Raw genomic sequence first — 72,089 nt, forward strand, 5'->3', positions numbered from 1 at the left:
TTTCATGATAAATGCTTTTTATGTGATGCTTACATGTCATGCTTTTTTGTTCTTGCTTAATGTAAGTCACTCTGGATTAAGAGCGTCTGCTAAATGCCTAAATTGTAAATTGCTACAGCGTTCCCTAACACTGAGCTGTGTTGTATTTTGAGGCTGTGTGTGTGTGTGTGTGTGTGCGCGCGCGCGGGCGCGCGCATGTTCGATAATGTGCGTTCGCGCGAGCGTGTGTCTGCTCAAGCTGACTGGCTGAGCACGGAATGTGATGTATGGTGATAACAGTGCCGCTCACGTCACGCGGGTGTGATATTTTTCTCCATATCGCTGTGTGAGAGACAGTCCACTGAGCAACTCAAAGTGAGGCTGAATGACAAGCATTTTGTATTCTGGCTCTTTGAGGGGAGCTAGCGCCCCCTATGGCCAGCTTGGTGTGTTTGTGTGTTCTCAGGGGCGGCCTTAGGAATCTGGAGGCCCGTTTCAAGACCAAATATGAGGCCCCCACATACCTATGACATCATTATTTTGTTGAGGCCCGTTTCAATTGAAACTGGTGAAACATACTTAAGGCCTCCTATGCCTGTACAACATAAAATGGCATCTCTCCTCCACAACGGTATGCTTCATGCATCTGTGCAGCAAATGGGCATATGCACTCTGCCTCCTCCCATTGGCGGGGCGTTCACACGAGGCATATGCAAAGATGCAAATATCACAGCATATTTGTTGCTTTGTACATCTGTTGCTCAGATGGTCTTTGAGGTCATCAAACGTGCGTCCGTAATGATTGAAAATCAGCGACAACAATCTAGCATGGAGTCTCAACTGCGAGCCCTTTTGGACCTAGGCATTATTAATATGCACTGGAAACAATGGAAACGGACTAGAAGTCAAGTTTTTTGTCAGCCGGAACAGGGTGAAAAAATGCGGGAGGGGTTATAAAAATGAAATTGCAGCTACAGTTGTAGCTTTGCATCTGGAAGTTGACCCCAGCTCAGCTTAGCTTTGTATCTTTTGCAGCAGCTACAAACGTCAGATTTGCTTGGTAGCTTCACGTCGCTGGCTTCCATTGACAATGAATGGTAGTTGGTAGACTGTATCTTTGCATCTGCCCGTGCGAACGCATTAGAGATATTATGCAGTTTTATCCACATGCTACCGACACGACAAAGAAAAGTGCCTCTCACACTAGTGTGCACAGGAGTGTATGAGTGTGTAGAGTATGAGTGTGTAGAGTATGAGTGTGTAGTGTATGAGTGTGTAGAGTATGAGTGTGTAGAGTATGAGTGTGTAGTGTATGAGTCTGTAGTGTGTAGTTTAGAAATGTGCTGCTTTGGTTCCATAGTGAACGGTTCCCACTACTGGTAGTTTTTTAATAAACACCTACGAATAAACCACTATAGAGTTTCACAAAAACAATGGCTGACACGCTTACTGTAATGTGGAGAATGGATGGAAAGGTTTACAAATTATAAATTATCGTGTGTGTATTTATATACATACACACATGTACTGTACACTTTATATATATATTTATTTTCTCGATCGGGTGGAAAACAGTTTTTTGCAGCTTTTGTGTGATGCTTAGGATGATCAAGTAGTAGGGCATTAATTTACGGAAGAAAAACTCTCAAAAACCTAAAATATGTAGATATGAGGTTTCTGCACGCACGACAGCAAAGATATATTTTACCCAACTCCGCGTGAAGATAATAAAAAAAGTAGGTATCGCGTTAGTTAGTGAATCGTCTGTAGGCTCCACGGTCAGTGCAAGTCAGAAAACACACAAATACACAGGTTATAGACGACGCAAGCACCTCAGCCCCGCAGACAGGGAGCCTTAATACCACCCCAACACACGCACACACACACACACACACACACACAGATCGGCCCCATGTAGTGATACCGTCACCATCCCCTCCAGCCAGGGTCCAGCCCCGTAGAAGAAGAGGTGTGTCTCGTCCACACGGAGGGGGTGGTGGGTGCTAGGCGCGTGTGGAGCGGGGCGAGTAGTGCTAGCATGTGGTCGTGCCCCGCTGGCAGGCAGCTGCACCCGGCTGGTCAGTATTAGTTGATGGCCGCCGCCATCCCCCTGGTGGGTGGACGGGGGATCACAGCTGGTGTACGATGCTGTCCGTGTGGTTGGTGGGCGCGGGGCCGTCCTGACGCAGCCTCTGCCACTGGAAGGTGGTGCTCTGAGAGCCCACCTCCTCCTCCTCGTTGTCCTGCTCCTTGGCAAACTCCATGAACACCTGGAGGACGGACGGACGGACGGACGGAGGGAGGAGCGGAAGGAAGGGGGAGAGGAGGTTTAGCGAGCGTTGCAACAGGTGATGTTGACCTAATTGAAACACCCGCTTTTATTGTTAACAACTGATAATCACCAGTAGGTTATTATCACTTGAATGCAATGGAGCCAGCAGGCTACTGCATGTATACTAGCTGCGATTAGGAAACATTGTGAAACTGACTTGCGTGGCCGGTTAAGACTGATGTGAGGTTAGGGGACTTACGTGGCGGGTTAAGAATGAGATTAGGGTTACAGTTATGGTTAGATTTAGGGTTAGTAATAGTCGGACAACACAACCAACGCCACATCGGACGTCTCCGAACAACTGGAACGTACCTGCTCTAACGTAGACTGTGAAAAGTTGTACCCTTCAAAGTTGAAGCTTTGCTTTGCTGGAGGTGAAAAGAAAAGACACACATGATTTAGCTATCAAAATATCCATTAAATTGAGTCGGTACGCATAAGCCAGATGACTAGTGAATGAATGTGTTTGTGTATGTGTGTACATTTGTGTGAGTGCGAGCGTGCGTGTTTGTGTGCGTGCGTGTGTGTGTGTGCGTGAGAGAGAGAGATCACTTACCACTCTCGAGCTGAGAGACTGCCGTGGACAGTGATTTAACGTCTTCCATGGGAATCTTGTAAACCATCAGCGTGGCAAAGCTGCAACACGGTGCCGAATAAAAGTGAAGACAATTTTGGTTAGAAAACAGACACACACATACAAAGTTATATTTAATTTATATACAGTATATAATGACATAAATTAGGACTTGGTCTCACCTCTCCTGTCGGGCAGCATGAGGGAAGATTCGGAGGATCTCCTTGTGCAGCAGTGCCACTTGTTGCAGACCTGTCAGCTCCTCTCTGAGCTTCACTTCCAGGCTGTAGCCTCGGCCATACTTCCCTTTCAGGTGTTGGATGGAGCCGATACACCTGACAGAGAGAAATGCTCATGTTGTTATCTCTGTTAAAACCACGACAAGTTTAACATGCTGCCAAATTAACTACGTACCAACCGAGAGCTACAGCATGTATGTTACAATTTAAGCATTTAGCAGACGCTCTTAATCCAGAGCGATTTACAGTAAGCAAGAACAACACATGGTAATTACATCAAATACATAGTCATCAAGAATCATAAACAAGCTAAGAACCTAACATCTGTCTAACAGTAGAATATCTGTACAGTGAGGCTATGAGTATACACTATAGAGCGCTATGTCTGCAGTTCTGATTGCAATGGGGAGTTCATTCCATCTTACAAAAGCATGCCTGCAACTGTTAAGCCCGATTCAGATACTTTAACCTATACTCGATCGGCTGTGTTCGGCACGCTTGTGTGCGTCTGTAACACCCGGGAATCGTGCCCGGGTCTCCTGCGTCGGAAAGCCAACGTCTTAACCACTAAGCCAAAAGCAATTGCCTGCATATTATGGCTCAGGGGAGATATTAGACTTGTTATTATTAGACATCAGGCTGAGGCTATGTGCCACTCTGTTACACATCATGCACTAACCTCAGCTGACCAGACACCATAGGGGAGATATTAGACCTGTGAGCCACTCTGTTACACATGCAATGATGCTCTAACCTCAGCTGACCAGACACCATAATGGCTACGCGGTCACACACGGCCTCGGCCTCCTCCATGTAGTGGGTGGTCAGGATGGCTCCCCGCTGTTTGTTCTTGAAAGCAGCACGAATTGCCCTCCTGCACACAAGAGGGAGAGATAATACAGCCGTTTTTAGAGTTGGTAACAACAGAGGTCAACATCTGGACACCTTCCTTAAAGAACTTTTATGGTCTCACCACATGCACTGTTTAGACTTGGGATCCATGCCTGTCGAGGGCTCGTCCAGTAACACAATCTGAGGGTTACCCAGCATGCTCAGAGCAAAGCACAGCTGGAAACAAGACAACAGGCGGGTCAGCCACAGAAATACAGCAATGATTAATCTGTGAATGTGTGAATTTGCACATGGGAAATGAGCTGAAATAAAAACAATTTCAAAAGAACTCAATGAATTGTACACAATGAACAAATAAAATAAATTATTTTGTCTTCTCTAGAGGTCAAAAGCTGAAAGGTGTCTGGATGGCCGTGGGAGTAAAATAATGTTTTATTAGATGTCCACAGATGTCGCACAACTTGGACATTTTATTTATACCACGCATGTTTTGTTCTCGTCTTGTTTTTGATGGGTTTTGTTTTACAGGTCTGAGGGCATTTTGTCGTTTTTTGTGTATAATGCAAAAACCTTAAAAAAAGGACCTTGATGAGCAAAAAAAGAAGTAACACTCTATGCAGAAGAGCTAGCGGGAAGAAGCTCTTCTCACCTTCCTCTTGATCCCTGCAGACAGTGTCTTGGCTTGCTTGTACAGGTGGTCCTTCAGCTCTAGAGCATTGACAACACTGGAGAGAAAAGAACACCTGTCACTAAGTGCAAACCACATGGACCAGTGGATTTCAACCCTTTTCACATCAAGGACCATTATTTATTCAACATTAGATGTCACGGACCACCATTTGATGAGATTTAGCCTCTCACACACAAAATATTTTGTTGTCGTTGGATAAGATCTTGTACACATTTCCAAGCTGTATTGATGTCGTTGCCATAGGAGACAACAGGCAAATGTTGATCAAAATAACAATTCTTCTACGTTCTCTAATTACTTAAATGAAGTAATGCAGATGTTTGACAATCATTTGACTCTTGAGAGCATAAAATTGTTTCATTTTACACTCTCAAGAGTTAAAGATCTATAAGGGTCCATTTTGTTACCAACTCTCCATCATTTAAGTTTAACTGGAGACCACCTGGAACCCCCTCAAGGACCAACGGTGGTCCCCGGACCACTGGTTAAGAACCACTGACACAGACAGACCTGTGATGAAGACAGTTTTGCAGAGGAAAATGGATAGTTCCATTAGTGCCAGTGAGTGAGCGGGGCATTAACAACATACCGCTCAATGATACCTGGCACCTCCTGTGCCCGGATGCCCTTGATGGCAGCGTAGATCTCAAGGTGCTCCTGTAAGGTGATCCTGGGCCACAGAGGGTTGACCTCCAGGGTGCTCCAGGGGATTGTCCACGGGACGGAACTCTGTGCTGTAGTCCCCCATCAGCACCTAGTGGGGAGGGAGGGAGGGTCCATCATTTCAACTCTACTGTACTAGTCACCCATCTGCACCTAGTGGGGAGGGAGGGAGGGTCCATCATTTCAACTCTACTGTACTACTAGTCACCCATCTGCACCTAGTGGGGAGGGAGGGAGGGTTCATCATTTCAACTCTGTACTGTACTAGTCACCCATCTGCACCTAGTGGGGAGGGAGGGAGGGAGGTTCATCGAGCTTGTAGATCTGCTATTGTTTGAAAAATCGTGAAAATGGAGCGCAAATCTTTGAAAAGACAATACCTGACCAGCCGTAGGGTCTGTGTCACCAGCCAACATGTGCATAACAGTGCTCTTCCCCGCTCCGTTTGGCCCCAGCAAACCAAGAACTTCACCTGAAGGAACATCAGGGACAACATTAGTGAATCAGGAATTGTGAAATATGCGCAACATGTCTGTCTATCAGGCAGCTAACGACAGTGTGGTCCTCTGAACGTACCTTTGCGAACACAGAAAGAGATATTTTTCGTGGCCACTTTCAAAGAAAATCCTTCCCTCCTGCCCTTGTACTGCTTCCTCAAGTTGCTCACAACCACCACGGGTTTCTGAGAAAAGGAGATATATTAGATTACATGAATTAGATTAGATTGTAGGATAAAGCACAGCCTGCACACACTGTAATGCCGCTTTAGAGGTGAAAAAGTCTAAAAAAAGAAAAGTGGTCGGATCAATCGAGTGCATGGGCATGTAGTGAGAAACATTAAGATCGGTACACTTTCTCACAGTAACTGACTGCTTGTCTTGAGTGCACAAGCCGTATGAAATTGAGAAACTCACTGGAACGCAGCTGTGTCACTTTAGAGTTTAAAGGTATATTCAGTGATTTCACTTTTTTTTGGATAATCCTCCCTACTATAGAGTGTGCTGACCATTATAAAGGAGTTCATACCTGTCCCCAGTGAGCCCCTGGGGTCAAAAGCCCTAGTTTCAGTTTTGGTGGCGGGTGGCAAAGCCTTCATCCAATCAGGATGAGAGGGGCCTTCCTCCAATAATGATCGAGTGGGGGCGGGACTTGGTGCTCATGCTGTTGGCCTGTTGCACTTCCCCCTACTGTAGAGCGTGTGCATGTGCACATTTTGTTACCGGGGCGGACTGGGTGGTTTTCCAAATCACCCAAATCACTGAATGCTCCTTTAACCACATTAACCATTATTTTATACTTTAGCTATTGAAAGATAGCAGATCTACAAGCTCATGGCACTGCATCGAGTGCCACACTATGAGCTTGTAGATCTGCTTTTTGTTATTTTATCGTGAAAATGTGGTGCAAATCTTCGAATGTATATTCTTCCACAGCGAACGTGTTTAACCCATTCTGAACGGGCACCCATTTTGGTGTCAGCATCATGTTATGCTTTAGCTATTGAAAAATAGCAGATCTACAAGCTCATATCGCGCCACCGAGTGGCGCGATACGAGCTTGTAGGTCTGCTATTTTTTGAAAAATCGAAGAACGACTGACATTTTTAGAATCTGATCTCAGGTCAGAATGGGTTAATCAGACCAGTGTGTGTCCAGTGGAAACCTCGTATGAATCTGATCTCAGGTCAGAATGGGTTAACTCTAAAATGTATTCTGGGAGGTCCCTGGAACAACATATGTTGAGATGGGGGTCGGTGGCCAAACACAGATATTATTTGGGAACCACTGATGTAGAAACATAGGACTTTCAGAAAACTGTCATTTGCCAAGCACGCCTTACCTCCTCACAGCACTGACAGGTGATGGCCTCCCTGACCCTGGCCTTTTCCATCTGTACGTCCTCATCCTCCTTCAGCCCCTCCTCTGGGTTCCTCTCCACTTTGGTCTTCCCCTTCGATGAGATCCTTACAAAAACAATCACACGTGTGTGAAGTGAGTGAGAGTGGGCGCTCTTGTCATACATCATCATACATCACATTCCGTGCTAAACCAATCAAATCATCCCAAATGCCATTCGACCAATCACTTTTTGGCGTCTTCTCTTTTCTGCCCTCACCTTTATCCTCATTATGTACTTTTCTCAGCCAATCAAATGGCATGCTATGGGGTGATCAGCCAATCATCAGCCAATGTTTGTGTTCACACACAGACAAAGCATCTGGGGGGTTAGCACCCCTCAAAAAGGGAAATAAGCACTCTAATTTGGTTTATAGTTATTTTATTCTTAATAAATTGCTTTTGTCGGGCTGTGAAGTGATAATCATTGGTAAATAAACAGCCATTTAAAAGTACATTCATAAATGTGTTAAGATTTGTCTAAACGACATGTACAGAATCACCTGCAGAACTGGTCGTTCTTCATGGTCCTTCCTCCATAGCGGATCTCCAGCCAGCGAAGCAGGAACAGCAGCAGGATGCACTGAAGATAGGGCTGCACACGCACACGCACACGCACACGCACACACACACAGTCACACACAGTGTCCGTCTACAGCACGTGTTGTCTATGTTTTGATGTAGTGTACCAGTACTGTACGTACGGCCACGACAGCGATGAGCAGGTTCTTCCACAGGAAGTTCTCTTCGTAGAGTGACGGCAGGAAGGTAGCCTGGAGGAGAAAGACAGACGTCACAGAGGGTCTGTAGTACAGTCTGGGAATGTATCTCTCTAACTCCCACACACACACACACACACACACACACACACACACACACACACACACACACACGTGTCAAATAACAGTTTGGGGGACCACCGGAAATCGACTCTGTCCTTTATTTCTAAGCGCTACATTATGCGTTTGGCAGATTTGCACTTGGCCACACTGATTTTGCTTTAGTTAACAAATACTCTACTATGAAGAAAAACAGTTGTATGAAAATACTTATAAATAAATGATGTATCTTTGCTTTGAACACATATGCTAGGGATCGGCCGATTATCGGCAACAGCCGATCAACGGCGGCGATATCACCGATATTGGAAATCTGGGCAAAAAAACAACAATACTGGCCGATATTTGGCCGTTTTTTTCCTCTCTATACGACGAGGCATAAATTAGGCGTATGTGTGCCAGGGGTGCCAGGGATGCACCGATGTATCGGCCACATATCTGCCGATATTTGCCGTTATCGGAATTATCGGAACTGACATTAACCGATGGCAGTAGCTGATATTTATCTGTTGTTTATAAGCATGCATTTTGCGTTGGCTATGTTGGAGTGCTGTTTATCTGTAGCCTACCAAGCTGAACATTCGTTTCTTGTATTGAATATGTATTTGAATATATCAGTATCGGCTATCGGATAAATAGTTATTTTAAACATCGGTATCGGTCAAGAATCGGTGCATCCCTAGCTATTTTCAATACTCCTTGTATAACAAAGTACTGACTATAAGGTGTAGTGTGTCGATTTTGATGAATACACAGTAAAACGGTGCAGGAGGGACTGAGAAACGGGCCTACCTTGGTGATGCAGTTGAGGCAGCCCATGAGAGGATACAGAGGGTTGAAGAAACACAGCGCGTTGTGCAGGTTCCGCGTCAGGCTCGGGTTGTCGTTGACAAACGACAGCTGGACCAGGGAAGCAGACACTACACACACCTTTAAAAGAACAGGACGGACAACACATTAATTAATGACAGCTGGACCAGGGAAGCAGACACTACACACACCTTTAAAAGAACAGGACGGACAACACATTCATTAATGACAGCTGGACCAGGGAAGCAGACAATACACACACCTTTAACCCATTTTGGGGCGGGAACCCCTTTTGGTGTTAGCATTATGTTATGCTTTAGCTATTGAAAAATAGCAGATCTACAAGCTCATGGCGCACTATACGAGCTTGTAGGTCTGCTATTTTAAAAAGAATCGAAGAACGACTGACATAGAAACATAGCTTTTTTAGAAAACTGTCATTTTCAAACAGACATTTTTTAGAATCTGATCTCAGGTCAAAATGGGTTAAAAGAACATGACGGACAACACATTAATTAATGACAGCTGGACCAGGGAAGCAGACACTACACTACGCACACCTAAAACATCGGAAATTATTCAGTGGATTGTCACCCCAGTGTATGTTTTTTTTTAACAATATTCTGTAGGTATTTCTGAACGTGTCATAAATTGCAGTCTCACCATCATGGAGACCACGGAGAAGAAGTCCCTGTTGCTCTGGACGCGGGCGAAGCCAAACGAGACCACGTAGGTGAAGAGGATCATAGCCGGGCCGAAGCCCACCGTGCACAACACCTGGGGGAGGAGGAGGAGGCAATATCATGGCAATGCACCCATCAATGAGTGTCTCACGTCAGTCTTGGCGTCTCGCTCGGCGAGTTTAGTTACTCATTGCCTAACTGGCGGCTGCAAGTTACCAGGCATGAGCATGAGCCTCACTTTTTTTGTTAACACACGTAATTCATCACAGTCAAGATGTCTAATAATAACCCTCGGGGCTGCTCAATCCATCGTTTATATTCTCCCTTGATGTCTAAACAATGCACACATTTCTGCATCTGTAGCTTCTTTTTCTTATACCAATAGGTTTGGCACTTTTACTCATTCCGGACTTTATCCTGTTAACAGAGTTCCTTCTACATTGCAGTATTGTTTGGTCAGTACTTTACCCCCGCCACTAGGTGCTGCTACTCACCACAGCGGTGAGGTTGCTGGAGGTGAGCAGGCTGCCAGTATGGAAGCAGAAGAGGATGACGGTCATGGCGGACAGGATGAGGTAATAGAAGGGGATGTCCACCGCTGCCTGGCCACACCAGTAGGCTGACGGCACCATGCCAGAGATGCGCAGCGTGGAGCGACACTTGATCTACAAACACAACAAGGTTAAGGTCACTCAATCTGACCACGCCGGAAGGCTGAGGGCACCGTGGACGGGTTAAGGGTCCATCTGGATTCATTTCACGCTCTCAATAGTTAAGGGCCACTGCAATCAGAGCTTATTTTAATGATGTTTAGGACACAAGAAAAACTTTCCTGGGATTTTTATGTGTGTAATATTTATATTTTTTTTATATTTTAGTCATGACGCCATGTTCATGACCAAACACCTGTCATGAAAATTTGGTCTCACTTCCTGCCTGGACTACAGTCACACCCCCATACAGCCTCCCCCCTCTCCACAAGGAGGGGAAGTGCACTAAAGCATTATGGGCATTGTAGGAATTCAGCAATCCAGTCACAGACTTCCATTGTTTTAGGGTACACATTTCAAATTATGCTACTGTTATCTACTAGTACAAATACTATTAACATTGAGTGACTGCAGTTTCTTCCAGCGGTGAAATGTCCCTTTAAAGATCCATAAGGGTCCATTTGGTTAACAACTCTCCATCATTTAGCTGGGGACCACCTGGAACCCCCTCAAGGACCACTGGTTGAAAAGCACCCCAATGAAAGGAACAAAGTGTTTAACTTGATCATGAACGTACCTCTCTGTCCCGGGTGTGCTCCATGGCAAAGTAGGCTGGCATTCCAGCCGCCAGCATGCCAAGTATGATGGCCTCGATGTACACCAGGGCGTAGGACGTGGCTTCTGGGATTTGCTGGAGAATTAATCATTTCCATAACACATCACGCGTTGAACCAAGGTCTGCATAAGTAACACAAGTAAAAATGACATTTGATAGATCATGATGTGTCTTAGTTAAAACTGTGTGTGGGAATGCTCACATAGTCAAAAGGCTTGGTCCAGGTTCGGATCTTCCCGGTGCCGTTGAGGCCTCACAGGAGAGCGTTGCTGAGGACATTGACCGCCATCGGCAGTGAGTGTACCGTGGTGCTGTTGAACGCCACACTGTACCGGAAACCCTGTTGAAAGGTAGTAAAAAGGTTTTAGGTTTTTTTCTGTTTTATATAAATGTATGCATCATCATACAGTGTCACACAAAAGTATTGAAGATAGCCGATCTACAGTACAGTGCATTGCGACGTGTTGTGAGCATGTAGATTGGCTATTCTCACTAACCCATTCAGGACGGGAACCCCTTTTGGTGTTTTTACCCTTCAGAACAGGAACCCCTTTTGGGGTTTTTACCTTTCATAACAGGAACCCCTTTTGGGGTTTTTACCCTTCAGAACGGGAACCCCTTTTGGGGTTTTTACCCTTCAGAACGGGAACCCCTTTTGGTGTTTTTACCCTTCAGAACGGGAACCCCTTTTGGGGTTTTTACCCTTCAGAACGGGAACCCCTTTTGGTGTTTTTACCCTTCAGAACGGGAACCCCTTTTGGGGTTTTTACCCTTCAGAACGGGAACCCCTTTTGGGTTTTTTTACCCTTCAGAACGGGAACCCCTTTTGGGTTTTTTTACCCTTCAGAACGGGAACCCCTTTTGGGTTTTTTTACCCTTCAGAACGGGAACCCCTTTTGGTGTTTTTACCCTTCAGAACGGGAACCCCTTTTGGGGTTTTTTACCCTTCAGAACGGGAACCCCTTTTGGGGTTTTTACCCTTCAGAACGGGAACCCCTTTTGGGGTTTTTACCCTTCAGAACGGGAACCCCTTTTGGGTTTTTTTACCCTTCAGAACGGGAACCCCTTTTGGTGTTTTTACCCTTCAGAACGGGAACCCCTTTTGGGGTTTTTACCCTTCAGAACGGGAACCCCTTTTGGGTTTTTTTACCCTTCAGAACGGGAACCCCTTTTGGGTTTTTTTACCCTTCAGAACGGGAACCCCTTTTGGGTTTTTTTACCCTTCAGAACGGGAACCCCTTTTGGGTTTTTTTACCCTTCAGAACGGGAACCCCTTTTGGTGTTTTTACCCTTCAGAACGGGAACCCCTTTTGGGGTTTTTTACCCTTCAGAACGGGAACCCCTTTTGGGGTTTTTTACCCTTCAGATCGGGAACCCCTTTTGGTGTTTTTACCCTTCAGAACGGGAACCCCTTTTGGTGTTTTTACCCTTCAGAACGGGAACCCGTTTTGGTGTTTTTACCCTTCAGATCGAGAACCCCTTTTGGTGTTTTTACCCTTCAGAACGGGAACCCCTTTTGGGGTTTTTACCCTTCAGAACGGGAACCCCTTTTGGGTTTTTTTACCCTTCAGAACGGGAACCCCTTTTGGTGTTTTTACCCTTCAGAACGGGAACCCCTTTTGGGGTTTTTACCCTTCAGAACGGGAACCCCTTTTGGGTTTTTTTACCCTTCAGAACGGGAACCCCTTTTGGTGTTTTTACCCTTCAGAACGGGAACCCCTTTTGGGGTTTTTTACCCTTCAGATCGGGAACCCCTTTTGGTGTTTTTACCCTTCAGAACGGGAACCCCTTTTGGTGTTTTTACCCTTCAGAACGGGAACCCGTTTTGGTGTTTTTACCCTTCATCTCCTGCTTTCACAGTATTTTGTAAACAGTGTGTCTCAGACCATCCATGCTGGCATGGGTATATACCGCCCTCTATCCTCATTACCCCGTTACTACATGGCCCAGGTCACCTTTTCCTGGGCCCTTGTCCCTTCTTCCTGGTGCTGCAGTTGTTGTGTCCTCTAGTGTGTGTGTGTGTGTGTGTGTGTGTGTGTGTGTGTGTGTGTGTGTGTGTGTGTGTGTGTGTGTGTGTGTGACGCAACTTCCACCAGCAGTCACATTTTTGGATTTTTTTTATCAATATCATTAATTAAAGACGGTGATCTCCAGCACTTCCATAGCTGAACTATACGGAGGGAGGAAAACACAGTGACCGTCGAAAAGTCTTTCGACATAATGATGTGTCTCACACACACACACACACACACACACACACACACACACACACACACACACACGTGATGCTAAGTGTTTTGTGTACAGGTTTAGTTGAAATTAAAAGGGATACAATTTGAAAATAAATAAGTGCGTTACATTTTGTCACTCCATACATAGTTGTAAAAATGGCTTACGAACGACTGTATACTATTTTGTACACACACACACACACATCAGAAGAAAGTCACACTACACCGTCATGCACTAGTAAGAGACCACACCTTCGCTCAAGATTAACAGTTTATTGAAACAGAATGAGTCCGTCACTGCCCCCCCCTGGATTCCTAGAGAATCGAGGCGGAAGGAGGAGGTTGTGGTGGAGGAGGATGGCAAATTTGAAGAATAGTGAAAATAGCCGATTTACAGGTGCAGTACTCACAACCCATGTTTGGTCTGTCGTGGAGCAGAACAAACAACTTGGTTGAGAGATCGCAGGCGTATTTATACTGTAGTGATTGATTGCACCGGGGATTGGTCGGGTGATAATGAAAGGCAGGTGGGTTTGATAAGGAGGGAGGCGGTGGCTCAGGGGTAGAGTGCCTGGATGGTAACCGTGAGGTTGCCAGTTCGAACCCGGGCTCCCCCAGAGTTACTGTCGAAGTGTCCTTGAGCAAGACACTGAACCTCTAATTGCTCCCGATGTGCTAGTTGGTGCCTTGCATGGTTTCCGCTGCCATCGGTGTATGAATGTGTGTGTGAATGGGTGAATGTAATGCACAATCTCTGTAAAGCGCCTTGGATAAAGGCGCTATATAAATGCACCATTTACCATTTAGGGAGGAGTGGTTGATAAGAAGGGAGGAGTGGTAAAATATTTTATTTCTTTCATAAATAGAGAATCTTTCACTCAATAGGAACTGCTCCTGTCGCAAGTTGATGTCATATGTCCATGTGTGGGCCAGGCCTATGGAATATAATATAATGGTGATTTCCATTAAAACACCCATATACCAATTTTGAAAATCAGGCTTTCATATCATATTATGATATGAAAGCCTGATTTTCAAAATTGGTTATTTGTGAGGATAGAAAACACATATCAGAGCCCCAAAAACACAAAATAAATTGAAAAAGTAGAATGTTATGTTATAGGTCCTTTTATTGCTTTGCTGCTCATATTATCCTTAGGAAGCATAAAGTAGTTTTTATTAGCATATGCACTCCATACATTCCATAGGGCTAGACCACATGGACATATGACATCATCAACTTGCGACAGGATCAGCTCCCATTGAGTGAAAGATTCTCTATATATGAAAAGAAATACAATATTTAAGGTGTTTTTATTTTAGTTGTAGAGGGCAAGTATAATGTTTTAAGTCATATTAGTCTTATTAGCCAGGGATCCTTTTAATGTCAATTTAGTTCACATGGGAATCTTAATACTCACAAGACCGAAGGTGAAAGGTGTGTCCTGACTCACGAGGAATCCATCGTATATTGAGGAAACCCAGATGGGTTTGTGATCATTTGGCCTGATCCAGGACATGGTTTGGGAGGGGGACATGTTTTCGGGCGTAGACACACGACTCTCCAGTCGTCATGTTACAGAACACCCTGATGGCGTCTCTGGTGCAACCCAGGTTAGGGTCGATCCAATACCATCCTACGGACGGAGGCAGAGCAAGAAGCACATGGGATCAGATTTAGGGGGGATTACACCTTTTCACAGCGTGACTCTGCAGGTGACTAGACCTTTATGAAAGGGTCCATTTTCGTTGCTGTCAGGAGGAAACCTCATTACTCAATTTTTTTGATTTTTGTATAGCATAAATCAGTGCTATTGAACACCCTTTACATCTGTGTTGTTTCGAAAATATTGAACCAATGGAAAGTGGTAAAAAGTGCTTTGGACAAAACCTCTTAACTCCATTGGCCCTGTCTGCTAAAGCAACTAACTCCACCAGCTCTCCCCCTCGCATGGAAGTAATTGACAATACTGTATATAAAGTTACAACACTTTGATGAGGCAGCGTTGCTTCTTTTTTTTAAATATATGGTTTTCTTTATATTTCCTGAAAAATGAACATTTTGGAGTTATGAGGTTTCCTCCCGACAGCAGAGATATACAGTGTGTAATAGACATTTCCCACTGTACCTTCGACAGGCAGCCTCTGTAGTTTAACAAACTCCCACTGTACCTTCGACAGGCAGCCTCTGTAGTTTAACAAACTCCCACTGTACCTTCGACAGGCAGCCTCTGTAGTTTAACAAACTCCCACTGTACCTTCGACAGGCAGCCTCTGTAGTTTAACAAACTCCCACTGTACCTTCGACAGGCAGCCTCTGTAGTTTAACAAACTCCCACTGTACCTTCGACAGGCAGCCTCTGTAGTTTAACAAACTCCCACTGTACCTTCGACAGGCAGCCTCTGTAGTTTAACAAACTCCCACTGTACCTTCGACAGGCAGCCTCTGTAGTTTAACAAACTCCCACTGTACCTTCGACAGGCAGCCTCTGTAGACATTTTTAAAGCACATAGCAGACCTACTTCTACACTCTTGCTTTTAAAACCTCTGTGTTCTTACTTCTTATTCATGTATTCACTGTTCTGCTGGATTTACTGCAGTTTTGTTTTAAATAGTCTTACTCGTTGCCATTGTTTAATTGTCTAAAGGCCTATTCATAGTCTGGATTTCCGGTGGTGAGCTGACCACCGGAGCTGAGTGGTGGTGGTGAGTAAAAACAGAGAGAAGGGCTGGAGCGGTGGCGGTGGTTTGCGCTTCACCGCGGCTTGTGACGTCATGTTGTAGTTCGGTGGTCACCCCACCACCGAAAATCCAGACTATGTATGAGCCTTTAATGTTGCAGTTTTTGCTTGTTTTAATTTAATCTATAGTTTCAATGCCATTTTTTTCCTGCCCTGTAAAGCATCATGGATTGCGGTGTGTGGGGACCTTAACTCACCGCTCTCCGACTTGGGCCGGTAGAGCTGCAGGTCCCTGCATGTGCGAGCCACGATGTCCGTCACGATGCTGGCGTCGGTGGCGTTGTGCCCGACACTCACCTCCGTCACGATGCTGGCGTCGGTGGCGTTGGGCTCGTTTTCACCGGCCTGAGAAGTCGCTTCAAGAGAGAGAGAGTAAGAGAAACAAGACATGCGTGTTAATACAGCCAATGACTTGAAGCGCATTTTTTTCACAGGGGGATAAATAATTAATATATATATATATATATTATATAATAAATATAGACAAATTAACTTAGAGCTATCCAAGACTCCATTTTAACCTAGCTCTGGTCCATAGCCAATGCTTCTACGATTCTGCCCTGCATTGGCTATGCTACTTTCGCTTTTAAATCTCACATGGAACTTAGACCAGCCTCTCCTCTTTAGCATATTTAAAAATAACGTTTTTGCTACTCACCCAAACAAAGGCGAGTTGTGTAATTAGAAAGCCTACTTTCCTTAGTGGACGCACTCTGAGCCCCCCACCACACGTATAAACGGTACTTTTTGGCCAGAAAGGGATTTTTTTTCACCAGAGAAAAAATATTCTCTATGAGGCAGTTCTCTGGGCAATATCGGTAGAGGGCGCATTGGAGTTACTAAAAGTATTTTTTCCCAGTGGAAACAAAATCCCTTTTTGGCCAAAAAGTACAGTTTATACGTGTGGTGGGGGGCCCACAGGGTAACAAGACAATTCACCCTTTTTGCACCTCCAAGTGAGTTGTCCGGACATCTCACCCCGAAAGTCCGGATAACTCAACAGACATCTCACCCTGGTGAGATGTCTTCACTTTGGGTTGAGCAGGCTTCACTTTTGTGGTGAGTTGTCTTCACTTTCTGGGTGAGTTGTCTGAATATGTATACCCTTTGAGCGCTTTTATATACTGAATATTTCCCATTTATCCTTAATATAAGTGAAGACAACTCACCAGGGTGAGTTGTCTGGACTTTCGGGGTGAGCTGTCCGTCCTTTCCCTTTACCAACTCCAGCCCCAGCGGAAAGTACAGACAACTCACCCCGCCATGTCATAAAGTGAAGACAACTCACCGGGGTGAGTTGTCCAGTATTCATACTGCCCTCCCAATACGAAAAAAGTAATACAATTAAATAAAACACGGGCACCTCACGTAAGTTCTCCCGGAATGATGATGGACTGAATTAATCAAAACTTCCTCTGATCACCACAAACGTCATCACCAATTGACCAGGGAAGCGCACATGTTTGGGGCACACAATTGGCCAGTGATGAAGTTTGTGGTAATCAACAGGATTGCAGTCCATGGATCATTCCGGGCCTCTGGCCTGGAGAGAAAACCGTCCGTGTGCATCTCGTGAAAAAGTGGAGATATTTGACTAAATACACGTTTTGTGCCAGAACTTTCACGTGGATGTGAAACTAGAGGACAATATCTCACTCCACGTCTTTGGAATTATTTAATGGGTTGAATACAAACCATTTATCACATTTATGCAGCGTAGCCTATGTTTCATTTTTACCAGGAGCGGGTGCAAGTGCAACCGATCGATCTATGTCTGTGCATGTATACAGAATGTACTTACTTTATATTTAGTATATAAATGATCACAGACATTCTAGGTCTAATAAGTCTTCCTATGACTCTGCAACAGAGACCTACAATTTAATAAATGCACATTGTAAACAAAGTGAAAAACCTTTACCTTGGGCCGACCAAAGTGCCACCGCAATCTTGTTCTCCATGCATTACTCTGTGATATTCTACAGCCACGGAGCGTATAGCCACCATGTTTGACTGTAGTCTGACACACTTTAAGCGCCATGGTGGACAAGACTCAACAACACACAAACACTATCGAGACTACACTACAGTATCCGTGTCACCCGTTTCATAAACTATGACAGAATTGATATAATTGAACTATAAACTACAGTAGGCCTACCTTAAGTTGGCTGAGTAAATTCGATGACGGTTTCTTTCAAATTCTACAAAGACAATTTAGTTTCCCAACATCCACCACCCAGGTTAATGTGTTTGGTTCTAATGAATTGAATCAAAGGAACTTGGAAAGCGTGGTATGGAACTGTTCTGGTGTTGTAGGCCTGTAGGGTTCAATGCACACAGCAGGGGGCAACACTGAGTCAATTGTAATTCATTTTACACATGATAAAGTCATCACAGCAAACTGTTTTCATGATTTCTTTTTTTAATAAAAGAGATTCCTCTTGCCGGTCTTTTTTTTTTATACAGATTTTAAGGCATCATGCACAAAAAATAAGCCATACAAAGGCTGTACGCTTATCTTCTACATAAAATAATAAGCTCTAACATTTAAGATTGGCATTGAAAGTTAAAAATAATTTTGTACAAATATGGCATGTAAGCTGGCATGTCAGTGAATCTCAAAGCAGGTCATCTCCTGCTTTCACAGTATTTTGTAAACATGGCTTTGAGCAAAACAGGTCTGAGGAAAAGACAGAAGACAGAAATATAAAGCATGCTTCAACATGGAAGACGTGTGGGCTGAATTTCCCCCGAAAAGCATGCAACAATGTCCTGGTCCTCAATGGTATTTACAATGCATACAGTTTACCCCTAGCGCACATGCTCAGGCCTTTTTTTTGTTATTAGTATAATTATAATTATCATTAAGACATCAAACAAACTGCATGAACATTAACTAACAGACAAACTAAATCCTAATCTATGCTTCGGCACACGACAGTGTTGCCCGCCGAGAACAGCCTAACTACAAGCTCACACAACGCACCATGGATACGATGCATTGTGAGCTTGTAAGTTAGCTATTATCGGCCTTTGGGTGATACCACACATACGATTATTTTCGGCGCGAGGAAAGCGCAAGCCCAGGCTTTAAGCAGTAGTAGTAGCTGCTTCAACTTCTAGTGTGGGGACCGTGGTTTCCGGTTTTCCCCTGGGAGTGGATGGGACTTGACGCACATGTGTGGAATCACCCATCACGCGAGGGAGCATAAATTTGACTCAACTGACAGACAGACACACACACGGAGGGATAAAGTCCATGTATCCCACACAGTACATCCCCATCCCAGAGTCCCCGCCACTGAGGTCGCCCACACGTGGTCGTCGTATGAACGCTGCGACATTTCCCCAGACACACGTTTAGAAGAACCTTGTAGTAGCGTGTCCACCATGAGGGAGCGTCTGGGGGGAGGCATCAGTGGATTTGGCACCGTTGTGTCCAGTTGTGCTCTTCTATGTTGGCCTGTATGTGCATTTACGTACGTGTACGTGTACGAGTGTGTGTGTGTGTGTGTGTGTGTGTATGTGTGTGTGTGTGCATTTGCATGTGTGAGAGAAAGTGTGTGTGTTATACGACGTTGAAGACCATGGATAGATACTGTTCATATGACACCTGGATCCAACCGTCCTGGTCCGTATCGTACCTCCTGAACACGTCAGTCAACCTCTGTAGCAAGAGAAAAGTTGGAAAAAATAATGAGCAATTTACTATGAAAATGCATGCTTTCCTAAAACAAATATGGATATTCTCACATTCAACTACTCGGCCCCCATTTTGTTCTTTCTCGTACATAAAAATACTAGCTTGTAGACCGGTTCTTGTCCGTAAGCGACAACGTTGTGCAATGAAGTATAAATTAAGATTCAGGGCAAGTGTTTTTTCCTTGCCACTGCCACAAATGCTTGCTCGGCCTCCGAGGGAAAACGCTGGGCCTCGATCTGCTCAATTATGTAAAGTGTCTCGAGTTAACTTAGATTTGGCACTATAATAAAATGAATGGAATTACCTATTGGTTTTATACCTGTATATACTGTATGTTGTATGTATTGTTTTGTACTCAACCTATTGGTTTTATACCTGTATATACTGTATGTTGTATGTATTGTTTTGTACTCAACCTATTGGTTTTATACCTGTATATACGGTATGTTGTATGTATTGTTTTGTACTCAACCTATTGGTTTTATACCTGTGCTTGTATGTCTGGCCTTGTGGGGAAAGATGGTGGGTGGGTGGGGAGGACTGGGAAAGGAGTTGTGGGAGAAAATGTAAAAAACAAAGAGTCGTATTCTCTTTCTGTGAAAATTGCATATGATGTCATACTCTTTGAATAAAATGTACTTAAAAAATAAAAATTATAATGGAATTGAAATGTTGTATTGAAGTTGCTCAGAGAAGACAGCTGTGCTCAAATCGTTCTTCCCTGGGTAAACAAATGTTAAAAGACTAGATGGCTGTGTAATAAAATAAAATAAAAACACACCATAACAGCATTATACCAAGGCCGTCGTTACAAAATCACATGCAGGCAAAAATAATTCAGTATATCTATGTTACCTGTAGTACAATACAACACTGGATGAAGTCATCAAAAGCTACTTGTTGCTTTCTCTGGCGGTCAAACTTCTCTATCAGTGTCCCATAGAACTGGTCTGACAGACGGTACCCTGGATAGGACGAAAACAATACAACGTTAGAACCTATAGAGCACCGAAGTCTGAAGTAATGTACAGGGTTTTTTTGGGATACCAGAGAACTCGCCAGGTTACCAAGTCGCCACGCGAAAATTATTCATGTGTAGTATGTCAAACTCACACATGTTAGTTCATTTCCAAAGTGATCCATTTATTTTATGCAATTAAATGGTCAGCTAGATGATAAAAAGGTGAGTATGTGAATACCAATGATGATAAATAGGCCTACCATTTCAGGAATTGTTTACTAATGAATTACATTGTTTCGGTACTTTAGTGTTTAAACTTTTAGCATTCCTACTTTCTCTAGTATAAACTCTAAACAACTATCCTCTCTCTCTCAATTCATTTCAATTTAAAATGAAGTTGAAGTAAAACTAAAATGCACTAAATCGCGGCGAGTTGGTAAACTGAATTCTGAATTCCACTGTATTCCAAAAATGAACAAATGATGATTTTAATCTCTGCGGTTTGACTCCAGATATGAAGAATCAACTGATGGCAAGAAAATGCTAATGTTACTGCCGCCAAATTAGTAAAATTTTCACTAGAAACAGACAAATATGTATATCAAATAATATTGTTTGTTTATTTTTGCACAATGCTTATATAAGACGATTTTAAGAAACACAATGTTATTCTCCATATAGAGAAAAACACCAGTGTAAGACAATGTTAATTTTTTACCAGTGTAAAACTACAAGCAATCATATCAATCATCTGATCATTAAATGAGGTGTACAATTTAGTTTTGTCTTTATTTTCTTATGTTTTCAAGATATATATATTTTAATTGGGTTTAATGTTTTAATAAATAATGTAATGTTTTGTATTGTTTTGGAAGTGTTTTTGTGTTTTTTTCACATGGCCGTAAACTCAATCAATCATAATGACAGGTGATGAACAACCGATCGGCAACAAAGGATACATTTCTCCCTGTTCTGTAGGACATTAGGACCACGGTCAGACAAGAGGCAGCTATGACAACCTCATTTAAAACCACAAGCACCATGTGTATCCATTTCACTGGCCTATTTCCACAGGCTTAAAAGAATCTCATAATAAGGGCATTAGTATTTTATTTTTTAATAGCTATTCTCACCCATTTAATGAGCATTTTCACCTGAGCCCTGCTTAGAGATTGTACATGATTGATGAAGCTGCATTTGGTGATCACACACAGAGACACAAAGAGATGATTTGCATTTAATACTAGTCTAGATTTTTATAGCGCCTGCCCTTTATCCAAAGCACTTTGCAATGTGCGTTATAGCCAGGAACACATCCACACATACATTCACACACTGATGATGGAGGCTCCCATGGGAGGCACCAACCTGCTCATTTGGAGCAGTTAAGGCTCATACATAGTCTGGATTTTCGGTGGTTAGGTGACCACCGAACTACAACATGACGTCACAAGCCGCGGTGAAGAGCAAACCACCGCTCCAGCCCTTCTCTCTGTTTTTACTCACCACCGATCAACGTTATTTTGCGGTGGTCAGCGGTGGTCGCGGTGGTCAGCTCACCACCGAAAATCCAGACTATGAATAGGCCTTTAGGTTAGGGGTTCAGTGTCTTGCTCAAAGACACTTTGACATGAAGCATGGAGGAGCCGGGAGCCACACCAGGAACCTTCCAGTTCCCAGACAGCCAAGTCTACCTCCTGGGCCACTGTCTGTAAGTAAGTAACTTAAAGAAAGTACATTTTGTTTGTATCGTACTTTTCACAGAGAGAACTCACAAAGTGTCATCCAACGTGCAAAAAGGGGGAAGTGGACAACACGTGAAAGGTTCAAACACGGACAATTTCAACCGTTTAAAGAACACTGCTCCAATGGTAGCACACAGCAGAGGGCAACCATGTTCACACACACACACACACACACACACACACACACACACACACACACACACACACACACACATACACACACACACACACACACACACACACACACACACACACACACACACAAACACACACACACACACACACGGGGGCCCTCCACCATCAAACGTCGAAGCTAAAAGACCCATCATACATTGCTGCTCACCGAATCCGGTCAACGCCTGTTTGAGCTCACTCTTGTCGATGAAGCCCGAGTTGTCCCGGTCGTATGTCCTGAAGATATTCTGCCAGTCTGTGATGTACTTCCACACACCGGCAAACTCGTTGAAATTCACCCCGCCCTTGTTCTCCCTGTCGAACATGGCTGGAACGAAAAAGTCAAGGGAACAAAAGGGAGAAAGAGAGAGAGAGAGGGAGGTTGCAACAGAGGTCACACACATATTTTTATCTCTTTCGTTCGCCCTTTCCTCTTTTTCCTCTTAACAATTTGCAGTGGTGGAAAAGGTTCTCACATTTTTTTACTTAAGTAAAAGTATCAATACGGCAATGTAGAAATACTCTGTTACAACTAATAGTCCAGAATTAAAAATGTACTTAAAAGGAGAATTCCATGCTAGAAGGCTTTCTTACCGTTCTTTGTAGTCGTTACGTCCCCACCAAAGAGGTCCAGGTGTTTTTTTTGTGCAAAAGCTCCTTATTGGCTATTTCACCTACCTTAAGCGCTCAATGAATTGCATTGAATTGAATGGGAATTGAATGGTGCTATGGGGTGTTGTGCTAATTCGCTTATTTCCATCGAAATAAGTAGTGAACTGTGCCGCTTGGGATATTATTTACATGGATATATACAAAATAATTATAATTTTGAGTGATGGAAATAAGCGAATTACACCCCATAGCCCCATTCAATTCAATGCAATTCATTTAGGGCTTATGGTGAGGGAAATAGCCAATAAGGAGTTTTTGCACAAAATAACACCTGGACCTCTTTGGTGGGGACGTAGCAAATACTAAGTAGGAAAGCCTTCTAGCATGGAATTCTCCTACAAAAGCATTGGTATAAGAATGTATTTAAAGTATCAAAAGTAAGAGTACCGGTATTCATTATGCGGAATGTCCCATTTCAAGTGTTAAAATGTAAACTCCTTTGAAAAATAACAAATCTACAAGCTCCAGCACCAGCTTGGCCATTTTCAAATGACCACAATCTACAGTATATAGGGCTGGAGTGGATCATGCATGATTTGTAATAATAATGCAAATCTACAAAGTAACTAGTAACTAAAGTTTTCAAATAAATGGCCAGGAGTAAAAGTACAATATCTGGATCCGAGATGTAGTGGAGTAGAAGTAAAAAAGTATTGGAAATTGGAAATACTCAAGTAAAGTAACCTAAAATGTGCTTAGTTACTTTCCACCACTGGGTCACACACACACTTTGTTTTTAATTATCTAATTAGTTCCCTCCTTCCCTCGTTTTCCTCTACCAATTTGAGGAGCGCACAGTAAAAAGTGAGGGGTCTAACGACACGTCTTTGTTGTGACACTCCATCCTCGCACCGCCGTACGCTCCCACATGATGACACTGTGTTATGACTAGCCCATTTTGGGCGGGAAACCCCTTTTGGTGTTAGCATTACGTTATGCTTTAAGCTATTGAAAAATAGCAGATCTACAAGCTCATAGTGCGCCACCGAGTGGCGCGCTACGAGCTTGTAGGTCTGCTATTTTTTTTTAAATCGAAGAACGACTGACATAGTAACATAGCTTTTTCAGAAAACTGTCATGGATGTAGAAGACATTTTTTAGAATCTGATCTCAGGTCAGAATGGACTAGAGGCAGACGCTTGATCTCTCTCCCCCTGCTATTCAGTCCAATTACCTCCTAACAAAGGGGGTGTAGCCATCGCCGGAAATTCGCTGCGGTGCTGCGGGACCGTTGAACAATAAGATTTAGACGCCCCGCAAGGTACAGCGAGGAACAGAAGTGCAAAGATTATGTTTCCACAAATAATAACCAGAAAAGAGGATTAAAGCACACGACCAGGGGAGAAAAGATATTAGGCCTATTCTGCTGTTTGTATAACAGGAAAGTGTGGAGGCCGACGGCTTGTTATAGAGGCATTGAAATGCCTCACCGGCGAGCAGAGCAAACAAACTACTGTAGATCAAAAGGATTCTTTTCATGTTCCGAATGGGAAATTAATTTAAATATGTAACAGAAATGGTTTTAGTTGATTTGCATGGCTACAGTGCACATTCGTTTAGCAGTTTTGAACACACTCACACAGGCCTAATAAAAATGGGCGACTGAAAGTATCCAGACAGTAGCCTTGAAGCGTCTTCCACAGCCGGCTTAATTGTAAACCGATCAATATTTAACGTCGATTAGTAATCGCCAGCTGCCTTTCAAGACTAGCGCTCCCATTTTCTTCCCAGTGTTTATTTCCCTTGTTTGATTGATGGCTGCAAGTTTCCACTTAACTGAGAGCTGACTGAGTCTACAAGAACTTTGTGTCCGCCACTTGTTTACCCAAAACACAAAACGAAATTAGCCGGTCGCCATGGGGAGGACAACAATAAACAAATGGGAACAAATGTCTTGTTGTGTTGCGATTAGTTTGGAAGGTCAGTAGATAGATACTCACATATGATGGAGCGGACAGTCACCGGGTTGAAAGGCGTCCATGTACCTGTGGGAGAGAAGAATGTATTTATTTAACTTCAATTTGGCTATTGTGATATCTGACTAGAATGGGTTAAGGGAAGAAAAGCGAAGTGAAAGTGAAAAAGGAGAATTAGAAGCAGTCGTGGCCAATTGAACCCTCTTATCTGGAAGCATTAACGGTCGTACCTTTTCACGGCATGCCGCGCTCTCGCACTGCAGGATGTTAAGATTAACCCAGGCACCCAAAACCCTGCTGACTCACCATACCACATTATCAGACAGACAGACAGACAGACAGACAGAGTCAGGGAGACAGAGAGAAATAGAAGGGATGGAGGGAGGTAGGAGGAAGTGCAGTTTTTGCTGCAGTAACTTGAACTATCTACTCTACTTTCACTGACCTAAGACACTGCCACTACTGCATCGGTAGACCATAAAAGTGTTTCTTTCTGCAAGGATGTTTCAAACCTCTCTTTGTTATTGTAATGTGGAGCCAGTTTCTCTTCTTGTCCCCTGTCGGGCGGTCACCATCGCTTCAAGCTACATCAATGGTAGCCATGGATGTGCCAAGTGTTTGATTCTTGGCTGTATTATAAAGAGCAACAACACTTCTTGATGTGCTGCCATGATGGTACGCAGAACAGAAACAAGGAAAAACGCCCAGTTACGCCATGTTTTCTTTTTGATAGTGGCCAAGTAAGAACACAGAAAATATTATAGCATTCATTTGATCCACAGTGGAATAAATAATGTATTATATTCGGTTACCCTGGTTAGTCTTCAGGCCTAGATCATATCATAGTCCTAATCTATATTCGTAAAGGCATAAAATGTATACCTAATTTAGACCGTATGAACCTTCCATGTGAAAGAGTTGTTTTGAAATACAGTACATGCAACTGCAGCATTCTGGTGTTGAATCGCCCCCAGGCCCGCTGTCTTTCCTGTCCATCGACAATCTTGTGTAAATAAACCAGAATAAACCGTGACTGATAATAACAGGGAAATTGTATTTTCACACCAATGCAGCGGTAACGTGGTAGATCCTGTCAAAACACACACACACACACACACACACACACACACACACACACACACACACACACACACACACACACACACACAGCAAATAGTTGCAAGGTCAACAATGTATACCAGACTGAATGAGGCTACCCAGTACCCAGAGGTGATAAGTCAGGCTGTGTGTGTGTGTGTGTGTGTGTGTGTGTGTGTGTGTGTGTGTGTGTGTGTGTGTGTGTGTGTGTGTGTGTGTGTGTGTGACCAGTGACCACCGAGTGTGACAAGGCACCACTGTCCAGCGGTACACTGGGCTCTCTCAGTGCAGAGCCCAACTCCCATCGGTGAAGCTGAGTGATTGAAGGAGGGAGGGATGGAGGGGAAGGGCCGAGGAAAGGAGGTGAGAAGCGAGGTAGTCATGTGGAAAAGCAGGGTGACTGACCGCGCAGTATGCACACACCACCAGCTCACTGGAAGGGCTCACTGAGACACACACGCATGCACACACTTTTATAAAAACATATGTTTTTTATAAAAAACTAAGTGTGTATATTATATATATATACACACACACACACACACGCTCAGTGTGCTCCACTCTCTCTCCATGTGGATAGAAACTGGACACATGCACATTTATTAAATGGATGCAAGCACTCACACACCTGACAAGTCTATCACAAATTTGAGGTAAACCATGTGCATGTGCATGTGCATGTGCACGCGCGCGCGCACACACACACACACACACACACACACCTCACAAAGCAAACACATATTTTCATTAAAACAAACACACACACACACACACACAAGCTCCTAACGCTCAGTGTAACACTTTGACCTTGGCATCATGGAAAAGAAAACAGTCTCTGTAAAGTCAAGGCAGTGTACGCTGGTGAACATTACGCTTATCACCATCATCATCACTGCCTTCATCATCATTACGTTCGTTAAACCACACCATGCAAAGCACTGGTTCCCAAACACTGGGTCGCATGGGACACATTTTTTCCTACATTTTGTTCTTTAAATTATTACTTCAAAACATTTTCGAAAAAGCTTTGTTTCATGAATTCCATGAAGAAATAAAAGACAAATCTAAGACATTACATAAAATAGAAAACAAGTGTTTAAGAAGTAGTGGAAATAGCCGATCTGCAAGCTCACAACACGGCGCAAAATGACGCGTTGTGTGCTCATATATCTGCTATTTACACTAGTTTGGGTCCCAGGCAAAACATCTAATTTATTTTTTGGATCATGAGCTAAAAGGTTTGGGAAATGGGAACCACTGTACAGTATGTTTTCTCTACCCACCGTTGCCATGTAAAGGTGGCCTTAAACACACACACACAACACCAGAGGCTATCCCAACCACTTAGCAAACAGAAGAAGCACAGCAGGTTTATAAGATAGCAGCTCATGCTGTGGGCGCTGGCGGTGTGTTCTCTCCTCCGTGTCATCAGCGCCCATACGTTTGGTGGGGTTGGTGAAAGGGCCTTTCTGTGTGGAGTTTGCATGTTCTCCCCGTGTCTCCTAGGCCTAGGCGGGTACCCTCACAAAAAAGATGCAATAATACTGGTCTCTATATACTGCCTCCCCAAGGCTGGCCGGGGCGCCTCATGGAGGGGAAAGGAATAAGTGGTACGATATGTCCCATCAGGTGATGAGAAGCTGCCTGCTCACTCCTGATGCATTGAAGGAAGCATGAGCCCAGTTGGTGAGTTCTCCCCAGGTTGGCAGAGGCAAAGTAGCGTCCAGGATTACAGTTTAGGCAATTGACACCGGGTGGAAAAATGGGCTACAAAACTTGTGGGATAAATGTTTTTAAGGGAAAAAAGGTATGAAACAATCAATGTGCAGAGTTTGAACCAAGATGCTTGTGGACAACTCAGGCTCTCATTGAAGTCTAACAGACGTCTGCGGCTCTCTGTTCCTCTGGGCCAATGTCTGACTGGGTGAAGTGATTGATGGGGTTGTCTACGTTTTATCATGGATGTACCTTAATGGATGTCTACGTTTTATCATGGATGTATGTACCTTAATGGAGATACTGTAAGTCTAGTGATATCCTGGTGTTCTTTTAATAGGCTACTGTATGAGTCTTGTGTATTGCATTATTATAATCATATATTAATTCATTCTTTACATTTAAAAAAAAGATAGCAGCTTATAAAGATAAGTAGGAGGCGTATAATGAAACGCCGTCAAACATCCAAAAAGAAATACGGTTCCCGCTGCTGTCCTGCTAGATCACAATCCCGCGTATCTTATAGACAAAACTGCCATAAACGTAAAAGCATTGAGGCTGGTCTTGCTCCTTGAAGCCAAGTATGAAATCTGCACAGTAAGTGCTTGCCCTCTCTCTCTCTCTCTCTCTCTCTCTCTCTCTCACACACACACTCTCTCGTCAGCAATTTCAGTGGCCATTACCTCTTCTACACTACACTAAAATAAATAACTGCAGGCAAAATAAATCTACGAGTGGGAGACGAGTGGGCGACTGACGGATACTCACGGAGGAGTCAGGCCTAAAAAAAATCTAATAAGTTCCATGTTTTATGGAGAATGGCCGAGGTGAACGGCAGAGGATGCACATGAACACACGCACGCGCACACACATTCTGTGTAATGAAGCAGATTGTGAATTATGCCGCAGAGCCAATCGCTTTCTCATCAGGGACAGGATGCTGTCATAGAGGAGTGAATAGAGAGAGAGAGAGAGAGAGAGAGAGAGAGAGAGAGAGAGGAATGTATTATGTTATATATGGATTTATAATGGTTTCAGCTTTTACGGTTTCGTAAGATAGTCTTCCCTCTCAGTTGCAAAGTAACACAGCTCTGTGTACACATGTCCTTATTCCCGTTTAATTACATATACATTGTTTTGTTCCACTTCCACCTGTGTGTTGGCAATGTAATCATTATGTATTATCATGTCAATAAAGCTCCTTTGAATTGAAATTGAGAAAGGGAGGGAGGGAAGGAGAGAGAGAGGGAGAGAGAGAGAGGGAGAGAGGGAGGGAAAGAGAGAGGGAGGGAGAGAGAGAGAGAGTGAGGGAGGGAGGGAGGGAGGGAGAGAGAGGGAGGGAGGGGAAGAGAGGGGGAGGAAAGAGGCTGGGAAAGAGAGAGACAGAGAGACGATTAGATAGGACACACACGCTGAGTGCAGGACAAGACCCAGCAGGCTCTGAACTGGTGCCGCCATCCCCCCCCCCCCCCCCCCCCCCCACCCGAGGAATAGAGAAATGAAATGAGACAGAGGAGAGGAATGATAGTAGCAAAGAGGTAAATAATCACACCTGTGTGAACTGAGCGGTGCAACTATACATTTATTGTTATAGTTACTATACTGTACTGTGCTCTGTACTGTATTGTAGTGTACTGTGCTTTGTACTGTACTCGGATTAAACCACAAGCAGGCAGTGGCAGGTATATGACATCATAAATATGGTTATGAATATGACATAACACACACACACACACACGCCACGGTTACGATTATCACAGAACACACACACACACACACACACACACACACACACAGACAGACATCAGTATGCAGAGTGTGAGACACGTACTGCACAGCCTGATAACAGCATCTTTCACTCTCGCTGCCTTCAACACTTTTTTCTTCTGAGTGTACTGGACAAAAATCTGTCTGAAACCCTTTGAGAAGCAGTCACAGAGCCTCGAAGAGCAATTCGATCGACGCGGACACAAACTCAACCGTATTCTGCACTTTTTTTGTGTGGCTGCCGGGCTTAGCGAAGATTAATGTCCCATTAATTACCACAGCGTTGCCTTGACACCCAAAGTGAGTTTGAATGACAAACGACAAAATAACGCCAATGGAATACAACCACCCTAAAGACTACTCTGTATTACTATCACGTAGACCCGAGTCCTACTGTGCTGCTACTTACTATTGAAATAGTTTTGTGAAAATGCTGCTATTTGTCCCAAAATGACTATGAAAGATTGGTGCTATTTGTTTCAAAAAGCTTTATACCCTGGCTAGAAACATTTACCCCCTCCAACTGTATATACTTTCCCAATTCCCAACAGTTTTTATTAAATCTTTATGCCAATAAAGCTCCATTAAATTGAATTGAATTGATGACAACAAGGTCATGTAGTCAAGGTGTCAAGTTGGTTGTGGCTGTACTAGGCACAAAATACTTGTACAAGCCCGTTAGCCAGTGTAAATGTACCTATACATGGCCAGACTCTGGATGGAGGACATGGCCTGTTAGCCAGTGTAAATGTACCTTTACATGGCCAGACTCTGGATGGAGGACATGGCCTGTTAGCCAGTGTAAATGTACCTTTACATGGCCAGACTCTGGATGGAGGACATGGCCTGTTAGCCAGTGTAAATGTACCTTTACATGGCCAGACTCTGGATGGAGGACATGGCCTGTTAGCCAGTGTAAATGTACCTTTACATGGCCAGACTCTGGATGGAGGACATGGCCTGTTAGCCAGTGTAAATGTACCTTTACATGGCCAGACTATGGATGGAGGACATGGCCTGTTAGCCAGTGTAAATGTACCTTTACATGGCCAGACTCTGGGTAGAGGACATGGCCTGTTAGCCAGTGTAAATGTACTTTTACATGGACAGACTCTGGATGGAGAACATGGCATGCGCCATTAATTCAACCAATTGACACGATGCAGAGCTAATGAGCTATGAATGCTGAAGTTTTAACTGGGCAGAGCAGGAAAACCCCTATTGCTGCTGACAGCAGTGGCGTAAACTTTAAAGTAACTAAGTACTCAAGTACTGTACAATTAAAGTATGTTTTTCTTTTTACTTCATTCAGTATTTAAAAATGTAAAACTCAGTGGGAAATATTTCACTTTTACTACACTACATGAAAACTTGAGTTACTAGTTACTTTGTAGATTTAGATTTTAATTACAAAACAAACTAACCACTTCAGCCATATATATTCTGGCCATTTCAAAATAGAAGATCTACTTGTAGATCGGCTATTTTCAAAATATTGTTTATACATTTTGAACTTGTGAAATGGGACATTCTGCACAATGATTGGTACTTGGAAGTATATTTTGATGCCAATAATGTTACACATTTTGAATACAGGACTTCTACTTGTAACAGAGTATATCTACATTGCAATGATTGCATTATTGATACTTAACCCATTCTGAACGGGCACCCATTTTGGTGTCAGCATCATGTTATGCTTTAGCTATTTAAAAATAGCAGATCTACAAGCTCATATCGCGCCACCGAGTGGCGCGATACGAGCTTGTAGGTCTGCTATTTTTGAAAAATCGAAGAGCGACTGACATTTTTAGAATCTGATCTCAGGTCAGAATGGGTTCATCAGACCAGTGTGTGTCCGGCGGAAACCTCGTATGAATCTGATCTCAGGTCAGAATGGGTTAAGTCTCTTCCATCACTGGCTGACAGTAATATTGCCACATCCTCTCACAGTAGCAGTGTTATTGCTGAGGGATCACAGTTCCCATCAGCACCAATCATCCAATTCCATCACACTTTTTGTACTACAGCCTAATTTCCCAGCTGTTCCATGTCTCAGATAAAATCCAATTCCACAATGCAGTCAACTCAACACCCTCTACAATTCAGGTTGTAACTTTAGTGATTTTATTCAAAAATAGCTGCTGATGTTGTTATTATACACTGGTCTTGGATCAGACTTGCAATGTCCTCACTAGAATTAACGCATTTTGGGCGGGAACCCCTTTTGGTGTTAGCATTATGTTATGCTTTAGCTATTGAAAAATAGAAGATCTACAAGCTTGTAGGTCTGCTATTTTTGAAAAATTGTGAAAATATTTATTTCAGAAAACTGGAGGATTTAGAAGATTTTGTTTAAATTTCGAGGTCTAAATGGATAATAAGGAGTGTTTCCTAGTTGAGACACATCCTGGGGCAAGATATAGAAACCACAACACAGAACAGCACAGTCCAATTCCTTTCGTATTTTGTACTGACAAAGAGTACAGCAATGCTGAGAGGGAGAGTGTATAGGGGGGGCAGTCACAGGAGAGACGGCTCTGAGGGGCAGTGCACTCTGAAGCACTGCACCACCGCCATTCACGACAAGGAGGGCGGGCAAACAAATGTTGTTGATATTCCATCCATCTGGATCTTGTCACACTGGTGGTGCAACAACGTACGTACCTCCATTATCTTTACATCATGTCTTTAATACTACACATATTAAATACTTTCACACACGACCACGGCATGACAAATAAATGATAGGAAAATGTGAAATACTCGCTGAATATCGGCGGCTGTCTGCTGTGTACAGTTCTGAAAAACCTGCCTTCCAGTGACATTATCGACGAGGATTCCAAGGTAATCGAAACTACAGCCTTTCTCTTCTTGTAAAGTCTTGTAAATTTGACATTGACATTAAGGCTTGTCCCTGTTGCCCGGGACAAATAATAAATCTTGTTAGTGCATTAAAATTGTACTTGTCCGTTGGACAAGTGACTCTTGGTTTCAACTTTTCTGTGATGCGCCTAGCTCCTGTCCCGGCCTCATCGCTGACAGAGAATGTTGTCTGTGTAAATCTTGCGGAAAAGTGGCATTATTTTACTTAAAGGTATATTCAGTGATTTCACTCAAAAAACCTTAGGTTTCGTTTTTGGCTGTGGGACCCAGCCTTTCGTCCAATCAGGATAGAGAGTCAAAAACGAAACCTAAGGTTTTTTGACCCCCAGGGGTTAACTGGGGACAGGGAGGAACTCCTTATATGGCCAGCACACTCTATAGTAGGGAGGATTATCACAACAAAACAAAAAAATAAGTGATATTTGAATTAAGTGAAATCACTGAATATACCTTTAACACACGTTTTCTGCCAGAACTTTTCAAATGGATATGAAACTAATATCCGACTTCAATGGCCCTATTTTCGCCATGCTATACCCCTAATCCTAAACTTCTTTGCCTTTTTTTTACTATTTTAAAAATTGTTCAACTAGCTGATCTACATCGACACGTTGTGAGCTTGTAGATTGGCTATTTGAACTATTCAAAAATTCAAAATAGTAAAAAAGGCAAAGAAGTTTAGGGATAAGGGGTATAGCACTGGCAAAAATAGGGCCCTAAGGGCTCGATTTTCTTCACCACTGTTACGCGTGACATCATCATCAAACCCGGAAGTTATGTAGGAATGCCTACTGAGTGGCAAAAAACTACTTTCTGGCCTTGACAGCCTATGCGTCCAAACAGAAAAGTCCTATCTAAACAACATTAAACAATGTTAAACTGACTTTGCCTGTTGCTTTGCCGCTCAATTTGCCACTCGATGTGCCATTCACTTTAAGCATGCGCATACCCTCGATTCTCCTATTGCATCTCTTTGTAATTTTCCTATAATCAGCAGAAGTGAGTGCCTGCTGTGACCTGTCACTTCCTTGTGTCTATTGTGTTATTTGACTTGTTATTTGACTTGTTGTGTCAGCCATTGTGTGCGATTCCATTTGCTCGTTCAGTTTCATCACACGCAGCAAATGTGGTTCAATCCAATTTCCAGACATTTCATTTTCGCTTGATACCATTTCGTAGAGACTGCCTACACGCACAATCTATAACACCAAATGAAAGCTTGATCCGTAGATCACAAAGCACTTTGGAAATGTTAAAAATGAGCAAGATCTGAGCGAGTTGTGACTCAATGAAAAGATGTGTTCTTGGCTCTGTGTGCTGGAGAAGAAAAAAAATAAGACAAACAGCAGTGGGGGTGGGGGGGAGGGGCAGCACAAGTGAGACTTCAAGGCAGCAACGCATCACTCTTCCATGTCATGGGCTATAGACCACAAGGCTATGAAGCAATATAGAACTGGGCATAAAACTGGGCAACGGATAAGAGATCTCTTAAAGGCAATGGCATGTGGCACGATGATTGGTGTCTTTATTGTAAACCAAGAATATTGATCCAATATTCAAACATGTATTCACCAAAACCAACTTACATTTAGTTGATGATGTCAAGCCTTGCATTGTTCTTGCGTTAATAACAAATAAGATATAAAGTTTTAAATCTTGTTTCTGTTTGATATATGACCAAACCTGCCTACCGATGACGTCACTGCTAGGCAGGTTTCTGAAGTCCTACAACACAATGAGACACAGAGTGCGTAGACAGACATGGTAGTAGACAGACATGTCATCTTATAATGAGCATTAGCCAGGACCTATTATATCTCTGCTGTATTTTTAAAACAATGCAATACTGCCCCATCAAAGTCGGTATTGTGAGTCGTGACTTTATATATTGTCAATGACTTGCATGAGAGGGGGAGAGGTGGTGGAGTTAGCTGCTTTAGCAGACAGCTTTAAAAACTGTCCCTAGTTTGCATGCATCCTGTCTGTGGCAGCGATAGTGAGTGAGACCTATTTCCTGTCTCGTTCGGAGAGCAGGAAAGGTCTCCTTTTGAAGCCGTCACTATTCACCTGCCTGTAAGTGCGATAAAAATAAAACTCCTCTCCTTGTTCTGATCACTGGGCCATGCGCTGGGATAAAAATAAATGCCCAGAAAATCCATTTTCTTCTGGGGTTTCGGCAGACAAAGAGGATTGAAAGAGGAGAGTCACAGAGGGAATAAAGATGTGTGGACTTGGAGATAGAAGACAGAGACACAGAGGGAACGAGGAGAAGAAAGAGAGGGAAGAAAAGATTGTGTCTAACGCCATCGTTGCATGAGACAGGCAAACCGACGGGCAGATAAGGGGGGGGGGGGGGGGGGGGGGATGAAAAGGAGACAGAGAAGGGGAGAGACAGACAGTACAGTCAGACAGACAGCTCGAATTAGTGAGAGAGAGAGAGACAGGAAGACGGGAACAGTAACAGAGAAAGAGCAAGGGAGTTTAGGACAGACAGACAGACATAGTGGAGGAGGATACATACCGTTTGATAAGGCCTGTTGAAGTTCTGAGTCCGATATCACACCACTCCTGTCCTTGTCAACCCTGGAGTGAAAAACAGATAGACAGATAGATGAGATACAAGCTAACGCTAATCTTTCTCTCGCACACGCACGCACACACAATATATAATAATCTAACATTTGCCTAATTATGCCCCCACACACACACACACAGACACACACTGATGGCACAGTAAGCAGATATCTGATCATCTTACATGAATGGAGCCAGCAGATTACACTCGCCACTGAAACCTCATCCTTCTGAGCTGTTGTTAGGCTTTTAACAGCCCATTGAGAATGAATGGAGGTCCGGGAAACACTAAGGCAGCTTGTACCGTCAGCACTCCCCTGAGACCAACCAGTCAGATGAGAATGTGTGGTGTGTGTGCCCGGCACGCGCATTCTTCTAAGGCCCAGTGAAAGTTGAGAACCACACATGGTGAGTCTTACTGTAAGTAATGTCAGTCCAGTGGAATTGTAATCTCATTGCAGCATCTTGAGTAGAGAAAAGTGAGAGTGAAGCTATAAACAACACCATGATGGCCCTTTACAGGAATGACCATCTCTTGTTACTCCTGAAACTCTGTACACTGCTGAAAGTATAACATATGTGTGGGAGATGTGTGTGGGGAGTGCTGGGGGAAGCTTTGGAGGGAGACACTAGTCTCTCTCCGGTGTGATGACAATAAAATAATGGAGTTCGAATCCTGATGGTTGAGTCCTGCTTCTTCCTGATGTCGTTTACTTACTAATAGTAATATCAAAAGCTGCCAGAACAATGGTCTCTAAACCAATTGAGGCAAATCTTAACCAAAATCTTTAGCATCAGATCATTTCACATTATTCAGTGTTACGTCTGAGATTTCTGCCAGATGATCAGGGTAGTGTTGCAATTATCGATCAACTTCTTAACAATTATTGTAGAATCTATTCTACAATTCTCTATATATTTTTTCCGATTCATTGAATCCTTGAGAAGTGCGTTTTTTGGGGGGATATTTTCCTATACCAACAAACAAAAGCGATAAACATCTTGTCACGGGCCAGCCCATGCATGCCCTATACACACACTCACTAATTGAGGACATTGCATGCACACACCAGTGACACCACCACCCAGTTGCGTCCAATTATTACACCACCGGTGACTTGGTGGAAGTGACTCTTTGGAAGTTCGACTGCAATATTGGTTTTAAATGTTTATTTATTGGAACAGTGCAAAAGTCAATTGATTGTTGGTCACCCGTCTCTCCTCTCTGCAGTGCTGGCAGCCTGGCACTCCTCTGTAGAAAATACAGCCTGCCAAGTACTGTAGAGGAGGAGGAGGAGTGTTTGTCCGTCTGTATTCGAGAGCATTATTATGCATGTTGCTCAACATCCATTCAAATGGTTATATCAGGGAAAATGTAGCTGTGTAAGACTGTTAATTGATTCCTTGCCACGTGGTAACGTGGACCCACTCCCCATAAAGAAGGAGGAGGCTGCAGGGGCAGTAGCATGGGCAGTGAATCAGTTGGCCTTGAAGTGGAAAGCTGTAAACACCAAGGGGACAGCTGCCATGGGCCCTCGTGTAAGGGGGTCGGTCGCCGCCCTGTTTAAACTGTTTCTATCTTAAGTTCTTGTTGTTGTTCTTTAGTTTATCTTCAAGTGTTATTTTCATTTTCTATATTTTGGAAAGTCTTATTTAGATTTTTTGTTATTCAAGGCCTTCACTGTCAATTACGGTAAGCTGCACTTGACTGTTGATGGAAGGGGGTAAAATAAAAGCCCCTAACTTGCATCTTCTGGACTTGTCACGTTTTTGGAGCCTTGGCCAATCAACTTTACACTTCTAAAATATATCAACTAAATTGTTTAATCTGACTAGTCACGTAACGCCCCCCTATTTTGTCCTACAATATGATAAAATAAATCGGATACAGTATGTTCCTATGTACTGTATCAGCTGGTTTACTAAAGCATGTTCCTGTTATTGTTGGCATGGTGTTTTAAGGTGAGCCGTTTTAATTAGGCCCTTTGGGTTTTCATCTCACCTGCATGATCTGAATTTTCCTTTCCATCATGTGTTCTTGTTCGTATCGCTCATGTATAAACATGAGTGAATAAATGAACGCAAACTTGAAAGCGTTGATTTTGTTGAAAGAGCATACTTAAGAGAGAATCGGTTATTATGAACCAGAAAAATAGTCTAAAACTAGAAAAAGGTCTCCACCAGGAGGATAGCAGTGTGTGTGATGTTTGGCAAAATGTTTAGGAGTAATATAAACATGTTTGTGTGTGTGTGTGTGTGTGTGTGTGTGTGTGTGTGTGTGTGTGTGTGTGTGTGTGTGTGTGTGTGTGACTGTGTGTGTTTGTGTGTGTGAGAGAGAGAGACGTGGCTTGGCCTGTTGTAGTGCCACCATGAGGCTGATTTGAAAACTGTCAAGTGGCATTTCTCCCTCAGCCTAGTGGGAATATGCATGCACAGTTTCACCGCAATCGGAGATTGCGTTGAGTAGTTGTGGCGATTTGTACAAAACAGGTACAAAGCGGGCTATTCCTGACAGGTTTAGAAGCTAAACGTAGCCAATCAGGGTGGATTATGAGAAATCAAACAAACCCGTCTTGATCACATGACTATGGAGAGCATGCGTACCGATTTGTGTGAAATTTGTATAAAATCTGAAGGAGTAATATTAGAAAATGTGTTTAAATATGTCGGCCTCCTGGTGGCACTATAAAGAGCAGATGTGAAAGATTCCAGGCAAAGGTTTTTCCTTGGCCTCTAGGGAGTTGGCATACAAAGTTATACACAGATCCGTGCAGTTAGAGGTAAAAACACTAATCGGCCAGTTATAGCGCCACCATGAGGCTGAGTTGAAAATGTTCAAGTGGCATTTCTTCCTCGGCCTAGTGGGAATGTGCATGCACAATTTCACAGAAATCACACGATGTGTTCATGATTTGCAGCATTTTGTTGCAAGCACTCCTGCGAACTTTGGAAGCCAATCTTAGCCAATCAGGATGGAGTCTGAAAAATCTGAAAGACCCGTTTCGTTGAATGGCTCTAGAAAGACTGTGTACCGATTTGCGTGATGTTTGGCAAAATCTGTAGGTGTACTGTCCAAATTTCTTTTTTGCACAAAGCGGCCTCCTGGTGGCGCTATAAGAGGCCAATGTGAAAGCCGTGGGGCAGAGGTTTAGCTGTGGCATTCAGGGAGTGTGTGTGCAGAGTATGGCTGCCATCAAGCCAACGGTGCCGGAGATTAGGTGTCCACAGACGGACACACACGAGTGCAACTGCAGAACATACTCTTCGGCCTGGTGGAGACAATAACATAACCCATTCAGAACTGTTACACCTATATGTTCTTATACCTATCAAGCTGGGGGCGCCTGCATTTTAGTGTGTGAAGTGAGGGGCGCTCTTATCATCATACATCATCTCATTCCGGCCAATCACAATTTGCGTCCTCACTTTTGTCCATTGCCATTCATTATCAATGACATGTTTTGAGTGTGCATGTGATGTCCTGAGATGGCAATGCATACAATGACAAACAAACCGAATGGTTTGTTTGTCACTGTGTGTTCTGTCTTGAACACACAATGTGTTCTGTCTTGTCAGACATTTCAGGGAAAACAATGTCCCTCCCTCAATTGTAACATCTCTATCTCAGACCTAGAAGCGTGGACGCTGAAATAACAGGCCTCACAGTTATGAAATGTCTTAGTCAATCCACCAGTGACTCATTTGTTCCTTAGCAACCGCCCCAGTCCAACCGTCCGACCGGCTATGAGGGAACGTTTAACAAACAGTGTTTGAATACCAAGACGCGGAAAGGGTGGAGAGAAGAAAATGGGCAGGGCAGGAGGAGACGCAGACGGGGGAATTCCCAAAGGAAAACACATGGCCGTGACCACCGCTGTTGAGTGCGTGCGTAGGCTGTGGGTTTGAATCTCAGCAGTGGGAGTTTGTGTGCCGTGACGTCATCTCTCTCTCTCGACTATGTTTCTGCTTTTCTGTACTGTTACTCTTTTATGTGTGCAACCGACTCAGTGCCGGTTGCCCTGCCTGTAACTTTTTCCTGTATGAATAAAGATTCAAAGAGAAGGAGGGAAAAAAAGTACAAGGAGCCCTAGCGACCAGCCCGTGGTCTCCTTGGGAAAATAAATGGGTCCCCAGCAGTAATGTATGCCTCCATAAAGGGCAGCTTTGTCACATTGACGTTGAGAAGTGGTTAAGTTAATGCCGTCACAAGTGTGGGGCTACCCAACCTTCACCAAATACTGTTGGATAAGACTCAGAGCTTTGTTTGTGTGTATTTTTCTCACTTCCCTGCCCCCTTCCTCGCTCAGGTAAAAATTCAACACACCATTTTATTTTTGGTTTTACATAAAAAGCTAGTGGAGATTGAAAGTAAGCGCATCATTAAACTTCTCTTTTGCCTGGAGTGTAGGTAAGCCAACCATCTGCTTGTTGTGCATCAACAATGATGCTGTAAACACACTTCCCCACAAAATGAGCTCACAGCATACATCCTATTCACAGAGTCCATTGTTTCAGTCAAACATCTCTATGTTTCACTTTTTCCTATGCGGCAAAGTGGTTGGAACATGTTTAATGGAACATAACCCCACCCCCCACTCCACTTTTCCACATAAAGCTGTGAAAGAAAGCAAGGCTGCTATGCTTGGAAAAATAAAGACACTTTTTGGCTGTGTCTGGTTTCACCAAGAATCTAAAGTTGAGAGGTTCTAAGCCTGGCTCCCCATACCTAAAATAAAAAAACAATGTCTCATACAACTCATACAAAAATAATCCCTCTCAATCATCACGTATGTGCATAATACATGCTCTGCTATGACACAAAACAAGTTACATGCCCGTTCTCTGTATCTGTAATCAACACAGAATGATTCACTCTATTTTGACTGATAACACAATAAGAGAATCCCTTGTCTGTAAAATCCCACTCATTACTGTTGACAGACTAGAATTAATGAGTGGTACGTTCCATAGTTTTGTTATGAAACACAACACCGTTTTCAATCCAGTGTGAGCGTGGGTTCCTTACAACAGTGTAGTCAAACCTAAGTACAGTAGCAGTCAAACAGTCCTGCTGTACAATGTGATGTTTGCACACATTATCTGTGTCCATCTATTCTAGACCTAAATCTAACAAACAATGTCTGCTGTTGTTTTTGACTTATGCTCAGTGCTCTCAACTTCAACAATGTCATAACACATGCATGAAGAATGAGAATGACCATAAGTCATGTTAAAACTAAGAAAACAAACAGCATCGTTGAGTATTAATCATTACACAGCCATTCAAAAGCAGTGCAGAAAGAGATATTTGGAGGCTGGTTGATCATCAGGCAGATGTAATAACTGTAACAACTGTACACAGCATTTAAACAGACAATATTAAATCTGTGCTCAGTTCAGTCCTTACAGGGAAAGACCAATGGCTTGTCCTGTTGGATGCAATGGCTATACGAAATTGTTAACATTTAATTAGCAATGATATGCAAAAATACATTAAAATAATTATAGTGGGAATTTATTATTGGAAATTGAAATTATTATCGGTTAAAATGATCAAAAGATCTTTCTGATCTGGTCGACTGACTGTCAAATAATGCCATGTCATGGAAACAAATCAGACTTAAGGGTCCGACTCCATTGTTGACCCAATGACTAGTATTGCTATTGTACTGCTGCTACTAACTACATGGCTATTGACCCAGAACGGTGAGTGAGGCACTGTGAGGGTAACTTCTATTTCTGGTTTGTTGATTGTCATATGATGTGTAGTCATGGAGATGACGGTCATGAATGAAGGAGGATAGGTGCAGAGAGAGAAAAGGGGAAATTCCAAAGCATGACTCAGGCAATAAAACCAATAAAATCATTAACATGTGGACTGGTGTGGTGAGTCATAGAAAGGAAGGTGTGTGTGTGTGTGTGTGTGTGTGTGTGTGTGTGTGTGTGTGAGAGAGAGAGAGAGTTCTTTGTACACGCTACATACATACAGTATGCTCTAGTGATTCTTCTGATCACGTGACAGAGGGAATTCCAGCACCGTTCTGCCAAACACTAAAGGGGATGCAGATGAGGAATAATGAGGCCGTCCGCAGCACTACCTGTGTGTGTGTGTGTGTGTGTGTGTGTGTGTGTGTGTGTGTGTGTGTGTGTGTGTGTGTGTGTGTGTGTGTGTGTGTGTGTGTGTGTGTGTGTGTGTGTGTGTGTGTGTGTGTGTGTGATTCTCAAGAGAGAGAGAGAGGAGTTTGTGTGGGACAGTTATGAGAGATCAAGGTTGGGTATATGCTCTAGAGACGGGGGAGAGAGAGGAGAACCGGAGACTCTCCACTTGGAGGAATAAATCCTGGGACCGTTTTGGGGGTGTGAGGGAGTAGAGGAGGTGGTGGAGGGCTGCTTGTTGTGCCATTCATAAATATTTTTAACAAACTGTTTTTCAAGTCTTGCAATGAAGGCCTGGCTGTAGCATATCTCAGTTGTGTGAGAAAAAGCAAAGGAGCATGGTCTAATGATCCTCTGCAGTATTACATAACTAAACTCTATAGCTTAATCCCATCAGCGTGGCAAAGCAATTTAACCAGCCTACCCACCCAACACACACATACACACACACACTCTTGCCTGGAACGACCTTCTTAAATTCTTCCTGGCAGGCAGCTATTCTTGACACACTTCTAATCTAACTTCTGAGTTCTGAGTCACGGTGGAAAAGCACAATTGGCTTGCCTGTCTATAACTAGGCTATAATAACACTGTACAAATTAATCCTGAGACTGAGTCAGTGGTTACTAAAGTAAAGGGTTAGTAAAGCTTCTATACGAAGAGTCTACTATAGAGGCTCGGACCAGACCAGTTTAATATGACTGAATACCACGGGACAGATTGAATCAGAGTCAGACATGTCTTCACTGTGAGAACTGGTAACTGGTGCATTCCTGTCTGTGAGTGGTGAGTGATAACTGATAAGATCCAGTTAAGTAACCCACATAAACCTGCTTATGTGTTGTGTGCAATGATGTTACTCAACTGAAGTTCGGAGTGTAATTATAACATTTAGCTATACACACTGCTGCAGGACACACGCACACACCACCACCACCACCACTCAAATCTCAATTAACCTCTTTTGCTTTCGTGAATGGAAAGTTGAATGCTTAGCTGCGTAAAGCAAGGACGAGAGACATGACGTTCAATGCGCGGTTAACGGACTGAAATAACCGCCCAAAAATACCATATTTGGCGCAACAGCAGTTTGGTAATGCTAAGTCGTGACTTTAATGTAAGACAAGAGAGAAAGCACATATGGAATGTGTATATTTTATGATCCCTGCGCTCACCTCTGGAAGATATTCCACAAAAAAGCCTGGTCGGGCGACGGTTGTTGCTGCTGCTGCTGCTGCTGCTGTTGTTGTTGGTTGACATGCGGCTGGCCTCTGTACGGGCTGTGATATGCCATCTTAAAAAAAAAGGCTTCTTCTTCTTGTCTGTCAAGATAAATTAAATGAGAAGTATTTGTTCTAAGCGGCTTCAATCTTACAGCTGCCACAGTACTGCTTCTGTACTGTTCCTTCACTGACACATTCCTCCTGTCCTCCTCCCCCCCACCTCTCACACGCTGGGTGAGGCGTGGTGCACGTCATTACGTCACACACACAGAGCGAGAGAGAGAGAGAGAGAGAGAGAGAGAGAGAGAGAGAGAGAGAATGCAAAAACATTGAAATACTAGCTGTCAACTTTCAAGTCTATGGACTGGACATACAACTACTATCTGAAGAAGAAGACAGAAAATACGTGCACAATCTTTTTATAGTTAAACAAGATAGCATGAAGTGTTCCACTTTTGCTTTAATTGGCAATGTAAACGTATGTTTTCTCATGGCAATAAAGCTCCTTTGAATGGAATTGAAATTGAGAGAGAGAGAGAGATCGAGAGAGAGAGAGAGAGATCGAGAGGCGTGGTCACGTGGTGTATTGCTTGCTGAACGCTTCCGAAAATAGCCGGATCAACAAGCTCACAACGTGTCGTTTCCGCGACCCGCTGTGAGTTTGTAGATCTTGCTATTTTCGGCTCCGCGTCGCCGTCCTCATCACTTCCCCGTTAGATACGTCATCATTACCTACACACGTTGATCATGCATGCTGCACACACACGTCCATGGATGAATTCGGACATATTACTGACTGACTGCAATGAAAGCCAGAGACAAAAAAATGCTCTGAACTTCTCAAATGCAAGTCCAAGCTATCCAAGCGACAGTGATCTCCAAACCATGGGGCATGGGCATCCTAAAAACCCAACGAAACAACAAGCTAAGAAACATTGTAATTACCATGACCAAATCTGCTAAAAGTAACTTTATCAATGATAAGGCAGAGGAAAATAAAAACAATCCTCGGGAGCTCTGGAAGCTTCTAAACGCTTTGCTTCTAAAAGCTTTGTACGTCTCTACAATAGGGCCCACCATTTTCAATTCATCAAAACATGTTGATGAATTGAAAATGGTGGGCCCTATTGTAAACAGTTGTATTGAGTTGTACTGTAATTCTGCAAACTGTTAATAAATAAATCAATCAAAAAACACCCTGGAGAATTTTGAAAATAGCACAAGGTCACACAATGCATGTTTAGATCTTATGGATCAGCTATTTTCAAAGATATATGGTTTAAAAAGTGGTATAACAGATTATGCTAGAACCCCTCCTATAAGGACTGATAGGTATTTTCTATGCATTTTGTATTTTGTGGGTGATGGGTCATTGACTCCTTTGACCTTTTAATCTGGTTGCCCTGTGCTCCACTCTCCACACTTCACGCTGTCTTATGGCGTTTAGTTAGTAAGAATTATTATTGCACTGTCTGGCTAGCTCTGCGAGCCTGCCCTGCATGTAACTGACCTTGAAGGCCAGGCGCTCCCTTATCATCTCGTTGCCATAGCCGAGACTGCATGACAATTTATCCTTAAAAGCCGGGTGCCATGCATTGCCAACCTCTGTGCTCTTCCGGTTTAGGGTCTGTTGGTTGGCCAGTGATTGAATTATGAACTACAGGTCATTCCCAAAACTACATATCCCATACATGAATTAGGATGATCTTCTGTATTGCCACGTCTATTTTGTACCATTCTCCATTTTGTATTGAAACCGTATAAATACCCAATGCCATTTTGGTACGGCTTTGAGAGACCGCGTTGGATGACCAAAACCCTCACTCTGAATGGATCTCTCGTCTGTGGTGAACTCAGGTAACATTTCGGTATTTAAAAGGTAATTCTCCTAGAGTAACATTGTTTATATTGGCTATTTACTTAAAGTATCCTGGTAAAAGCTAAAGTTAAGTATATATTGTAATTCGATTACTTCTAAAAGTATTTTGAGAGTTCCGGTGTTTCGGTGCTCTCAGCTCTCAGCTCTGCTGTCGAAGCTATTTATAGTAACTATTTTAATACAGTCCTCAGTAAAACATATGGTGGAAATATATCCATCAAGGACCCTTTTGAGAACCACACCACATACACACTAACACTACATTAAGTCAATCAATGCTCTGGCTATTGAAATGGTCATGTAAATAAATACTGTTAACTGATTTCAGTCAGGACCACTCTTGTCACTCATTTATTAACAGCTTAAACAATACAATGCATTTTATTATCCACAATTAATAGCTCCTATACTCCTACCTGGGTCATGCAGGATAAAGCAGGGACTGTACTGTGAGTGTTGCAACTCCGGGTGGGGGTCCCCGGAACATCCAGACCCCCAGGAGAGCACCCACGGGCCGGGCCAGTTCTGGCGAGCTGCCCCAGAGAGATGCATGCCCCACGCCCACAAGGTGCAGAGCCCCGTATGTGCCCTTAGGGGGCCTCAGTCACAGACTGAGCATTGGGACTGAGGGCACATATGGGGCTAGTTTTTTATATGCTACCCCCAGGATGAGGGTGATAAAACGACAGGGACAGGGTGAAAAGCGTACACTTATTTGTTTTGTATTCTTATAATTTCCCTAGTAAGCAGTTGCTAATAGTTCCTTATTCAGAGTATAGTAAATATGTTCATTATTATTGCCATGGGTACATGATGATCACATAGCATTCATAGTTGCTATAGGATAAGACAGTAGAGAGACAGGAAACTGAGTGCAGAGATGGGGAAAGAAATGCAACACAGGTCTGCACTATTCTGTCATGTAGCTGCCCGCCCAACAAGTTAACACTAGCTAATGATCTTGACGTTGATATCTTCAGTACAGCAGCTGTGATACACGTGACAGTGTGCATGTGCTAAGCATTTACACTACAGAACATAATAATGTGAATAAACCTTTAGTTTATATTTCTAAATGAATGTATATGACCTCCCCTCTAGCTGGAGGTTTCTCCCACAGAGACAGCCAGGTGCTCCTCATAGACACTGGGGCGGTGGGGCACAAATTTCAAATGCTGCAAAGCAGATTTGAAGACCCACTGACTGGAACACATAGACTGGTATTTCTCAGACACACACACACACACACACACACACGGTTACTTAACCACGCCTTGCAGTAATTGATTTTCCAGTCAGTGCTGTTGTGTAATCAAAGTGTCCATTCAGCAGTATTAGGTACTGTAATTAAAGTCTAAGTCTAAGTTCACTCAGCCCATGTGCTGCTCATTTATTTATTATCTTCCTTTTTCGCTCTCTCTCTCTCTTCATCATTCTTGTCTAACCATCCTTTGTGCCCCTCTTGCTTCATTTCTTTCCCTTTCTCTATTATTCTGTCCAAGTTCTTTCATTTCATTTCTTTTTATCCCATCTCCCTCAGCTCCTTCCCTCTTTCTGTGAGATAATCTCATTCTGTCCGTGTTCTCATTTCATCTTTCTCTGAATCCTAGTCTATCTCTCTCTCTCTCTCTCTCTCTCTCTCTCTCTCTCTCTCTCTCTCTCTCTCTCTCTCTCTCTCGCTCTCTCTCGCAAATGTCATGCAAATGCAAATGTCATGTCAGTCTGTATATGATGTTTAATCCACATGGGTCTGATCTGGCTTTCATGCCTGTCTCCCTAGAATCTTGTGAATCCATATATTATTCATTCATAGGAGGAGAGATAGATGTATCCATTTAAGGAGAATAAGCCTCCTGACAAGTAAAAGTCTCAAAGCAATAACTCGATGTGCATATGCCATATGCTTTATATAACTTTATTATTACCAGTAAAACGCCCTGAGGGCAAGAAGCGACCTCGTCGCATGCATGCATCCGCCTAGGTGATGGCAGACTGCTGGGCGAGCACTGGCGCTTTGGCATGGGGGGTCAGATCAACATAATGGAATGAATTATGTACTTTTCATATATGAAGCGTGTCTTGAGTGTACAGGGTTTGATGAGGTCAGCATCAACATATGGAATGTCAGAACAGGTCAGCTCCATATATGGAGATCTAAGGGTGGCAGCGGGGCCAGTGTCTTGAGTGTACTGGGTTTGATGAGGGCCCAGGTAGGGCCGAGCCTTAATCTTCGGGCCTGTTGAGAACTCTAGTTTTCGCTGACTGCACTAATAACTTTGGGACGAGCCCGTCTAGAGTTTGAATGGACAGGTATTTCAGTCAAAAGGGAGACATCGATGAGGAAGGACATGCTGGTGGGGTAGGATCAACATATGGAATGTCAGAACAGGTCAGCTCCATATATGGAGATCTAAGGGTTTGAGGTTTGGAGTTGCTAGCCGGCATGCAGATCTAGGTGATGATCCAGTATCCATGTATGGCTATCCAGGGTTTGATGAGGTCAGTGTCGTGATCTTCATATATGGAGATGGCTATATATGGTGGTGTGACGTGTCACGAGGCGTGATGTCACGAGGCGTAACGTTATATGGAGGCATGATGTCACGAGGTGTGACCATATATGGAGGCATGATGTCACAAGCCGTGACCATATATGGAGGCGTGATGTCACGAGACGTGACCATATTTGGAGCCGTGACCGACCGACCGACTAACGGGAAATGCAGGCCTACGTTTGCAATTAGGCCTATTACTATTTATTTATTATTATTATTATTATTATTATTAATTCCATATCTTGAAACGAGACAACCGATTGGATAGAGGGAAAATAATGTTTGGGACAGTCATTGCTACATGAGGAACAGCAGGTGGTAGCAGAGGAAAGGTTACTGACCACAGTAACCACTGGACAGCAATGAGGGATTTCCCTTCATCAGTCATCCCAACTGGCGTACAAGCCCACTTCACAAGGACGCTCCACTTGTCCAAGGTTTTATAGATCGAAAAGCAACGATTAAAACAACTTGTTTCAACATAAATTTATATTACAAAAATAAATGTGGATGAATCCCCTTTTGTCACTATGCCACTTGTCCCTGCCTCTGCCAAGTGCCAACACCTACTGTACTTGTCGGTCTTGGGGAGGGTGTAGACTGTAGACCGTCTCAGATACACATGCAGTCACCAGCCACAATGATTTTACAGGGAGGATATATAACACATGCTGGCTTGTGGTGTACATTTTTGTCAAAATGTGGACACTGGACAATAACAGAAACACATGATTGAAATGGTGCTCATATAAAGAGCTAGCCCTGAATAACAGAGTGTGGTGTGGAACCAAATGGACCCATGGTCCGGGGTCCATGATTTGGTTCTATTTGTACACTCTCGGAGGTCCTTGCAAATAACCACTAGTACTAGTTCAGTAGTAGGCCATAGTGTCATAGTGTCATTTGAACATAGCCTACTGATTAAGAGTGGCTGCTTCCACTGCATTGTGTCCTTATGTTGCCCTGTTTATGTACTGTTGTTGTTGTTGTTGTTGCTTTTTTCTTGATATTCTAGTATTTCTTTGTGTACAGCACTTTGTTTCAACCTTGTTGTATAAATATGTGCTTTATAAATAAAGTGGATTGGATTGGATTGGATAGTAAATAAGGCTCATACATATTCTGATGAAAACCTGGAGACTTGGCATTCAGTATTGGGTCTTATGATCAAAATAAGAACCTATTGATGACATGTGGAGGATGCTGTACCTCTCCCAGTTCCACTCCATTGACGATATGCATTATGCACACGGCTGCCATCTTGACAGCAAGGTGCTAACTACTGTAGGTGCAACTTCCCATAGACAGCCCATTCATCCAAACAGAAAAGTCCTATCTAATTGTAGGCTATTGAATAACGTCAAACTCACCAACATGGCAGCTGTACGAAAAGCTTGAATTATCATCTTATTAGTTTGGTTATCGTTATCAGTAAAGCAACCTCCTGCTGCCTCCTGCATTATGTGCAAATTCAAAACAGGTGGTACGCATGGGCTGATTGGGCTGTTGTGTTGAGTGATAGTCAACGAGCACCTCCAAACTCCAACATTTAGAAAAAGATCATCTGCAAGGAATTTCTTGACTGGGAGTATAGCTCATAAAACATGTCTACACTCTACACTGTCTACAGTGGATTTTTATTAAACAAACACATTGCAGATAGAAAGAGGATAGCCTAATTCAAGCTTTCCTGCCTTTCCGTACAGCTGCAATGTTGGTGAGTTTGTCGTTATTTAATACAATTTATAGAACTTTTCTGTTTGGATGAATGGGCTGTCTATGTGAAGTCAATACTGAACATGGGATCTATCATCTAATCAACCTGTAGGAGTCGCTACAGAGCAGCGACAGCTGACACCCTGACCCTCCCCAGCTGCCCATGAACAAGGCTAGCACATTGTGTTCATTGGAGGCCTGGAGAAGGATGAGGCACCGTGGTGGATCAATCTCCACAGTGTAGTTGGCAGGAACTTTACCCTTGCGTCAGCCAGTTTGTGTTGGAACTAAGTGTATAGGCTAGTTTAACAAATTCTACATGACCCAATAAGTTGTAGGAAACTACTGTATCCAAATAAATTCACATCTTTGAGATGGTTCAGGCTCTTTTCTGACTTTATTTTCCCTGAAAGGTTGAATATGTCCTCAGGTGACTGAACAGAAGTTTGATGTAGCCTTCCTGCACCAGGCCTTTTGAATTTGTGCAATTATAAACCAATGCTATTTCACACTGATCACAGCATACTGTATACTGTACGTACAGGATAAGGAGGAAGTTTGTTCATTAGTCAAACACACAAGACTGCTGATTTGAGCCTATAGTCTCAATCACTTGAACCAATAGCATCCCTATTCTGCAGGATAGCAGATCTACAAGTAGATTGTATATTTCTGACAAGAGATTTGGCGTAGTCTAGAGTGAAAAAAAAGCCTACCAAGTACTTGCAACTCACTGAACTCAGGTCCATTTCACTAAGAATAGAGGGGTTAAGTCTTCATATAAAATATAGTGAAACGTGACCTCCTGTGTCCCTACATCATTTATCTCTTTGTCCTGGGGTTTAAAAGACTCAGTCCCTCCGTAGACAGGCCATGACATCATTATGCCATGCGGGCAGAAAGCCCCTGTCAGATCTCATGGCTGGGTGGCTCCATACAACAGCAACACTGTGGTATGGCGTGCTGACTAAGGTGGTGGGATGGTGGTGGGGTTACAGTGTGAAACTGTGTGTGTCATACAGTGAGACTATCACCATATGGTTCAATTTGCTGGGGGGATCCATGCTACAGTACTGCTTCCCCTCTAGTCATTCATATTCATGGCCTGTGGGGATGTTTTATCCCTGCTTTTCTGGTCTGACGTTTGTAGACTGTCTGATAAGTTTGATATTTATGTTTGATAAAATAAACAACAACCCTGGCATAAATCTTTTGGTCACATTTTAGGTAATGTTTTCTTAGTATAAATCACATTTCTTAAAATAGCAAACTCACAGCAGGTTGCATTGTGGTGTTGTTTGCACATCGGCAAACCTTTGCTATTTGTCGTACAACAAGTTGACTATTAAAGTATCGCATTCTAACCAACAGGGTTAAGTAAGGTGAGCTAAAATGCAGGTTATATGCAGAACTTGGACTGCATGGTCCTCAAATGAACATTCTTGATGGTGTTTTAACTCATTTTGACCAAAGACTGTGACACTCACAATGTGTGATTTGGAATTGCATGTGCTAGCCACATATAAAACCATTCTGATGTTCAAGTAAACCCTGCCTATCATCATCATCATCATCATCATCATCATCATCATCATCATCATCATCATCATCATCATCATCATCATCATCATCATCATCATCATCATCATCATCATCATCATCATCATCATCATCATCATCATCATCATATTACAATTATTACTGCTGCTCGCTTAGGGGCCCATCTCACAACGCCACGGCACACAGAGAGCCTCCACACACCTCGCGCCACAGTGCCCTGTGCTCTCGCCTCAACGTGCACTGCTTGCAAGCACCAAACATTTGCTTGCACTACCTTAATCCAGCGCTGCAATACCAAATTCGGCCACTTCGTCCATTTCGCCTCAGAGTTTCCTCCTTCTCTATTCATGATATATACTCTAGTCTAAGGGGAAACCCAGCCATTAACTTTGTGCCCATCACAACTTCCCAAACTCATCCGTTACAAACCCCCAGCCCCAGTCCAAGTCATCATTTTGACTTTGACCTTGGTAAATGGTAAATGGTGCATATATATAGCGCCTTTAACGAAGGCACCTGACAATGATCGTGCATTACATCACCCTGTGACACATTCACACACCGCGATGGCAGAGGAAACCATGCAAGGCACCAACCTGCTCATCGGGAGCCATTAGGGGTTCAGTGTCTTGCTCCAGGACACTTCGACAGTAACTCAGGGGGAGCCCGGGATTGAACTGGGAACCTTCCGGTAACGGGTTCCCAAGCAGCCGCTCTACCTCCTCCGCTACTGCTGCACCTTGATTATGACCTTGACCTTTCAAGGTCGTAAAAGTGAATCATCTCTTCAGGCAGTGTAATTACTTTGAGGCAGTATATTATCTACTAAAGGACTTCACCCTGCTAAATGCCACAGTATACTGCAACAGCTGTGTTCTGCCAGTGGTGGTACATGATCCCCTCATGGACTTTCTCGGGAGCAATTTGAGGGCTATGACCGACAGATGGTGGAGTCAGCGGTCCGTATACTCACCTCAAACCACCGTTATAGTTACATCAGGACATGACAGCAAGAGGGGCAGAATAGAACCGTGATTTCATTCGGTTTACGAGGAAGGCACAGTGTGTGCTGTTGTCTGCTCCATCAGCACACTATTGGTTGGAGGTGGTACTTAAAAAACTGAGTGCCCTCCAACCCCACAAGGCCACTGGCCATGACAATATTCCCTCCAAATTTCTCAGAGACTCAGCCATTTCCATTGCTCCCGTCATCACCCACATAGTAAACCTCTCCATCAAACAGGGACAGGTCCCCCAAGATTTTAAACTGGCCAAAGTAACCCCCCTGTACAAAAAAGGGAGTAAATTAGAACCCGGCAACTACCGCCCTTCGCCCTATTTCTATTCTAAGCTCCATCTCGAAAGTGATGGAAAAAATAGTCTATGAACAGGTTGAAAAGTATCTTGCCACTAATAAATTGCTGTACGAGTTCCAATCTGGGTTCAGAACATCCCACTCCACTGACACATGCCTCCTCTATTTGAGCGACCACATCAAACACGAGGTGGACGCTGGAAAATACTGCGGCATGGTCATGCTGGACCTCCAAAAGGCTTTTGACACCGTGAACCACTCCATACTGGTTAACAAGCTTAAATCTATTGGTTTTGATAGCACATCAGTGAGCTGGATGCAATCCTACCTGGAGGGGAGAGAACAGATGGTGGAGGTGAACGGAACACTGTCCCCTCCCCTCCCAGTGAGCTGTGGCGTCCCACAAGGAAGCATACTAGGGCCTTTACTGTTCCTAATATATGTTAACGACATGACTTCAGCTTGTGACTGCAACTTGTTCCTGTTCGCAGATGACTCAGCACTGCTGGTCTCGGACAGGAACAAACTGCAGGTTGAAAAGACCCTCAGCTCTGAACTCGGTAGAATCTGCACCTGGCTCGCTGATAACAAACTATCCTTACACCTGGGAAAAACTGAATCCATCCTCTTCGGATCAAATAGTAATCTCAGCAAGGCAGATGGCTTCTTGGTTAGAGTGGGTGACAATATTATCACACGAAAAGATCAAATTACCTACCTAGGTTCCATCCTGGAGGCCAATCTTTCTGGTGATAAAATGGCCACCAACGTAATCAAAAAAGTCAATCAAAGAACAAGATTCCTTTACAGGATCTCCTCACTGGTCAGCAAAAACACCTTGAAGACCTTAACAGGAGCCCTCGTACAAGGTTTCTTTGACTATGCATCCACCTCTTGGTACCACAGCACCTCAAAGGCCCTTAAAACAAGGCTCCAGACCTCCCAAAACAAACTGGTCAGGCTCCTACTTGGCCTCACCCCCCGAACCCACCTCACCCCTGCCCACTTTGACAGGCTGGGATGGCTTAGGGTCGACGACAGAGTACAGCATCTTGCAATGGGTCTGGTCCACAAGATTCGATACACCACCAAGATACCCATGTACCTGTCTAAATACTTCCTTAATGTAAACGAAGTCCACACCCACAACACCAGAGGGAGTGCAACAAACCATGTACAACCCAGATTCGGCACAAACAAGGGACTAAATTATTTTCGCTCCTATGCCACCAAAATGTGGAACGCCCTACCAACAGTCATTAAGACATGTGAATCCCTTGACTCCTTCAAAACCGCTCTCAAAGGGCACCTACGGATGGCTGCAATTCGAAACTGGCCTCTGTAAAATCTGAATCAAACCAGGAGAAGTCCTGGTCTAAGTAATGGGCTTTAACTAGCCTCGTTCCCAGCCCCAGGAGTGGGCTTTAACCACTTAAAACCCTTTAAGTGCCCATACCCGAGGCGGGGGTTGGCGATAGGGCCTTTCTGTGTGGAGTTTGCATGTTATCCCCGTGTCCCCTAGGGTAGATACCCTCACAAAAACATGCCGTAATCCTGGTCTCTAAAACTACCTCCCCCTGGCCAGTCGGAATAATGTGTCCCTTCCACGCGCTACGTCCGGCCGGCCTCTGTCAGGTGAAAAGAAGCAGCTTGGACTCCTCATGCATAGAAGGAGGCATGAGGTCAGTCCGCTGCCCCCCCCAGGTTGGCAGAGGAAGTGTAGCGCCCAGGATTACATTAGATAATTGGCACTGGGTGAAAAGAAAACTGGGTTACAAAATCGTGGGATAAAAATTTAAGTAAACCCCCCCCCCCCTTTAACCCTTTTCTTTTCGCAGATAAGTAAGCCTGGGACTGAGGCTACTTAAAACCTAGTAAACAGTTTACTAGTAAACCGGGTCCGGTTTAGTTGGCTTTCTACCTTTTGTACCTTTACATATAAAACCTCTTCACCTAAAATAGCTGATCTACAAGCTCTGATATTTTTGGCTAAATGTTTCCCCCAGAATATGGATGATGGAGTTTAAGTGGTCAATGTGCTCACTCACTGGAATGTGACATGATGCATCCAGAATGCTCATTTACTGGATAAAGCCTGCTCTCTGTGTTGCACACAGACAGCAGTACGTACAGTACAAGCGCACATACACACATGCAACAGCACATGGGGGAACCCTGGCACAGCACGTGGGACACATTTGAAAAAAACAGGGTGAATGCTGGCAGCCCGCCATGGATGTCCCATACAGTCTATCAGAGACACATGATGAGGAATAATCAATGTGTCTCTAAATATCTAGAGGAGGTCGTTTCAAATAGGCGGATTGGATCATCGGCCAGGCACGTTTAATTACTCAGAGCTTTAAATCTGTCTATAGTTGTTGTGATGCTGTAACTCATCCTCGGGGTGTTTTGTTCCGACTCTGAACACTTCACATTAAAGGCCCAATCAGTGCAATTACAAACAAATAAACAAATTGGTTTCCCCGTTATATCAAAAATAAGAAATAACAATGGAAACACGTTTTTAATTTTTTCTTTTAGTTTTTTTTGTCATCAAAGTTTTTTTATTGATTTTAAATAAAGCATACAAAATTCACATGACTTAAACAAAAGAAAAAGACAGGAAAAAACAAACAAAAAACAAAACACACCTAGCAGTCAAAAAAAAGAAAACCCCTGGACAACGCCCCTCCACACTCTGTTGTTGACACTCATGGTTATATCATATGTAATGTACAAATACAAAATGTTACTACAACAATCCTTTGATATATAAATAAAAGTAGTCCCATATCTCATGGAACTTCCCTTTGACGTTATTCCTGTGATACGTTTTTAATTTGTGATTGATTCAGCTCTTGAAAGAATGACAATACTGACTGAAAGAATAGATAAATGATTTTTATACTTTGTTTATACATACAGCATATTTATCTACACATCAAACTCTTTCAGAATATAACCTTAATTGACAAAACAAACCATGATTTGTGCTCTTGCCATCTCCACATATAAAGAATAATCTGTAGAATGTATTACTTCTTGATTTGTAAATGATGTTCTGTGCATGACATTACACTGGTTGAATGGGAGTGACGTGACCCCAGCCCTAGTCGTGTGGATCAAAAATCTATTCAATTAAATTAAATTGTATTATTTATTGATGATTCACATCAAGTTGACTTGAATGGAATATCAAATCATTTTTATTTATTCACCAAAACACATACTGTATGTATGTACCATGTATGCATCAAACTACATGTTTTGTATGTATTTATATCTGTCTGTGTTGTCTGTCTGTATCAAAACTGTATGTATTGTATATAATATGTATCAAACACATCCGTACTGCATATAACAAAATACATACATAAATGGATGCACCTGGGACGTATCCTCAGTGATGTATCCCAAGGTCATCGGGGTTTCGGGTCTCGCAACATCATACCCCACACTCAGGTGACCCAGCCGGGAGTGATCAAGTCCCGACTTACGTCCCAGTAGCTACCCTCGATAAGTCCCATTAGGGAAAAACCAGGGCCACACAATCCATTCCTCCTGAACTACTCTGCCGGGACTGGGAGGTAGCATTCTGGCACATGGAAGGACTAGGCTCTGTGGGTTGACACCTGTCCGGGCCCCTCCTACGTCTCACCAGGTCCACTCCTGCTCTCACCAGGTCAGGCCCTGTGCGTTGCACCAGACTCCCAGCACCAGGCACTTTATTTAGGAATGGTGGATTCTCAAGCCGCAACGGTTCCGCAGGCCCCACCTTGCCCTTGGTGGTGCTGCCGGCTCCGCTTGAGGCTTGCATGGCCCTCCTAAAGGCCTCACCGTGGGTTTGTTGGGCTTCTTCCTCACGGAAGACACAGGCTGGGGCGCTAACCCATACTGCTCCCGGGTGCCGTCTAATTTCCGGCTGCTACCCGTCTCTCCGGTGGTCACCAGACTATTCCTGGTTGTCACTTAGTCTATTCCTATGAGTCACTATACTGCATAGTGTATGTATTCTATGTTAGTGGTTCTCAAAGTGGGGTCCGGGGACCCTCAGGGGTCCTATGAGGAGTTAACCACTTAAACCCTTGTTGTAGCTTGCAGATCATTTTTGAGTGGTGCAACCACTCCAAGGAACAGCTTTGTCCGTGTTCACCTATGTGTTCACCTATGTGTTCATGTGTTCACCTATGTGACTATGAGCATCATATAATGAGTACCAGTAGGGGCGCTGTTTGCCAGAAACAGAGAGAGAGAGACAGTGCTGCATTGTTGCCCGTTAATGAGAGAGAGAGAGAGAGAGAGAGGGGAAGGGGGGGGGGGGGGGGGGGGGGGGGGGAGAGGGGAGTTACACCACTCGGTTCACACGGGTGTGATTTTTTTTCCACAAAATCTTGAAAACGTGTGAGCATTTTGCAATTGTTTTGAAACAGTTTAACAACACAAGTCCTGGCACAAAATGTTTCTGATGGTGGTCCGTGGCCAAATACATCCTCCCAAACACGTCCTTGACATGACCGTTTGAGAACCGCTGCTCTATGGTATGTAGCAAAACACACCCTGGCGGGCCTGGACGATTAGCCCAACCGTCTGGACACCTAGGCTGCCAAGCCAGCCAGCCGGACAGTGTGCCGCGGGTTCGACTCCCGAGCCCGACGGCCTTTGCCGCATGTCACTCCCCATCTCTCTCCCCCTTTACTGTCTGTCTACCAATAAAGGCATAAAAAGCCCCAAAAACTCATCTTAAAAAAAACACACACACCCTGGCCTATAGTGCATGCATCAGAACACATACTGTGAAACATCAGTCATCCTTGCTCTCTCTCGCACCTTTGCACACACACACACACACACACACACACACACACACACACACACACACACACACACACACACACACACACACACACACACACACACAGAGCAGTATAAACAACATCAATCCCTTGACACTAGTCTAATAAACCTGACATGCAAGTGGCACATTGCACACATTCATTCTGGCTGCTTATATATCTGCCAAGGGGCTGGGCACAGGTCTGTACACACACCCCTACACACATCAGAGGAGACACAAGAGGAAGAGGACAGTATACACCCAACTCTGAATCACTATCCCCCGGAGAGCCAGGCAACAGACGGGCCAGCCTTCTACATCCAACAGCGCCAAACACAACCGAAAACAAGTCGTCGGCGGTGAGACACCGAGAATCAATTACAGAGATAAGCGAAGAGCCGTCTGTGCTTACTGAGGAGAGCGATAGAGAGAGTCACCGAGCAGCAGGAGACCAAGAGGGTGAGGGGAATAAACCACACATATATATTTTGAGATAAACGAACAGCATCATCAGTCAAGCTGGCGGCCGATGAGTCAAACATCTCCCTGGGTGCCGGGCAGAGCCCTGCCACGCAGCAGCGGCAGCAGGCCAACGGAGGGCTGGGCGGGCCTGCGGACGGGGGACCCGCCGGGCCCAAGCCCAAGGTATTATTACGCTCCGAGGTGGAGTGGGACATCCCCATGTTATTCAACCTGCCCATCGAGATGCAGGATTTGACCCCCGACCCCGTCTTCGACTGCGCCCATCAGCCCTTCCCCTTCCTGGACACGACGCTGGCCGACCTGGGCATCCTGGAGTAAGTCTGCCCTGAGTGTGTGGAGGCATTCCCAAGTGACCTGTACTTCTGCTACTAGTTCTATTGTATCAGATAGCTGAATGCATTCAACTGCTGTTCAAAGGCCTATTTTTGCCGACTAGACATGGCTTGCAGTCTATTAGATGCTACCAATCATTTGCACAGTAACATCCTCAGTGTTAATTGAACTCTGAAAGTGTCTAAAAACACTGAGGATGTTACAGTGTTTATGAAAGTATGGTGTGTGTGCGTGTGCGTGTGCGTCTGTGTGTGTGTGTGTGTGTGTGTGTGTGTGTGTGTGTGTGTGTGTGTTTGTGTGTGTGTGAGAGAGATGCAACTTCCTTCTCACCTTGTGTGTGTGTGTTTGTGCTGTGTTGTGCACGTGCACAGGTCAGAGGTGAAGGAGCGCATAGTGTGGGTCGACAACAAGAAGACCCAGATTAAGAACAAACTAGGGAAACTGAAGGAGAAAGAGATCACCATCCTGGAGGTCAGTACTCCTACAGACTCCTACAGTAAATGGAACCAAATGGATCGGTTCGGGTCCATTTGGTTTAATTTGTACACTCGCTGAGCTACACATTTGTATGGTAAAATTATTGTTAAAATCCTGACAAAAACTTACCGGTAATCATGTTTAAATGGACTGTATGGTGGGGATTAATTAAGTCTAACTCCTTCAGATCTGTAAAGACATGCAAGACATAAAGACATGCAAAAGAAAGTAGTAGACAGCCAGCAGGTCTTATGGCCAAGTTCCTGTAAGACTGGTGAAGTCAAAGGAAGACAACACCCCAATAAGACCATACTATAGGCATTCTTCCAGAGCACACACCTGAGACTGCCAGTCTAACTGACACACACCTGGTGCTGGCATATCGCTCAAAACGAGAGCGATTACCAACAGAAACATAATGGATTGATAGGATGGAGATGGATAGCTGTGTTGCTCATACCACAAGTTATACCTTGTTGTAAAGGTGACAAAAAAGAAATATATACTCTATATATAAAATACAATACTTATTACCAATTGATATTATTGAAGGGGATAAATAATCGACCAAAGTTAATTGGCTATATAGAGCAAAGGCATATTGTCATTCAAGGCAGACTCCCCAGCAGTGAAATTAATTCTGCTATAGTAACCCACGCCCCATCGTTGTTCTTCCAGGTGCGAGTGAAAGCCCAGAAACCCGGAGAGAAACAGCTCCAGGAAATTCTGTACAGCACAGAGGCCCACACTGACCGCTCCTTCTGCCGCACCGGTGTTGATATCCTGCCCTGGAAGTCCAGATACACTCTGGGTGGTGGCGTAGAACCCGGTGAGAGAGACACACACACACACACACACACACACACAGAAAGAGGGAGGGAATCCCTCGCTGGCAGTTGCCTGAGAAATGTGAAACATCCTATATGAAATCCCGTTGAGATGTTAGGGTGACATGCAGTATGTGACTGTAGCACTTGAATAATAATGTTCAGATGTGTTTGTTGGGAGACTGGGACACATTGGCTGAGTATAGAAGATATAGTAGTATTCAACTATTCATTGGATCCAGTAGAAAATCATGAGGGGGAAGATAATAAAAGTAAACCAAAAGGTATCAAGTATTTAAGTTGGTCTACCTGTTCCCTGATAAATCAGACATTGCTACCGATTCCCCCCACAGTACTGTAGTTTGACGGATAGCGATCATGGGTAGAAAAGGTGCTTTATTTTACAGCTCCTCCCCATGCTGGTTTAGTATCAGATCTTCCCGTCTCTCAAACCACATGTACCCGGTCCCCATGGCATGCTGATCTAGGATCAGAACCTAGCAGGGCCAGACACTGCTATACATTCTCTCACACAACAGAGCGGTCTAAAATAATATAGTTATCATTGGATGGAATTTTGTATACGAAAGAGGTGGAGGGATTGGAGCACGACGTTCTCATTTTGGCCTGGGCGGACAGTGTCATAAATAGGCAGCCGTTCCATCTGCCACGGCCAATGACCTCTGTGACCTATTCTCAGTAGCTCTCAGTAACTATGTGCCAATGCTGTCAGCAATGCTACCGGCCACGCCTGTAACCCAGCTGATTTCACGTTAATACTCTGCTACAAACTTACAGTATATATCCCCAGCAGGTCAACTATATCATGAATAAACAGTATTTTTTGTGTTTTACTATATCACAGTGTCAATAAATTAGCTTGGTCCACATCCTGTTGGACATAATGTTTTAGCTTCAGGGTTGTTGCCTGATGAAGGACTGAACGACCGAAACGTTGTTCAAATAAATCAAATTCTGTAAGTGAAGACAGTGTGCCGGGATCCTTTTGTCTCTACTTCTCCAGTTCAGTTATCCGACGCACCTGTCCAGTGTGTCCACTGTAGGTGTGCAGAAGGACTTTTTTCTTCTATTGCTTCAGGGTTGTAAAAATGTCAAATTGGAAATTAAACGTGATTGATGGCAAATAATTATGCCAAATATTTTCTCCTGTTCTCAGCATTGGGTGTTCCACGAAGTAATAAGCATGCCTACAGTGTCTATGTAATTGTGATGGGTGTGTGGCATTTGTCTCTCACTCAGTTCCACTAATGGAACACTAAGCCTGATAGCTCATGCTCGTAATTGCCGTGTAATGAGTCATTGGAGTACTATCACCCTGAGGGGAGGGTTTTTATCTGGTTAGTCAGTTTGTAAGCAATCTTATGGGGAAACGGCTGCATGGAATGCCATGGAACTTTCAGGAAAGGTGGGCAATCATCCCTATAGATCACAGTACATTATCAAATAGTTAAAATTTCCAGCCATATAGCTTTGACAAAATAATTTCTGAACTACAATCCTATTTACTGGAACATCGCTAGAGTTCTACATTTTGGACATCCCTGTTTGACGTGGGGAAGGGTTTTGTTGTGCCTCCTATTTGAATGCAGTTTTTTTTGTTTCAGGAGAGAACAGTCTGGCACCAGTGGAGATGACTCTGGCGTTGGATTTGGACCAGCCAAAGCTTAACAAGACACAGGAACAACGGGAAATTTAAGTCAAGATATTGAGGATCAACCAGCTACACTTTTAATTAACTTTTAATGTAAGCCATCGTTGATTTTCAAAGACAATTTGTCTACTCTATACTGGTTTGAAGACTCAAGTCACCTACTAACTGATGTGTGTAAATTGTATTTTGAGGAAGCACTCTATGAAGTGTGGCGAGGCATGGTTTGACTTACCCAGTTGTGTCCCTATAAGATATTGTAATATTTGTACAAACGTATTGTTAGATTGGGTGCATTGGTAGGCTATTCTAGAATGGTTTGATGCACACACATTTTGCTTGTCTAAGGTAATACATATCAGAATGTTAATGACCAGAAACCATGTTTGCAAAAACGATAAAGATGGAGTGGTACATGGTGAATGAACTAACTAACTACTTGTGTACATGATAATGTAAAGTTTGAGTGATTATGCAACTTCCACATGGCACGAAAATATGTCATGGAAATAAAGAGCTGCTTTTTGTAACAACTGAGGGTGGCCACTTACTTCAACCATATATTATACTGTATAATGAGTGAGCTCCCACACATAACTGCTGGTTGTCTGCCACATGAGTTCACAATTTCACATGAGTGCACATTTACAGATTTGGCCTGAATGAAGAAGTTCTTAGTAAGCGGTATAAGAGAAACCAAAGCAAACACTCTACTAAAGATCTCCAGGAGAAGATTTATGGTCGTAAAAATAAGACTGAAATATCTTGAGAAAGAGAGACATTTATCAAGAGAACAGATCCATTACTTCACACTCCAAAACAGCAAAGCCAGGTTTTTCCAAATCAGTGGTAAAAAGGGGACAGCAGCAGATCAATAACAACATTGAACTAGGACAACAATGTAGACGAAAGAAAAAAGAAAGCAATACATCAGACATTGAACCACTTTTCATGATAAAATAAGAACAGTATCAGCACACAATGTGAATAAATTAAAATGGTAATACTGAAAACATAACCGGTTCATGTAGTAGTAATAACGGTAGTAGTTGTGGCAATAGCATAGTCTAAGTGCTGAAGTTTGCAGGAACTTGGCCAAAATTTGGAAAACATTGTAAGACTACTGTCCCGTTTTCCCCATCCACAGTATAAAAATGTATTCCTTTAAGGCTGGCTTCACGAAGGAGAGCGGAAGGGCATATATTGTGTGTGTGTTGGGGCTATGAGGCCGTGACAGCCACACTCAGCAAGGCCTGCTGCTCGGCAGGGAGTAAGATCACGGCACACTGGAACTCCGTTGAGTTGCGCTGGGCAAACTCCCGGATAAGCATGGAGATAGTGGTCTGGGTCTCTGAAGACGGGAAACGTGAGACACAGACGCAACAAATAAATAAATGCAAAGAAGACAGACACTGTAGCATTCACTGTAACCCTAAGTGTACGGATATTACACTAGCCTGCACAAAACTATGCCATTTCCATACTGTCTGTGGAACAATGTGGTGTGTGACCTGTGGTTCTCACCTGTATCGACCTCCTTTGAGCCCAGGACTTGGCTGGAAGCAGCAACGATAGACTTCATTTGGCTCACAATCTGAAGAAGCATAAGGTACCATCAGCCTTATACTCGCATTCACAAACAAAAGCACAATCAAGACATTACACAAATACGAATCCACTGAATTAGCTTTGCTTCCAGTCCTCCTCGGGATATAGGTACTATTTCAACAAATGGATTCTATTTCTGTTTTATCTGCATTGTGATTTCAACAGCAGATATGAATGGAGCCAGTGCAAGCCGGTGAATGCATATACCCTGTACTGTACCAGGTTAAAGTACAGTTCTTTATCTGTCGCTCTGTATTTGACCCATCCTAACTACAGCGAGCAGCCACAGTGCAGCACCCACCCAACTCCCAACGCCAGTGAAGTGGTTAAGGGTAATGGAAGGCATGCATGTCTTTTGGTGTGGGAAAAAAACAGTAGTACCTTGAGGGAAAACCATGCAAACACAGGGAGAACATCCACATAGAAACGCCCCCAGGCAGAGTTTGAACCTTATATAAGAATAGAGAAGGCACCCAGAGGAAACCCTGAGGCGAAATGGACATAGTGGCCGAATTTAGTATTGAAGCGTGGGCCCAAACACATGAACGCACTGGTCCATTGACCATCATTGTGCACGTTCACGATGACACGTGAACGCTGTTTCATACGTGAACGCACGTGAACGTGTGCAATGATAGTCTGCAATGTGTTTGGGGCAAATCCATCCAAGAATGCACTCTGTTCCTACCCGGAAAGAGGAGTGAAATCGCCTCATGCGCTTTAGAGCAACTTAATGCAAGTGGATGGGAGGAGAACTCGGGTGCCGTCTCTATTCATATATACTCTAAGGTTTGAACCCACTGGACCTTCTTACCAGAGCAGGGCTGTGTGTGTAGAGCATGGCCAGGCAGCTATAGACCGTCTTGTTCTCCTCCATGTCCTCTTTGAGGGGCAGGCAGTTGACCAGAGCAGGTACAACCTGGGAGAGGAAGCAAAACACAGAGAACTCTCAGGGACAGGGATATTTCAGTCTATGACACCATCAATGTTTACTGTTGCTACAGTCAGTGAAAACCCTCGTCAACATAATTATTATGTTATAAACATATGGTTACTAATTGTAGACTAGGGTAGAGAAAATACGTATTCATTTCAATTACCTTGGAAGAATTTGGAATGGGAACATTAAAGTGGTTAAATATGTCTGTTGGTTTTATAAATATTGAAGTTGAACTAATGAAAATTATTAAAGCTGCTAAAATCAGGGCTGCACACAACTTTTTTGGTCTAGTACTCAGAGGAGCACCTGGAGGAGTTTCTTGGTGCTCCGAAAATGCGGCGACCCGTCTCGCCGGATGGATAAAAGAGGGATGAATAACTTATAGCAAAACGATATTTATTGGATGAATGGGGAGTCAATGGAGGGTATTGTAACCCTAGATTTAGCCATAGAATGGCTCTTGTTGTAGATTCATCCCATTATTAAAAAAATCTAAATTTGCTAGAATCTAGGTCCATGTGTGGTCCAGCCCTATGGAATGCATATTCTAAAAAAATAAAACTTAATACTTCCTAAGGATAATATGAGCATCAAAGCAATATTTAGATTTTTTATTATTTTGTATTTAAATATCCGATCTACTAGCTCACAACGTGTTGCTCATACACGTTGTGAGCTTGCAGATCAGCAATCTTTTTAAAATGCGACACATCGTACGGCGAAGCATACATCAGGCTTCACTTTTGTTTTTAGCTGAGGCGACGTAGTCAGACAGTCAGACACACATGGCTCCTCGGTGCAATAATTAACAGTGTACACTACCCGACGTTACGATAATAAGGGACAGTATGTCGAGACACGGTGTTCATGTTGGGCAGCAGTGCCAGTCCGCAATGCTTTAAACTCTTCGCACTCCACTATGTCGGAACTAAAACCTTAGTACCCGTAAATAGTCGGTGGCCGGTGCCTAGGCTGTGAGAGACGGCTGCGCATCGCACACGAGCAACCATGCTTCTCCAGCACCCGGAATACAATCACAAGCACAGTGGCAAAAGGGAAGAGTGCAAAGCATCCAAAGCATGCCCTTTTACACCGGGGACTACAGTAGTTTGCTATCTGAAACGGAGAAGACAAAACTATTTGTGTCAGGTTTTCTCACCTTCTCCCAGCTGAAAGCACTGAAGCAGCATGGAATACTCCCCCTTTTGAGTAAGGACGCGCTGTGATTGGCCACAATGGCCAGTGCACTTGTGCAAGACGTGCTGTGATTGGCCAGTAGCCACTTTGAGTGGCAGTCGGTGGAAAATGCTCTCGCCACAGAATTTACTAGTATTCTGGCCATAATAAATAATCATTTTAGGCGGCCCCGGCTGTTGGTACGCAGAAGCGCTTCCCGGTGCTTGATTGACAGCGCATTTTGAATTTTGACGACGCATGCGCAGTTGCGCACCACTTATGTGCAGCCCTGGCTATAATCTAGGCGCCACAATCTGCATTCAAAGATTTTCCTAGAAGCTTTGTCATTGGTCGATTTGCCTGTCTGCTTCCTGATTGGTTAGTCATTACGACCAATGACAAAGCTTCTAGGAACATCTATGAATGCAGATTGTGGCCCCTAGATGTGTCACAGTCAGAGACTAAATTGGCTGGCTGTCTGAATAAAATAAAATAAAGTTATTAAAATGATGACATATTGCTTATAGCAGCTTTAAATAATTACTACTAAATAACTACACATTTGGAAAACCGCTTCTTTTTTACCCATTTGCTGAAACGTAACCATTTTGGACATACAAGGTTTCCGCCCCATGTTCTCATTTTATGTGAGGACCACAATGGAAATATGTCTCCGACTCTCTGACTGACTTGTGTTTTCATCGTCTAATGTATTTTAACTCTCAACTGTGTGATGGTTTCTTGCAATCAAATCAAATCACACGACGTCGACAATGACAACTATTTTTCTTTAGCACACCTGCTCCAGCGGCACAGCATCCACGTTGCTCCCAATCATTCTGCAGAGGGCCGCACACAGGTTGTCAATCACCCTGAGGTCAGTCTCCTTGACCAGCATGTTGGAGAACAGGGACAGCATCATGGGAAAGTCTCTGATACACGACCCGCTAAGGAAATACATTACCATGAACGGCTGCTCAACACACAGACACAACAATGAATGGGCAAGAGTGGATACGTAATAATATGTATAGATGTTCCAAGCTTACAATAAGTCTCTTTGCAATGCATTGTGAGCTTTCAGATTGACTAGTTTCGTTATTTACCTCTAGTCTACAACAAATCTCTTCACCAAAACTAGTGGATGTAAAAACTCCCCCCAGAATAGTGATGCTGGGGTTCAAGTGCTTTGTGGTGTGAATAGTGCATACACAGTATACTGTATTAAGGAGGCCATTCTCAGGCAGCGTTCGAGGAGGATACGTGACTACGAGAGGCCCTGCAGCCTGCGCCAGGGATCCCAGTCCAAACACGCTGTTGTTGCGGACCTCCGCGTCGCTGTCCCTCACTCCGGCCACCAGCACCGGCAGCAGCCGGTTGGCCAGACGGGCCGCCAAAGGCCTGCCCCCGGGCACGTTCACAAGGGCCTGCAGAATCTCCCCGAGAGTCCCCATGGAGAATGAGCGGTCCGCCACTGTGCACGATGGCTTCTGCAAAAAATGGAAAACGTGTGAGGAAATGCTCAGAATTTGACAACCTAATTTGTTTTTACAAAGAAAGAAAAACGTTCAGACAGTTATTTTTACCCCCTTAGTTTGTATCATCGTTACCGAGGCCTCTGGGACTCTAATTTGACGAGTCTGCAAACTGGAGTGAATAATGGGGAAGTCGCTTGCGTTCCAATCAAAGCGCACACACTAGAAGAAACTAAAATATAGATCACGTTGTCATATTTTTGCAGGCATGTTCACAGCCCTGAACCAAACAAATGAATAGGATTTACCAGCCAAGTACCAATAAAGCTCAAGTTTAAGCTGAATGGGAAAATGAGAGCCAACTCTGTCCTTGAACACAAAGGTCACTGTTGCAGGCCAGTGCCGCGGACGGACCTGAGGTGTTTAGTGGATGCCTTTAGGCATGTTTAACTACTTCAATCCTACATGCTCTGTTGAATTTCCAGTCTAATATCATGATATGGTTAGAATATCACGATCACGTTTTTTGGCTCCTGATCCAACTCCGATCATTTGAAAATGATGTGATCGGGCCCGATTTCCGATCACCCGATCCGGACATCCCTACTCAAAATAGCGATGCTAGCGGTCAATGTGGTTAATCCAGGGATTCAAACTCACAGCTTTGTTCAGGATGAGGGGCAGTAGGTCGTTGAGGAAAGGCGCGAAGGTGTCTGCGGGCACGGCTGAGGCCAGCAGAGGGATGCCCTCACCGGCAAACTCCAGCAGCATGGCGTCATACTCCGCCTAACAAGAACAACACACAAAATGCTGAATCATAAGAACAAACATGACATTCTGAAAGTATAAGACATTAAGAAAAGCAGGCATGAAACGAACTTCCTTTGTTTTTAACTGTCTGAAATCAGAAGACATTTAAGAATTCATACTCACACATCACTATCGACCCAATATTAATGTACTGCCCTAACTATGCAAGTGAATCTCCTCTAACCAGTTCTCCCATGTAAATATTGTTCTCCTCTATGCTCTTCTTGTGTATCTTCATGCTGAACAAAATCCCCCAAGTATTGATTACTTCTGTTACACACAATAGCAGTGTTTTTCTATAGAGAAAGAACCAACCTCTTCATCGTCAGCTTCATCACTCTCGCAGTCCTGACATGCCGTCTACACAAAGGGTGAGAGAGAGAAAGAATGCCAGGATTATTAATCTTTATAGAACAGCCGTCACACTTAAATCACTGAAGCAATGCAGCTTTTTTAGCTAAATTTGGCACTCAAAAAGGCCAAAGAGATACAGTATTTCACAGTACAGTGTCAGTGGAGCAGCCACTGTACTGGCGTGGAGGTCAAGGATCAAGAAAGTGGAAATGTAGCAACAATAACAATGTGAGATACACTGTCTCAATAAGCAACCCCAAACAAACTTCAGTTCAATCAAATCAAAGCCCACCCACACACACACACACACACACACACACAGTTCCATCTCTCACCTTCTTCTTCAGCACGTCTCGGATGGCGTGGCAGATCTCCTGCAGGCGACCGGGCGTCTTGAGCGCCTCCTCCTGGCAAGTCTTGACGACATCGTTCATGGCCTCCAGAACACTCATGACCACCTGGCGCTCACGGTCGGTGCGCACTGCTCCCACGTAACATGGCAACACCACGTCCAGCAGCTTCTGGAGGGCTAGGGGATGGAGGGAGGGGATTCTGCTACTTTAGATCTCTTGTTTTATCTCCTTGATAATGTGTGTCAATAACCCCTGTCCCTCATTTAACCCATAAGAACCAGGAAAACATCAGTGTGTCATTTTAGATTTTAGGGTTGGCTATTCAAAAACAGCAGATCTATAAAAGCTCACAGTGCGCCACATTGTGCCATGCTGCGAGCTTGTACATCTTCAATTTTGGAACATTTTAGAAAAAATCTTGAAAGTGTTTGAAAACGTTAAATAATTTTGAATAACGAGTTGATTAACTACTGATTCAAGAAGGCAGTTGTAGAATCTGCCTCAGGTCTCCATGGCCTAGATGTGTCCTGTGATGCATTTGCCATTACCCTGATGGTTGGCCTCCGAGGGATTCTCCTTCCACACCTTGTGCTGAGCTCTGCAGAACTGGCCGATGGCTCCGAACGCCGCCCTGCGCACGTCGTCATGCGGAAACTGAGGAAGGGTTACAGAAAGTTAAGAGAGTATGATTGTAAGTTAAGTAGGGTCGGAGAGGCTTATTGTCTGTATCAGACGTGCGAATCAACAAAACCCATCTAGTGTACAGAAACATATGCCACCTGTTCATCAACACATGTGAACGCTCACGTGACCAGAACTAAAACACACACACACACACCCTTCACAGTTCATTAGACAGAGAGGGACTAAGGCAGGGCGACTTACATCTGTCATCTCGAATACTTGCTGAAAGCTGGACTCCAGGAATGGCTGGAAGGCAGCACTGGTGCAGCAAAGACAAGAAAACAATGATGACATCCATTCATGAAGTTGACTGATCCAGTAAAATCACAGCAAGTTAGGCTACAAATGGAACCAAAGTAATAGACCATTACAGGTCCACACTTGCAAAGTTACAGATCTGTAAAAGTCCAACCCTGGATGCTACAGTAACAGCGTACGTAAAGAAATGTGCATGTGTAATTAGTTCCTTTTGACTAAAGGTTTTCACATTTGGATGTTTGCTCTTGGACAGAAAGATACATGTAATAGGATGCTTTTGTGTTTTTGCCATCACACCATGACTGAGCAGAGCTGTGAAAACGTACCCTGTGTTGAAGGCGATCTCACCCAGGGCGTCGCACGCATCCTCCTTCTCGTCAATGTAGGCGTTTTCCACACTGAACCTAAACAACAGAGACACGGATTGGTCAGAAAACGGGCCAATTGACTAAAGAATATTTTGTGTGTGTGTGTTCACTGTGCTGGAGGGGGGCGGTTGGTTGTCCAACCTCGCAACGTCTCCGATATCGATCTCAGGCTCGTCGTCCAAAGTGATGTCTATGCTTTTCTCGTCATCTTCGTTGTCATTTTCGTTGTCGTCTTCGTCGTCGTCGTCCAGGAGGACAAATGCCTTGTCCTCCTCCAGGTGTGCCTGACGACAGATAAGGAATGTGGACAAGCATTATTGTCGGCAGAAACCTTGCATCTCCAGTCTCCATATTTAAACCTTTGAAAGTGTAAGTAGGTAAGTGACGTGTGTCTGTTTTATAAACCCATTTTGACCAGAGAAAAATGTCCTCTACATCCTGACAGTTTTCTGAAAAAGCTATGTTTCTATGTCAGTCGTTCTTTGATTTTTCAAAAATAGCAGACCTACAAGCTCGTAGCGCGCCACTCGGTGGCGCGCTATGAGCTTGTAGATCTGCCATTTTTCAATAGCTAAAGCATAACATAATGCTAACACCAAAAGGGGTTCCCGGGGTTAACATTCAACCAATGAAAAGTATTAACTTAAAGATCTTGAGACTAAATAATCGGAATGCTTTGGGACCCAGGTTATTCCCCCCCCCCCCCCCATTTACTGAAAAGTAACAGTTTTGGACATGCAAAGTTTCTGCCGTACTAAAACGACAACAATATCATAACATAATAACACTCCATACCATGACTCCCTCGGTAGACTTGAGGGCCAGCTGCATGACATTGGTGATGGCAGTGAGGTGAGGAGTCAGACAGTCAGGACTGACGGTGGATACTGCAGAGTACAAACCGTACCTGGGTAGATAGGAGACAGAAAGATGTCTTGCTTGTTATGTGAAGATTACTGGTATTCATTATTCATTTGTCATAGGAGAGTTTTAAGCACTGGGTAAACTGTTGCGCCTTTCTTCGTCCTTTGTTAAAGCTTGACTACAGGAGCCGTGGTCTCAAAAACATAGAGGACAGCTGATGTAAAAAGACTCGCTCACTGTATAAAAATAAAGGAGAACTCCTTAGTCCGAGACTTAAGAATTTTTTTATTTTTACATGTGCTCTGTGACTTGACTTATTCCTGTAGGCTCCTAGGTGGAGCATAGGGCAATCACACCCCGCCATCGGACTCTGTTTTGAGCAGTTTTCTTCAGCTGGGCCCACGATAGTCCGGTCGTCTTTGCCTCACTCTCCACTGATCTTCTCCAGGTCTGTTTTGGCCTTCCCGCTTTTCTTTTACACTGCGGATTCCAGTCCAGTGCTTGCCTAGTGATGTTGTCAGTAGGTTTTCGGAGGGTATGTCCAATCCACCCCCACTTTCTCTTCTTCACATCCTGGCTGATGGAGTTTTGGTTGCTTTTCTCCAACAAGGCTGGCATTTGATATTTTATCGGGCCATCTGATGTTCAGAATGCGTCTCAGGCATCTGTTGACAAAAGTCTGGAGTTTGTTGGTGTTAATATTTGTCTCTGATCCATAGAGGAGAACTGACTTGACATTGGTGTTAAATATTCTGATCTTATTGGGAGGGACAGTGCTTTGGAGTTCCAGATGGCTCGTAGCGTGGTGAAAACGTGTCTGGCCTTTTTTATTCTGCTTTTGATGTCATCATCTGATCCACCATCCTTGCCCAGTATGCTCCCGAGATATGTGAAGCGGTCAGTCGTCTCTGTAGTTGGACTGGGAGGTCCAGTTTGTTGTTTACCTTCATGAGTTCTGTCTTTTTCACATGTGCTCTGTGCTCACGGTGAAATTAAAAGTAGCAAACGTTTCGGTCCTGGGACCTTCGTCAGTGCCATTTCTATAGCTTTCCTCATATGATGAAAAGCATGTGTAAAGCATTTTTGTTATTTTTTGGTGCACGCTTCATCATTTTGTAGCATTGCGTGAGAAAAGAGAGGTAGAGCGGGGGCAAATGCAAAGACATAGAAACAGGTTAAATAACAAATAAAGATACTGAATATCTGATCGCAGGTATATACACAACACATACAGCATCATCTGCGGGTGTGTACATAACGTGCTGCCAGGCTGGGTAAAACAAATACAAAATTAAACAAAGGAGCAGACAAACAGGAGAGATATGGAATAAGAAGAAACAGAATGTGAAAAGGAAAAAGCATAAAGTCTCTCTCTTTCTCTGTCCCGCGTGTGCGCTTACGTACGTGCATCGCCTGAGGTCGGGGTCATCGATGGATTGGGTGAGGTTGAGTCCCAGCTGAACGCACTCTGCAGCCAGAGGACTGAACACGTCGTTGCCGATGGTGCGGGCCAGCACAGACAGAGTGTCTAAACCACATGAGGACATTAACAGACATTCACTCACAAGAACTACAACTATACAAATGCCACAATCAGAGGTGATTTCAGGAGATCCGTCTCAGTCTGAACTTATTTAAACTAATCGGATTCCAATCTGGACGTGGCACAGATCTGGATTTGGCTGCCAGTCTGAACACACAAATCTGTGACAGATTTGATCTGGCAAATGCAGTGTGAATGGTCGGGCCAAAAGATCACATTTGAGAAATGAATCGGATTTGGATCCGGATGTGATTGCAGTCTAAACGGGGCCTTAGTTCTTGTAATGTAGACTTTAGTGAGAGGAGGCCTTACCCAGCGCCTGAGTCTGCAGGGCTCTCATCTCCTCCGTGGTGGCTGTGAGGAATCCCTTCAGGCTCTCGATGACGGGGGGGAAGTAGGGGACCAGCAGACCCTTGGCGGCATTTGCTGACAACAGACAAGACAGGAGATGAACATCAGGGTGTACAAGTGATAAGTAAAGTGTATTTGTGACTAAATTATTGCTGCATGTCACAGGCTGCTTAGCATGTGACATAGGTTTTTTCCATCAGTATTTTGAGTTTTTCCCATTGAAGACATGGATTAGTCAGATAACTAACTCTAATCTGATTCCTCATTGAGACAATGCTTGCAATCAAAGTAAAGTCTTTGGCGTCTATACGATAGGAAGACCGCCAAAGCAGTGTCCAGAACCACTGACCTATGGCACTGATGGCCGACACGGCCAGCTCTTTGATCTTGAGGGTCTCTGCATTGTTGAGGGCAGAGAGCATGGTCTCCATCAAGGTGGGCAAGTAGGGAGCAATCTCCTCCCCTGTCACCAAGAAAAGATTAAGGGAATGACTCATTTTATCACATGCCGTTAGATTTCTTTGTTGTAAAATACCACTGAAATAAACACCAAAGCAAAGTTATCCAAAGTATTTTCATTTAGCAGCCACCGTGGGCGAGTGTCTGTGCAAAACTACACAATGGTTGTTCTTAAAATACCTCTTTACCATGCAAAATATGTCCTAGTAATACATGTAAGGGTACCATAAAAGCTGCTATTCAATTGGCATAGTTGCTTAGATTAGAAGTCAGTTAATTATTGAAAGATGTACAGTGATACTCTTTTTAAACTGGAGGTTGTTGTTCAATCAACGCGCAATGTCACTAATGTTCGACATCCTGCATCACTAGTCAGTTGGTGGGTGTATGCCTGCTATACAGACAGCTTGGTGCAAAGAAGACAACACTCGATGGAAGTTACACAATATAAAGGTTAACCCAAAAAGGCCAGTCGAGTCAAGGCTTGAAGGATTTCGTACAGTAACCACAACACCACACACTATAAATCTTACCCAGGTTCTCCATGAAGTTTTCCAATGCGTAGAAGGCCTTGGTGACGTGGCCCACCTTGGCCTGGTTCAGATGGGACATGTATCCCAGCAGTAGAGGCATCAGCTCTGAACAGTACTTGCTGACGTCCGGCTGGAGAGAAGGGAGAGGAAGGAAGAAAAGAGAGGAAGCAACAGAACACAGGCAGAGGATAATGTAAACTTACCATTAACCC

The 72,089-nt window shown here is 43.7% G+C and overlaps 3 protein-coding genes and 1 pseudogene across 5 annotated transcripts in view; 1 reads left to right on the top strand and 3 right to left on the bottom strand.

Annotated features, from left to right (window-relative positions):
• Positions 1-1,847: 1,847 nt before the first annotated feature.
• On the bottom strand, positions 1,848-17,817 carry LOC310867538 (cholesterol transporter ABCA5-like; annotated as a pseudogene). Its single transcript, XR_014571068.1, has 21 exons — positions 17,778-17,817; positions 16,054-16,212; positions 14,651-14,751; positions 11,086-11,223; positions 10,845-10,958; positions 10,052-10,222; positions 9,538-9,651; positions 8,857-8,994; positions 7,930-7,998; positions 7,729-7,820; positions 7,170-7,293; positions 5,907-6,012; positions 5,711-5,802; positions 5,257-5,421; positions 4,626-4,701; positions 4,098-4,192; positions 3,879-3,998; positions 3,068-3,220; positions 2,868-2,947; positions 2,624-2,679; positions 1,848-2,249 (listed from the first exon to the last, which is right to left on the bottom strand). The product of XR_014571068.1 is annotated as a cholesterol transporter ABCA5-like (transcript).
• Positions 17,818-18,263: 446 nt separating this feature from the next.
• On the bottom strand, positions 18,264-42,651 carry pdcd6 (programmed cell death 6). The gene is made up of 6 exons (XM_083778094.1): positions 42,403-42,651; positions 35,019-35,080; positions 25,055-25,099; positions 22,612-22,770; positions 20,418-20,527; positions 18,264-19,526 (listed from the first exon to the last, which is right to left on the bottom strand). The coding sequence occupies exons 1-6, from the start codon at positions 42,519-42,521 to the stop codon at positions 19,428-19,430; spliced, it is 594 nt and encodes a 197-aa protein (XP_083634220.1). The 5' UTR covers positions 42,522-42,651; the 3' UTR covers positions 18,264-19,427.
• Positions 42,652-56,553: 13,902 nt separating this feature from the next.
• Positions 56,554-60,736, top strand: LOC310868357 (uncharacterized protein). The gene is made up of 4 exons (XM_083778756.1): positions 56,554-57,109; positions 57,500-57,599; positions 58,284-58,434; positions 60,058-60,736. Exons 1-4 carry the CDS (start codon positions 56,994-56,996, stop codon positions 60,147-60,149), a joined length of 459 nt encoding a protein of 152 aa, XP_083634882.1. The 5' UTR covers positions 56,554-56,993; the 3' UTR covers positions 60,150-60,736.
• Positions 60,737-60,872: 136 nt separating this feature from the next.
• Positions 60,873-72,089, bottom strand: part of ipo4 (importin 4) — a 19,713-nt gene continuing 8,496 nt past the window's right edge. For both annotated transcript variants that reach the window (XM_083778730.1, XM_083778729.1), the window contains 17 exons: positions 71,878-72,007; positions 71,235-71,348; positions 70,847-70,960; positions 70,396-70,519; positions 68,923-69,034; positions 68,269-68,411; positions 68,086-68,163; positions 67,703-67,760; positions 67,366-67,471; positions 66,800-66,993; positions 66,426-66,470; positions 65,961-66,086; positions 65,089-65,315; positions 64,625-64,757; positions 62,524-62,628; positions 61,626-61,695; positions 60,873-61,452 (listed from right to left, as the gene is read on the bottom strand). In XM_083778730.1, the coding sequence (XP_083634856.1) occupies positions 61,322-61,452; positions 61,626-61,695; positions 62,524-62,628; positions 64,625-64,757; positions 65,089-65,315; positions 65,961-66,086; positions 66,426-66,470; positions 66,800-66,993; positions 67,366-67,471; positions 67,703-67,760; positions 68,086-68,163; positions 68,269-68,411; positions 68,923-69,034; positions 70,396-70,519; positions 70,847-70,960; positions 71,235-71,348; positions 71,878-72,007 (2,010 nt within the window). In that variant the 3' untranslated portion in view covers positions 60,873-61,321. The remainder of the gene's footprint in view (positions 61,453-61,625; positions 61,696-62,523; positions 62,629-64,624; positions 64,758-65,088; positions 65,316-65,960; positions 66,087-66,425; positions 66,471-66,799; positions 66,994-67,365; positions 67,472-67,702; positions 67,761-68,085; positions 68,164-68,268; positions 68,412-68,922; positions 69,035-70,395; positions 70,520-70,846; positions 70,961-71,234; positions 71,349-71,877; positions 72,008-72,089) is intronic.

The sequence above is a fragment of the Protomyctophum parallelum genome (assembly GCF_964188405.1).
Source record: "Protomyctophum parallelum genome assembly, chromosome: 12".
Lineage (NCBI taxonomy): Eukaryota > Metazoa > Chordata > Actinopteri > Myctophiformes > Myctophidae > Protomyctophum > Protomyctophum parallelum.

Bases quoted from the DNA above. Each gene is read 5' to 3' on its own strand.
- LOC310868357 (XM_083778756.1), top strand. From the start codon at position 56,994: ATGTTATTCAACCTGCCCATCGAGATGCAGGATTTGACCCCCGACCCC. The intron at 57,110-57,499 runs GTAAGTCTGCCC...GCACGTGCACAG, and splicing joins GCCGACCTGGGCATCCTGGA to GTCAGAGGTGAAGGAGCGCA. The intron at 57,600-58,283 runs GTCAGTACTCCT...TTGTTCTTCCAG, and splicing joins AAGAGATCACCATCCTGGAG to GTGCGAGTGAAAGCCCAGAA.
- pdcd6 (XM_083778094.1), bottom strand. From the start codon at position 42,521: ATGGCATATCACAGCCCGTACAGAGGCCAGCCGCATGTCAACCAACAA. The intron at 20,528-22,611 runs GTGAGCAGCAAT...CGTCCTATCCAG, and splicing joins ACAGGCGTTGACCGGATTCG to GGTACCGTCTGTCAGACCAG. The intron at 19,527-20,417 runs GTAACATAGATA...CTCTTGCTACAG, and splicing joins AGTGTTGTATTGTACTACAG to AGGTTGACTGACGTGTTCAG.